Source organism: Symphodus melops, assembly GCF_947650265.1.
Source record: "Symphodus melops genome assembly, chromosome: 15".
In the NCBI taxonomy this organism is placed as follows: Eukaryota; Metazoa; Chordata; class Actinopteri; order Labriformes; family Labridae; genus Symphodus; species Symphodus melops.
Window position 1 is genome coordinate 14,684,946 of NC_136705.1, and position 72,089 is coordinate 14,757,034.

Consider the following 72,089-nt stretch of genomic DNA (forward strand, 5'->3'; position numbering starts at 1 on the left):
GGGAATAACTCAAGCGAAACACCTTAAGCCTCTTTCAAACAAATTTGCCCGAATCAAAGTGGCACTTATGAATAATTACACCGGGTGTTTATGAGTTGGAATTAGAAGGAAAACAACAATTAACAGTGAGAGTTTCTGTTTTTTCACCCCTCCACCTCTTCCTTGCGGGTAGTTTTGTCGGTGTGTGTGCCCCGATAGCTTGGGGAAGTATCTATTTACTTAGTGATTAGGACAATTTGACTGTCGTGGGCTAGTAAATTCAAACCATTCACCCCGACAGATTGGCCCAGACAACGCCATCAAGCCACAATGTGAAATACACACACACACACACACACACACACACACACACACACACACACACACACACACACACACACACACACACACACACACACACACACACAAAAGCCTAACCCACCGCACTCAACACACATACAAGCCCCTCATCTGGATTTCTGCCTGTCTGTCTTTTCCTTCCCCTCGTTACCCTCAAACTTAAATAAACCTTCACGTATAATTACAGCCAATTCTGTATATTTTCACATCCATTTTTCTTAGTGTGATAGGCCTTTAAGAGGAGAGCAAGAGCATACTTCTTGATGAGCAAACAGCACCCACACACACTCCTTAAATCAGTCCGAACTGAAAGAGAGTCTTTTATTGATTCAGAGTTAAAAAGGTGAAAGTAACATTAGTCGTTCTGTCCTTCACTCCAGCAGAAGCCGCCTTGTGTTTGGTCTGTGCAGAATGCTGATCATCTGATCTGCCGCTGCCACGTAGTGATGAAAACATTATCAGAGTCAATATTATGAGTGAGGAAAAGGTCCTCTTACGCAGAATGTGGTATTGTGGTCACGACTCCATGTCTCAGTGCCAGAACTGCTAAAAAGAAGACAGCGGAAAGTCAAGTTAAACACCCAATCCGGAAACGAGTTTGGCGCCACTTGTAACCTTTTCGTCCAAAACACACGTATAGGTGCAGACATATCTGATTTTAAAGACGTTTAGAGTTCAGTTTAAAGACACTTATGTACAGTAAGTGTGTTGCCTGAGCTCGGAGGTTCCTGATTTTTGATTCCTTTTCACAAAAATTTGTCGAAAAAATGACACAAGAGACCTTATTCGTTAAGTTAAATGAAAAACATGCCCTTAAGTAAAGACTTTAGCTTCTGCACTACATAACAGGATCAGTGTAGACTTTATGGTTATTTTTTGTAAAAGTAGTATATGATTCTTTATAAAGGATTATTCAGCTGTTCTGAATAAATTATTTAAAGATTGTATGCACTTAAAAGACAGACTTCTGAATAAAGCTGATAAACGTCTAAGTGGGCTGATTACAAAACAAACAAGTCAAACTGAATAAATCACATCTGAGTTGAGCAGCAAGATGGAGCTGATGCTGCTTGCAAAGAACTTGATGAGGCACATATCTCCCCAAAAATGAAAAATTACAAAAGTTATTCCTAAAAAATAATAGTTATAATGATAATTTTCACATTTTAACATACTGGAGTTCCTGATTGTGCCTCAGCTTGATGGTCTAGCTTGCCTTGAAACCTGCTACACTGCCATGGGGCTTCTGTTGGTTGTTGTTGATTGGCAGAGTCACACATTGACTGTGTAGTTTTACTAACGCCTCATATCGTGTTATGTGTGTGTGTGTATGAGAGTTTGTGGGGGTGTGTGGTGGCGGGGTGAGATCTGGACAGTGTCCCTCTGGCCAGAGAGGGATGTGAGTAATTACCAATTCTCCAAACACTACTTTGCCCTATTTAAACATATTACATGCCTCTTACAGCCACCGCAGACCCCGTCCATTGCACTACAACCTGTGAACAACACACACACACATACACACATGCACGCACGCACGCACACACACACACACACACACACACACACACACACACACACACACACACACACACACACACACACACACTAGAATGAGATCCACATTGCACTTTCAAGCTGCCTACATTTAACCAATCATCATCACCATCATCATGGCTATCATCATCCGCATACAGGCAAGCAGACATACAGTGCATCATTGAGAGTTAATTACTCGTGTTCTTGTTTTGTTTTTGTTTGTTTTTTTCACTTCATCCGCTTTCTGTAATCTATTTTGTTAGCACTTTTTCTCTGAAACCATCATTTATTACTTATGAATATTATACATGAAAGCAGGTTTGTAACCTGTATGTTACAGTTATGGTTGACTGAACTGAGTCACAAATGAAGTCAGGTTTCTTTAGCTTTTGCAAGATAGGGATTAGAAAGGAAAGTGGCACATTGTTCTTGGTATTTAATTTGAAATGTTGATGCAAATCATGAAAATCTCCTGCAAATTTCAAACAAACTTATCATTGCGCAACACATAAAATCAAAAACTTGGCAGTTCCAAAATTGTTATTATGTGGAAAATGGAAAACATATTTATACTTGTCATGGCATTTAGATATCAAAAGTATGCATTTGATTTGAACATTTCTTTCTTTTTCTTTTTTTAGATTGTGTCCAGAACATAGGGATGAGTATTTAAATCAGTGTATCTATAATAAAAAAACAAAAAAACAGATGATCTGTTTTATTTATTCAGAGGTGCCGAGGAAGGCCATGTTTAAACTGGAGGGCAGAAACAACATTAAGTCAACTAGCTGTAGACTTGTAAAAGTGCATTTTTAGGCGACTGAAAGTGTCTCGAAGAACAAGAATAAATTGCACAGGCACACTATTTTAATTTAAAAAATACAGAGGATACATAACAAGATTTTTTTTTTCTCCTTTCGAACAGTGTTATAAAACTGTTTAGTAGTGGCAAATGTGATGTATAATTTAATAAATGATTGAAGTAACTTCTCGAAAATCACTTAGACCTGCTGAAACTTAAACCCTTCCAATATCACTGGCTTTAATAATGCAGAATTGCTAAGCGTTGAGACTTTTAAATGATTCTCATGTATCATCACCTCCACAGCCACAAGCAGCAGCAGCTGGAGCCGCACGAGTGATTGATAGGCTGGCTGCATGCTAACGTGTCAGGCAGGACAGGCAGAAAGTGTGTCACACAAGGCGAAGGCCAGAGGCAGACGCTTCAGCTTCACTGCTCCGTGCTGCCCACGGCCCAGACAAATGATCTATCTGCAAAGACAGAGAGAGCGAGAGAGACTGATTAGTTTAAGAGGGCCGCAGGGCTTTATCACGATATCACAACAAACAATTGTCCTGTCTCTGGAGGGATGGATAACACATGAGCACAGACACACAAACTGCTTCACATGCAAACATTTTACAGAAGATACTGTAACACATTGGATTACTAAAAGCAGTATATCTTTGTATTTTTCCTCTTTTACCTCGAATATGTGGTTTAGAAACTATGATAAAAAGGATTATGTGGGAATATTTAGAGTATTAAAAACAGGTGGGGGTTTTCTGCTCTTAATCTTTATATCGTGATGTTTCTTTATCTCTGGTGAGAACCAGAGAAATCTTTAGCTTATTGAAGCTGTGAATTTTATTCTTAGTACAGTTTATAATCCGAGTTCTGCTTTACATTGACATTTCTCTGGAAATTTAGATGACTGAAAATAATTTAAAAGGTAATTTATTTACATTTTATTCAAGAAAAGTGAAAGTTAAAATTGCATAATTTGACAAGAAAATGAAAGTTCTTCCCCAGTAATTTAGTTACAAATACAAATACAAAAAACGTGTTCACTATGAAATAATTGCATTCAGAAAAGACGATTCATTCTGGTTAATAGTGAGGTGAGTTGCTCCTCAGACAAAGAGCTGGTGTTGGGTTGCATTACAGTGGCCTTTGCTCAATACTCACCACACACACACATACACACACGCATGCACACACACACACACACACACACACACACACACACACACACACACACACACACACACACACACACACACACACATGCACTGCAGTAACCTTTTGCTCAATCCCCAAGCAGAGGTTATGTCCCACACACCACTTACCTGTTATTCGTGGGTGCCAGACTAAAACAGCAACTCATTCATAAATTGATTAAACCTGATAAAACCTTTATGAATAATGTGTTAACACACTTTACACACTTTATGTTGAATAAAAGAACTCATGTGAGTATTTATTTTTCAGAGACTGATGGTTTATATTTTCCAAAGTCTTTAACAGTAATTAGTCCGAACAAGAACTTTGACAAGACATCTGCTTTTTGTGGTTGTTTAAAGGAAAGAGAATGCACAGCACAAACAGAAATAGGAATAGTGATATATTTGTCTTCTTGTCTGAGCAGATAAACTGTGGAAAAAAAAAATATAATCTGCGTTTGACTTCTCCCTCACCTACAGAACATTTGTGTACCATCACCTCTGTTATAATTATCCACCTGACTTCCAGCAGCCCAAATGTATTATAGGTTAGGAACACACTCATTACTCGTCAACATTGTCCAGAGCCTTAGTCAGCCCGATGATTAATGAGCCTCTCACTTCCACAGTATTGTTTTAACACGATTTCTAATAGAGCAACTCGATCTGCCAACAACACCGAACAAACTGAGAGTAATCTGTGGATAAAACACAGAACAGTGACACTTATGCAACAGAGACCAAACTCCAGTGGACACAACACAGACACAGACAAACTATGTCAGTGTGTGTCCAATTATCGGCTAATATTTGTGGTTTAAAACACCATGTGACTCACAATTGTGGTGCTTTTTTTATTGACTTTGGCCAAGATATTAAGAACTTTCATTTCTCTGCAAGTAAATAGCTTTTCCATGTCCATTCTATATATAGTGAAAAAAATAACTTGACTCTTGTAACAATAAGAGCTTTTGGTTTCATATCCAAAAACAGGTCTGTGGGTGATACAGTAAACTTAATAAGCTCAACTAACCACATAAATATAATTGTATTAATAATTCAAAGGTCAAGGAAAGTCTTTAGTCTTGAGCAACAGTGTAAAGGTATCTTTGTCCGTGTTTCAGCTGCAGTGAATTAACAGAGACTGACACATAAGGCTGAGCTGGCCAAAATATTCCTTGTTCTTTCCTCTGCATGTGTGTTTTTGCTGCATTCCAGTGCAAAAAAAATCAAATGTTTGTGTAAATATAGAGATTTGTGCTACATAGTTGATAATTGTGCGTCTTTCATATGACGATGTATCTGAAAGATGTGGGAAAGCATTGTGTGTGTGTGTGTGTGTGTGTGTGTGTGTGTGTGTGTGTGTGTGTGTGTGTGTGTGTGTGTGTGTGCATGTGTGTGTGTGCGTGTGCGTGCGTGTGTGTGTGTGTGCGTGCGTGTGTGTGTGTGTTCCCGAGCAGTGTAGGGTGTTAAAGGCGTTGGTTGGGGGGCTCAGCAGGGACTGCAGCAAGGACTCCTAATTCAATTTAAAGCTCCATGTTTTGACAGGAGTTAAGAGTTAGCCCGGGTGGCAAGAGCTCAGAAGTCTGCACCGTATAGATCAGAAACACACATACACACACACACACACACACACACACACACACACACACACACACACACACACACACACACACACACACACGTATAAGCATCCTCTAACCCTGAACACATACAGGGACACAATATATGCATCACTTTCAAAATGGCAAATTCTACTTTTCAAATCATATTTGCTTAAATCTTTAAAACACAAGTCTGGAGATCATTTTAGCACTGTGTTGGAACATAAGGAAAGCCTTATAGTCTCCATTATATTTCCAACAATGTTAAGTTGGTTAGCGCGAGTTTCATACCCCTGCCATGATCTAATTCTGCATAATTTGCTCTCGAGGAATAAAGCTAAATAACTGGCAAGCTCTCATTCTGCTAATAAGCACCTTGAGGAATAAGCATTGCTGTTGTCCACCATAAAATGCTGACGATAAACGGTAATAAAAGTATCCAAAAATTAATAAACTCAAACGAGACAGCTATTGTCTCAGTCTGCCTTAATTACACATATCTTGGACGTCGTGTGTGTATGTATTCACATGCAGCAGTGTATTCATGTGTGGTACTGTGTGTCCCCCCCCCCTCCCTGGAGACAGAAAGCAATATGTTTGTGATTTGCATAGAGCTGGTAGAAGAATATATTCTAATTTTGTATATTATTAATCAGTCTCCCATAAGGAGCTGATAAATAGATATGCATACAGCCTAAAGGGAGAGCTATATGCTTTGTGAAAGATGCAGTGTGTAAATCTGTGTGTGTGTGTGTGTTTTGTCATATAAGCTCGGGCCTTCTGTGTTTTTTCTGCCAGCATGTTTGCGGTCAAATACGTGTTTGTATGTGTGGTGTCTGGTCTGTGTTTCAACAGAGGTGACTGTGTGTTAGTCACCGATCGGAAGACAGAAGTGGGCAAGGAAGAGATGGAGAGAATAAGAGAGAGAGAGAGAGAAATGATTGCGGTATCCTGGTAGGCAGGCAGGCAGGTTATGGGGCCTATCTGTTTCACGTCTTCTTTTCCCATCGTCTGGTTTCCTGCCATTGATCAGAACAAACCTCCCCCACCTCCTCTCTTTCTTCTACTCCTCATCCTCCTCTCCACTGATGGACGGAGAGAAACCTGATCAGAGGTGGAGGCGCAGGGAAGTGGAGGGAGGAAGGAGAAGAGAAGGGTAAAGGCATCAGTGCAGCCTCCTCTGTCAACCAAGCAGAGAAGCCCGCAAAGAGCCACATCATAAATAGAGTATCTTATTCTGCCCTAATGTAATTTCACCATTCCTCTTGGCTTTACTGTAAAATGAAAAGATCATCTGACTCTTCTGTGTGTGCTTGTGGGTTCCAGGGAGATTGTTGGTGAGGAAGTTAGAGTGACTTATTCCATAGAACAGATGTTGCAGGAGTGTCAGTCACTCGTATCATGGGACCCTGTTTGCCGTGGCACCCTCACAGCCATAACACAACCCCCCTCCATCCTCCGACACACATATCCACAGTCACACACATCCACACGCTGGGATTTTGAGTGGCAGTTAAGCCGCTGCTCTCGCCTGCCGGGGAGGTTCATCACCTCGTCCATCTGTTCCTAATCGCCCCCCCGACGTGAAAGGCAGTCGCCCCACAAAGTCCAGTCCCTTTAATAGAAAAAAAAGAGAGAAAGAAATAAAGTAGGAATCAATGTTGGCATTTTCTTAGACTTTAAAGTAAATGTTAAACATGAGAAAAGGGAAATTCAGCTATGCATTTAAGTCACACGGCAACACAATAGGGAAGAGCTGTACAAATCAGCTGCTTTAAAATCTGGTTTAAAAGATCCCACCAGACCCACAAGACATATTTTTCTGCCTATCGCATCTGAGTTGAAATCCCCCAAATGGTGGTTAGGTAAAAATTGACAGTCAGGTGTGGCCTGCTTCTCTCTAATGTTGAAGGCACAGTTTTCATCAAAAATTATAGGAGGGTTTCTATGAGACAGAATCGACTCTTTTTACAGCCAAAACCAATAATTTCACATCATCATAACACAGGTGTTCAAGTGTTTCAGAGTTTATCATAATCTCTGATTTTTTCTGAAGAACAAGATTTTAAGGAGGAAATCACTCAAGCGACAACTTTTAATATAGCCTTATTACGATGTTGAAAGAATTAATGCAAAAATAAATAAGTGCATCAGGTCACACATAGATATTTATTGAACAACTTTATTGACATGAAAGTTGTGAGCTGTTTATGCCGAATCAGAAAGATGTCTAGCCTCACCTTGCACTGAGAAGACTTTAAAAACAAATGTAAATAAAATGAATATTATGTAGTTGATATAGTTCAGGTCCACCTACACTCTTTAGCATAAATATAACTTTTTATGTAATCCAGACATAATGTGATTCAGACAGTTCTATAAGCATACCTAGAAAATATAATTTGCTACACAATATTTATAGTACAGTATAAAGGGCAGTGACTTTTGACACCAAACAATGACTTTCTGTTCACTTGATGAATTTATATATTCAACTGTCTCATTCATGGGCAGCTTCCCTTTATGAGATCGCAGTTTAAACTGTCAAAGAAAAAACAAATGTGCTTTGTTAGATTTTGCAGAAGTCTGGTTTTATTCCTGCTTTAGCCATTAAGACTAACCTCTACAGCATAAAGAGCTACAGAGATTTCATGGATATATTACATGATAAATAAGTTTGAAATACTTCAAATAGTTTGTTTGTACACTTAAACACTCAATTATTGGATACTTTTCCACATTTTATCTGTTCTTTTCAAACACACTGATTAATCTTCATCTTTTATTTTTTTTCCCCCTCTTATTCCAAACTCTCCATTACAGCTCGAGCCAGACCTCAGGTCAATATTGCAATCTGATAGGCCCACACAGTCTGCTCCTCAAACCCCTGTGGACTCCCACCTCCACTGTCACTGCTGCACAACAAGTTATTCACCTCCAGCAGCATCATGAGCTCAGCATGTAGGGACTTGGGCTGGGAACAGGAGGGTCACCAAGTGCCAGTACACACTTAAGTATGGAAATTACTAATGAGGTTCCCTTGAGCAAGGCACCAAACGCGAGTTTAAACTTGAATTTCCCCTCCTGAAATAAAAAAAAGTATAAAAAAATCTAACTATAAATGTGGAAGATGAATTGAACTATTATGTGTTTAATTAAGCAGGCTAATGTCTAATTCACGACTCTTGTATAGGTTTTAGAGATAGGGATTGCATTGTGTTCATCTGCTTAATAAATGAACAACCAGATCAAACCAGAGGCACAATCATGGTTTTATTTTTTGCAACAAGTTGCTATGGCAAAACAAACTGAACCTGACATAATTTTGGAACGTGTATCACCTTTTGGTTTACTTCTCACTCTTAAATCAGTGTTATTATAAGCCACATCAACAAGTCTATCCTGTGATTTAGACCTCCGCACTGAGTTAATTTCTTTGCTGATATTAATGAATTTTACCATCATTTAATCCTCAAACAATACAGTCAGTGTACAGTCAGTGACAGTGTAAAAGCAGCCTATATCAGAGACATATGTAAGTTGCATCAGCAGATATATCAGGGAAAGATAACTCTTAAAAATCAGAAAGTGTTTGCTTTATCTACCGACGAAATCTGTCTGCATACGTCAAACTGACTGTGTCCCTCTGCCTGTGTGTACGTCTGAGCTGCCATTGCGTTTCTGCTCTAAGAGAGTTTAGAAATAGAGACCCGGAGAGGCTTTTTGGGGGGGATTATTCTATTCCATTTGTTGAAACATGAAGGTGAAGACAGGACAGTGAGGTAAAGTGGTGGGAGATAAATGGATGTATACGAGCTGTAATGTACTCTGTGCTGTATTTCCAAGTAGGACAGAGAGGACAGATGAGTGGCGACTGCCGGTTTCCCCTGATATAACTTACTGTATGCATTCATGATAAATGATGACTATAGGGACCTCGACGTATCACAAAACACAGGATTCACCTCAACCTACAAAGAGGCAATTTTTTATTATTAATAATTGCTAAAAATTATAAAGAAGATAAAATGCATTAATTTTATTTCAAAGTTCCCTTCAAAGAAAACTATGCATACGATTCTCTGTTTTTAAAAGGAATTCAAATCTCATTTCACATTTCCACTGTTGAGTTACTGATGGAAGACAATCCTAAGAGACTCTAATGAGCTGAGATAAAAAACAAAACAACACACGCAGTTTACATTTGCCTGAGGTGTTTTGCGGTACCTCGTCACTACTTCATTCCCGCTCTGCTGAAGCTAATAGAGTCAGATAATGAATTTACTCCCAGTCACCAGAGCAGTTTTTAATAAAAGGCAGATTCCCTCTCCCTGACTGTTATTACCAGCAGTGGCCTGACTACCTCAGAGACCTACAATTACACCCTAATGGCATTACGCTGTCTCGCTTTATTCACATTAAAACTGCTCACACAACACATGCAAAGTTATTGTTTGCAAATGTTTAAATAAACACATGAAATCATTAATGCAATGCATTTATTTCTTGAATATCTTTAGATGAAGCACAAGCTTTCATAATGCATACAAGTTAAACAGTCAGAGCATTGCACACATAGAAGAAAGATGAAGCAGATTTATTCTAACCAATCTAATTTGCTTTATATTAAACCCTTAACCCCTCACTCATATTAACTGACTGTATAAATGGATTACAGTGTGTTAAGGCACCTACGCCATGCTGGTCGCTGGTGGAAAAGGAGACATTTTGCTGTGTAAATAAATGATTTAATGCATTGAAACCTTTCCCTTAATTCACCCTGAGAAGCTTCACAAAAAATACCCAAGGTTATGTGAAGGAAATTAGATGATTTCATTCTCCGTGCCTTGAGAAAAAAAACAGCAGCTGTCATATTTGTAGGAGTTAATAAATGTCATGGACAGAAATGGAAGTTTATGTCTATGACCGGCGTACACACCCAGAGTGTGGCTGCTGTACAGCAGCGCAGAGAATACTGTGCTCACTGTGTTCTCAGGCCCAGCACACACACACACACACACACACACACACACACACACACACACATGCACACACAGGACACACACGAACACACACTCAGACTGTAAAACAGGCAGCGTCCTAATTATGACTTTGTCACCTGACGTAATTGATTTTATTCAGAATTTGTAGTAGAATAAATTGAGATGGATAAGGGTTATTCTAAATACCTTATGCATATGTCTGATGTGGAAATAGATCTTTTTAATACAACAATCTTCAATAGATTCTGCTTCATTGAAAATGTAAAGCAATAAAGGAAAAATAGGTTTGTTAGTTTAGAATTAGAATATATGAATTTGTCATGACATCCACACTATATTTATCTGTTTGCTCATTGATTAGTTAATTACAACTCAATTACCGTCTCAATGTTCAATTTTTATGTATATTTATGAAATCATTTGTCATATTTTACAGATAATATATTAACATGTCTTTACCTGCCTGTCCTGTAACTGTGCGTCTTTTCACACCTCACCTTTAAATAACTCATCTCACAAATAGAAGCAGCAATAAATCATTAATAATTTACAGAAGGTCCCTCTAATAGCTTTGGATCGTACATCACTTAGACCCCCGTGTCCCCACTTTCCGTACCCTCTGTGCTAATGCAGCACTAATGCAATGAAGGGGGGGGCATGTTTTTATTAGCTGGTGTCCCACTGTTTAGATAATCTCTAGATTTACCAAAGCCCCTCGATGACAGCCTTCCTCGCCGAGTCCGGAGCCCCTACAGGTGTCCAAACATCAGCTAATGGAGGCAGCACCATCATAAGACGAGAACACGGAGAGAAAGACACATACAGAGATTTATGGACTCTTTTTTGACAAGGAAAATGTGAACTAAACCTACGTTTTTCCAAGATTCATTATTAAGATAGTCTTGGTTACCCTCCCTCTAGACTTTGTTGCGCAAGCTGAGACAGACATTATATTAAGGTTTACATAGAAACCCAAATAATGTACTAAAAAGACCACTCAGATGCTCAGGGGCAAGTTCCAATTCAACACCAGCCATCTAGCAATCAACGCACGTCAAACATAATAGACATCAAATACAGTCTGTGGATGAGTAACATAGAGCTAGACATCCAGGCTGGGCTATCAGGAAGAGCTTCACTGCTGCATCTACTTAGATAATAACACAATGAAGCACGAAGCACTGATGACAATAAGTGGGATCTGCACATTTGTGTTTGTCTCCATCAAGCAACCACATTGATTCATTTAAAATTGTACAGTACAACTTTACTTCTTGCTGTTCTCTGTTCAGACATGTGAGGGGAAGTTTAAATCTTATTCAAGATGACTGAAAAGCTATTCAAAAGTTTAAGAGTCTGGGATCTTAGTGAAAGTTTTACAGTGGCTGAAATGAATTGTTGCAGATCAATTCAAGGTTTTTCAATGTCCAAAAAGTGATCCCATGAAGTTGATGATTGATTCAGTGATCCCCTTGACACTGAAACAGATATTGCTGTTCATAAAGAGCCTGTTGAGGTTTTAACTTAAAAAGGAAAAAAAATACAAGGGGAAGGACAAGTTCTCACAAAAGATCACAAACATTGATACTTCAGTACATTTATCAGTGTTTTAAAACCCTATGATCTCTACTATTTTTTACAATTGGTAGCATAAGCTACATAAGCCTTATAAAAACAATTGCAGTCATATTATGAATCAAAAGTCGCTGCAAGCAAAATAGAGAGAACACTGTCTAAATTGCACAACGACATTTGTATCTAATTTGTGCAATTTATACAGTGTACAGGAGTGTGCATGGAATCTTTTGTGGTTAAAAACAAAAAAATCACCCAATGTTTGCTAACAAGGTCAAAAAGGTATTTAAACTGGTATCAATATTGTTCCATTTTTACTAATATTGAATCAAAGTTTTAAAAAACTTGTCGTTGTGACAAGCCTATTAGCAGTGCTCCATGTACTACGGTTACATGTTGATTCTTCTTCATCTTTGTGGAGCTGGAAAAAAAATCAAATTCAGTGAGAATGTACTGTAGTGTTTGTGTTTGTGATGGCTGACGCTTTAGTCCGGTTGCTGGGTTCACACTGAGCAGGCCTGGGTGATGATAGTAGAAGTCTTAATGCAGATGGCCGTAAACACAGCGGGGCCATCTCTAATCCTGAGAGGCTGCTCTGTGTACCTCTTGCTGCACAAACTGTTTTGATGAATCTCCTGATCTTTGACCCGTCGATGACGGATGGCGCTCTGAGGGGAAATGTAACCAGGAGGCAGCGTATCACCTGGCCATCCTGTTTGGGTGATGAAACGGATGCTTGCTTCATCATACAACTTTTTTTTTTTCCTGCTCTGACATATGTAGTTTCAGTTTAGTGAGGCATTTGACTTTTAAAGAAACACATACACACACACGCACCAGAATTGTATAGTGTGTTTCAATTTCATTTAGGTTTAAACTTACTCAAATATCAGTGAATGGAATCGTCCCCTCTACATTAACAGAGCAGATTAAGAAAGAAAGCAAATTCAACAGCGAAGTGGTTCAACATCTGCAGACCAGATACAATCACTTATCATGAATCTAAACTAGATATCTAACACAATAGACAAGCACTCACACAGCATTACATTTAACATCATCTGGTTATCTGATAGTAATTATCAGTGTTGTCAATCTATAAAATATGATTTTTCAAGTAAATTGAGCTTTAATTCTGTAACACATTTCATTTATAAATAAAAAGAAAAACATGTGTGCATTGTTATGAAAACCATTTTATTTAATTTAAAAATGTATAAGAAAATGTAAAGTTAGTTTTACTAACCGAGTGTTAAAGAGATGTTTGCATAGACATGCATAAGAGGATAGTACAGTTCCATTAGAGTGAGCTGTACCAACTGACCTGAACATGAGCCAAGTGCCATCTTACACCCACACCTCGCACACACACGTATACACACAGGTCATGTCTCCCTGCACAGAGCCTGTTTGTAAGAGCAGCGTTTGTGAACCTGACAGTGGAAAATGTGAGCCACTCCCTCGGCCTCAGTTTGGTCTTGGCGTTTTGATTTGTTTGACAGGGGAGAGAATTATAACAGCAGGGAAAAGAAATGTGAAAATATGGCTGGTAATACTTTGAAAACACATATATTTTTTATTGCTGTATTTGGAGAATCCGTAATGCGAGTGTGTGTGTGGGTGTGTGCATGTGCATGCATCAAAATGAGACGCTACAACAGTGAATCATCTTCACTGATGACATGCTACGCTAATCGTTTGTCTATATTGCAGGTTTGTTTCCATAACTGGAGGCTTTTCTTGCGGTCTCGTCACTGTTTCTCAGACTCTCCTTCATGATCTTCATTTCATTCATTTATTTATTTACTCAGTCTGCGTTATTGCTTTGATTCTCTGAGCCGCGGGTTATTTTGTTTTAATGAACGCCTCATACTTCTCCTTTGTGTGTGAGTCGGTAACTGAACTTTTCAGAGTAAACTATCTCATTGGAGATGATGGTTGAGTTGAGGAGAGCAAACACAGACTGCGCTCTGATTATTCATAAATCTGACATATTGACTTGAGCCAGGGAGTAAACGACACCACAAGGAGGAAAACTTCATCTTTGTCCGCGTCACAACCTCTTCATATCCTGATTTCAATCCATATTCTTTCTGTTTTCTTTGCTAAACACCATTAACTCTCATACTGAGGAAACACACCTGATGCTGTCAAAAGGACACTTCTTGCACCCTATGACTCTTTGGTCTTGTGTTTGCAACAGCTTCAATCCCTCACTGTACATAACCCTCCACCATACTTTGTATTGTTACTGCAGTTCACGAGATCAACACCTTTTTTTTTTTTAACAGCTTTTAAATGTTAATCCAAACAAAAAACTTGTCTCCACAGAAAGAAGTGTATCAACTGTATTCATTTTTTAACCCACAAATTCATGTTGAACTTTATTCTTAATAAGACTTTGAATCGAAACATTTGAAGAAAAAAAAAGCAGACAAAACAACAAATACCATAATAAGCCTCTTAAACCATCATAAGTTACTTTTTAGAAACAAATAAAGATTTCAATAAATAACTTAAATGCCACACTATTAAAGTTTGTTCAAATTTGATCACCAATATTTTATCCAAAACATGTTTCAGTTTTCTTACTTAGTCAACAATCAGCATTTTAGAGTAAAACAGATGCTTCAGGCTTTAAAAGGCTTTTTTAGTAGTAGGTTGTGTCCTTGGTGACCTACACGAGAAAAAGAAAAGCAAAAAAGTTGTGTTACCCGATCAGTCATACTGACTCCTCGTCACAGCTCTACCTGGAAAACAGCATCCATCGGTTGCTGTAACAGACAGGTTGCTCGTGCTATTTACCAACTGTTATGATGGGTAGTGAATTTCCACAAAAAATCTGCTTTGTTGAATTTCAACGTTTCTAATCTGCAAGGATCTCTCTCTAAAGCACCACCACAGGATTTGTGAAAACTGGTGAAAAAAAACACACACACAAATCTCTTATATTTACATATACTGTATATATGTTTATATTCATTTACAGTTATTGACAATAGCTTGAAGTTTCATAGTATGCAGGATATACTTAATTTTCCATTATTTAAGACTTTAATAAGGAATTCAAAATGACTGCGCGAGCACTGGCTTACTTACAACATAGAGTTAACTCGGCTGCAAAGCCAAGAATCAATCCAAACATATTAATATAACTTCCCAATTAATTTCACTGCGATTGGTAAGATAGAAAACTGAATTATATATATATATGTGTGTGTGTGTGTGTGTTTGTGTTCCAGGGGAAAATAAGCAAGTATTGGGTTTGTTTGTGTTTGAACACAGACTAATCACTCCTCAGCTCCTGTGTGTGTGTGTGTGTGTGTGTGTGTGTGTGTGTGTGTGTGTGTGTGTGTGTGTGTGTGTGTGTGTGTGTGTGTGTGTGTGTGTGTGTGTGTGTGTGTGTGTGTGTGTGTGTGTGTGTGTGTGTGTGTGTGTGTGTGTGTGTGTGTGTGTGTGTGTGTGTTTGTGTTCCAGGGGAAAATAAGCAAGTATTGGGTTTGTTTGTGTTTGAACACAGACTAATCACTCCTCAGCTCCTGTGTGTGTGTGTGTGTGTGTGTGTGTGTGTGTGTGTGTGTGTGTGTGTGTGTGTGTGTGTGTGTGTGTGTGTGTGTGTGTGTGTGTGTGTGTGTGTGTGTGTGTGTGTGTGTGTGTGTGTGTGTGTGTGTGTGTGTGTGTGTGTGTGTGTGTGTGTGTGTGTGTGTGTGTGCGCTGCAGCTACTGTGTGTAAAACAACTCACCCTCCCCAGAGAATGTCCAGATACAGACAGCTTCAAGACACATAGAAAACGTCTAGTTTACAAAGTAAATCTTGTTTTAACGTGAAGCCCCTCAAATGATTTTTTTTTCTTTTTTGTGGAAACTTGAGGACCTCAATATTGAATAAACCTTTGTCCAGTCATGGAAATCTGGCCAGAAAGTACTCTGCCTGTATCTACACACTTTCTTAATGGATATAGCCTTTATTGGACAGGGCAGCTCCAGCTAATATATCAGACAAACCTGTGGTGCCACGAGTCCCATAGATTAAATGACAGTCCAATGTTTGTGTTGTGAGGGTTGAGTGTTGGCCATCACTCAGGAGCCAGTATTGAACTTAAATCTCGCAGAGGCAAAAAAAAAAATTACAGACACAGAAAACACTGATGCTATTGTGGGATTTGTGCTTTCCCACCAAGACTTTTGGGTAGCGGAGAGAAAAGAGGTAAGGAAAGAAGAGGAAGACAGATTAAGAAGCAGAAAAGAGAAGCAGGAAAGGGGTAATTAAATGAAACACAGAAGGAGTGAAAGAAATGCATGGAAGGACATAAAATGAGAAAAAGAAAATGAGGGGGGAAAAAAGAGACACAGGAAAGAGTAAGTGAATAAGAGGGAGTTTGAGGGGAATCGATGCAGCGTCTCCCCGCTGGGAGTGAGCTAACAGCGCCTGCAGCAGAGCGTGAATCTCAGGTGTCCAGTCGATGGCTGATGCATTAGGCTGCTGATACCCGCCGCTTTGGGTTCAAACACACATTTTCTTAATACAACATGAGCCCATTTCCCCCCCTCATTAATCATGTAACCAGATTAGGGCTGGAGGTCTGGCCCGTGCTGAACCCTGCTCCACTCGCCGCCTTTCATTTTGTCAGGCTTCTCATTGCACACACATGCGAGGATACACATGTGCATGCCAACATATTAACCCATGCTTTTCCTTATGTTTTAAGGAAGATGTATAAACACAAATTAATTAAGACTTGTAAATAATGCATGCAATAACAGTGATTTCACCTTTTTCTTGTAATTGCAAAGTTACAATTTCAGAAAACCTTTAATTAACTAGGTCCCATTTAAATAAAAATCTACATGTATATTTTCCTGCAATCATACTTAATGGGACCTAAAATGATGAGAATGTCTCCCTCATTGTGATTGGCCCAAAATGTTTCTCAGTTAGCTCTTGTGATTCTTTGCATAGTAGTGTCATTTTTCAACAATATTTGTGAATTATACCATTACCATTAGCCTACTTTTCATTAAAACCCTTCATTACATTTTTAACATTTGAGACCATGAAAATTAGGAAACAACATGCCTACATTTGTTTTTTGTTTTTTTCAAAGCAATTTACTGTAGGTAAATATTTGCAGTTCTCTGGTAAAGGTAGTTCTTCAACAGCATGTACATTCAAGTCAGGCTGACCGATGTCGGGAGAGAGCTCTGGTGTAAGCAGGGATCAAGCAGCAAGATAACCGGAAAGCACATGTGCTGCATTTCTGACCTGACAGACCGGTACACATTTAATTTAGCCAGCAAGATCACAGCTGACCCTCTGCACCCTCTTTGGTCAGAGTATGAACACTTGACTTTAGGGCGCAGCTATAGAAGGCCCAGGATGAGGACTAAAAGAGGCATTACATCGTTTGTACCCTGCAGCATTCAGCACCTTAACAAGCTCTGATTATACACATTATACAGAATGTACTTGGCATTCTGTACTTTATTTAACTTGCTACTGAAATCCCTCTTTTTGTCATGTAATGCTCTAGTGTGTTTTATGTTTTTTTCATTATTTTGTGCTGTCTTGTAAATGTTTGTTTGTATCGTGTTTTTTGCTCTCGGTGCAAGACAAATTCCCCTCGGGTGAATTTGGGGGAAGATGTGGCTTGTCTTCTTTTTCAGCTTGTGATTTCTTTTTGAATAATATTTTTAAGAAGAGGTCCCAGTCAAACAAAAGTACTATATTATATTTTCTGTCTTATTGTCTTATTTTCCACCAGGAAAAAAATGGTGTCTTGTTTACACTCTGGCCATTAGGCTGCAATGAAGTCCTATGTAATTTTTTTATATTTTTTTGGCCAACAATTTCATTATGTAAGGGAAAATAACAGGGGTTTTCTTTCACTCTCTGTTGTTTTCCCTTATTTATTTTTTTCTAACACGAGACATCTACTTTCTTCCTGGTTGCTTTGCAGTGGGAGGTTGGTGTGTAATTCCGGGTGTACTCCATGTGCAAGCAATAAATCTGACATGATCAACTGTTTGATAAAAGAGAAAATTGTCCAAAGTGAAAATAAATTTACTGTCATATATTCTTGCAATCCCCTTTTAAAAATGGCTTAATTCCAAGCCTTAATAGGCCCTATATCAATTTAAACAAGTAATACTGTAAGCAGTGCTTAATATTTTTGTCACTGCCTCTTTAAGAATCGGTGCACATTGATATACTTGAACTGGATGCCACCACAGAACTGATGTATACCATACCATACCATACCACATTTATTTATATAGCACTTTAAATACAACCAACATTGTGCCAAAGTGCTTTAGAATATACAAATACAACAATCGTCCAAGATCAATCATACAAGATATAAAGCCACAAAAATATCAAATACTCATCATGAACACCTCTTCCCATTTTCCCTCATCACTATGGCACCTTGCCCCCTGATGGGGAGAAACTCTGCAGGAGGTACAGAGCGTCCCAGGCGGTGTGAGGAACATGATGTCCATTGTTGTGTTTGTGTAGGTCATTCCAGATGTGTTTGTTCACCACCTTATTTGCCTATGAAGGTTTATTCTCTGATGGGCCCACTGCCTAACAGAAATGTAGTATTGCTTAATATGTAAATTATATAATCTGAAACTTGTTGATGTATGATGTATACATGATGTATGTATGGACAGTCATTTGACTAAAGTACCCACTGACATACAGTAAACACACCTTGCACTGAACTAGAGGACACAGCAGTGTGCTGTCATGTCTGCAGGAGACAGAGACGTCAGTGTTGTGATTATGACTAATTTCAGCCGCTCATCAGGGTTAGGGTGTGAAAGACAGGCTGACAGAGCGACTTCAACATAATACCACTGAACTTTATAACATTCTGCTATTCATCTGCAAATGACAGGTCCAATCATTGACACGCTCCGGTTCATTGTAACACAGTCTGTGTGTTGAGACACTTCGACCTGAGAAACATAGTTTCTCTTTTTCCTTTTTCATCACGCACACATTTTCCAAACACACCTTTCCTGTTCCTCTCTGTACTCATACGCATTATTAAATTACACTAAGATGGTCTGAGACCTCGCTTCCATGTCACAAACAATTATAGTGTCATTTGCAAACACGTACACACCCATAAACAAACACTTTACTGGACTTTCTGGACTGGACTCATTCCTGGGCAGAGACACAGTGAAGTCTTTATTTCAGATGTTCCACTATGATTAAACATTTCTGCTGCTTTGGCCTCAGTGGTTGGAAATACTGGACTGTACGTCCACTTGAACTTTGTATGACTCTAGCTTGTTTAAAGTAGAATAATTATGTTATTTACATTTATGTTTGCATGCAAACACGCATATACTGTCAACTCCGACTTACATGTATGATACAGATTTTATTTTGCTTTTTCTACCCTCTGGGGCTGGAAGCATCTACCTGAAGTGTCACAATATTCCTGTCCTAAAATTTGACAACTAAACTTTAGACATTAAAGGCAACTCTTTTGTTTACATGGTTCAACCCCATTCATTCACATCCATTCAAAAGCTCAATCAATCAATCAATCAATAGCATTTCTTAATTTGTGCCGCACTGTTAGTTTTTACATATGGGGAATTTCACCCAGGTAACCATTCAAAAAATATCCAATGCATTAGCAAATATGGTGAACTATATAAAAATGCTGTTCACTAAATAAAAGGCATTTTACAAAATTGGCACAGTTATTGCTATGCCATTGTACATTATAGGTTTGCAAAACATCCAACCCTTCATTCAGGGTAGGTCATATGGTGTATGTTTTCTATAAACATTACTCTCCATGCTGACAGGGTGAGGGAAATTTCAAATTCATCAATTATAAAATTGTCTTTTTATTTCTTTTCAACTTGACTATCAAATGTTGGCTCTGCAACACTGAAGCACAACACCTAGTTTTCATACATTTTATTGTTTATTGTTTTGAAGTAAGAGAAGAAACATATCTATAGTCATTTAAAAAGTTAATTAGCAAATCTGTGCCCGAAATTGTTAAATTTGGAATTCTGAATAGTAACTTTACATCATTATATATATTTTTTCCTTTGTGTAAATGTGTGTTTACCTCATGGGGAATGTATAGTTTATTTTAAATAAGTAATTCTAATTTTTGACATTATGTTTTGCCCTAATCAAACCTTAAAACCTCAAGGTTTTTTGCTCTTCCGCATTGGCTTCATTTTTCAACAGCAGAGATTGCAGCTTGCCTAGATAACATGACCACAAGTAACTCTAAAAGCTGCATCCTCTTGACAACACGATATTAATCAGTAATAGTAACAGTACAAGAGAAACAAGAACATAGTATTTGTGTGTGCTTGTGTGTGTTGAGAGATCTGCAGGACCAAAGTGACCCCAGGTCAGGCTGAGTTTACACGCCTGACACACTGTCACTGATACCCCCACTGCGTCCGTCACTCAGCACATACACGCATAGATCAGACAGTAACATACAAACACACTCTCACATGTGCACTGTACTGTACCAGCACTGTCTAATCAGTATCTGACAGATAAGACACAAAAACTTTAATCAGAGACAAGCGGCGGCGTATGTCTTTATGCAAACATGTGCTGGTGTTCTACGATCGTCGTGATCGCTCTTTTAATCTCCCCCAACACCACTCAGCTCTTTCTTATCCTGGTTTACATCCACCCAGAACTAAGGCAGCCGTAGCCACTGAACACATCACAAACTCATGAAATAAATTGGATCACATATCAGCGGACTCTCCCAAATTCATCTTGGGCGATTTCCACCACGTCCGTCCACTCAGGATAAGTCATTATAAAGTTATCATCAGTACATCACATGCAGCGCACACCTGGAGAAGACACTGGATAAATGCTATGGTTCAGTTCCCAAGGCATACAAATCTGTGGCCCTCCCCCATTCTGCTGATCACCATGCCATCCTGCTTGCTCCAGCGTATACCCCTGTTACAAGGACGGCAAAGAAAGTCAAGAACCTCAAGCAGTGGACCAACGAAAACATCCTTACACTCCGAGGATGCTTTGAATCCACCGAATGGGATAACCTCCTCGACCCCTCGGATCACATTAATGAACACAAGGACACTGGGCCGAACAGCTAAGGGGCATTTTTCAGAGATCTATGGACAGCAGTACAGTCCCCCCCTAACTCTACAGTTATCCCTATCCCCAAGAAAAACCCTGTCAAATCTCTGAATGACCTCAGGTCTGTGTCTCTCGCCTCTCTTGTGATGAAGGCCATGCAGAGGATCATAAAAAAATACATCATCTGAGAAACCCACTTCCAGGTGGACCCGCTCCAATTTGCTTATCTCGCAGGCAGAGGCGTCGATGATGCAAAAACATTCATAATTGTCGACAAACACCAGGAGCACCCCAACACCTCAGCCAATTCATCCTGCATTCAACACCCTGCAACCACACGTCCTGGCTGACTCAGCCCTCTTTCATCTGGATGACCAGCTAATCCTGCGGATATTGAACTTTCTGACCAACAGATCACAGAGAGTTCTGGTCAACAACACCTTCCCCGACCTCCAACACACCTCAACCATGCTTCCCTCAGGGCTGTGTGCTCTCACCTCTGCTCTTCATCCTCTACAACAATGGCTGCAGAAGCACGCAGCATAACTTTCATCTGGTAAGGTCCACTGACGACACAGTTCTCCTGTCTCTGCTGTCAGGCCGCTCTCATCACCGAGCACCAGCTCTTCAGGAGTTTGTGGAGTGTTGTTGACATTCAGCTAAAGACAGCTCTTGCCTTGAGCTGAATGTCAACAACACCAAAGACATGGTGGTGACCTTCTCCAACAAGCAGAGGGAACTGGCTGCAGCAGCAAACACCTTAATCCACAGGAAGCCTGTTGAAGTAGTCGAGGAGTACAAATACCTGGGTACCATCTTTGACAGCATGCTGAAATTCTAATCCAACACAGAGGAGATTCTCAGGAAATGTCAGCAATGAAAATACCTCCTTAGGAAGCTCAGTTCCTTTGGATACAGCAAGAACATCCTCCTAACTTTCTACTACACCTTAATCGAGAGTACCATTACATTCTCCATAACCTGCTACAGTAGTCCCACTACACCAGTCTCAAGAACAGAAACCGTCTGCAGAGCAGTCGTCTGCTCTAAGATCTTCCTGTAAGGACTCTGTCTACCATCTATGAGCAGCAGACACTCAGGTTAGCAGGTCGGATCATGCAGGACCCCTCACACGCTCTCTTTTGAGTGGCTGCCCTTAGGACGCCAACTTCGCAGTCCCTGCAGCAGGACACAGAGGAGAAGAGCAGCCTTTGTCCCCAGGTCTGTCCAGCACCTCAACTCCTGAACCTATCCATCGACTACGGTCTTCAGTATTCGTCATTTTAAATACCTCAAGTATATATTTAGTCTGTTCTTCTGTTGTCTTCTGTGCCATGCACCACTATCACTTTATTATTTAGTATCTGTCTACTTGCACATTCGCTCTATCTATATTTATTCCCTATTTACTACATTATAGCTGTTTACATGTTTAGTCCAATAGCTGTCCACGTAAACCTTCTTTTGTATCTAACTTTGTAATTTTGTATTTTAACTTTGTACCTGCATCTTGACACATGCACATATAGTATAGTATAGTATAGCTACACTTTCATGTTCAAATGAGTTACACTTGGCCACTTTGCTTAAGATTACCTTCCTAGAAAACCCTTATTCACTGAAAAGTTCAAAAATTAGATGAGTAAGAACAAACTCGCCAAAACCACAACTGAGTAACGAGTCAGCTACAGGGAATAAAATAGTTCTTTATTAGAATTTGTCCTGTGCATGGATTCTTCAGACTGTGCTTCATGTACACCACACTAACCCTGAGCCTTCGTCTAATGAGCCCCAATGGTCTGCAGATCAATAAGGTGTTAAGTGGCCCCTTTAAAAATAACATGGTAGTGTTAAGTTGGTCTGTCAGGTGTACAGTCCAAAAGCTGCCCCGCAGCACTTCAACTTAAGAGCTGCCATCTTGTTAACATGGATTTACTCATCAGCAGGTTCAGATTGATGAAGGGCCTCTCACAAGCTTACAAACAAGACACCAAGTAGACAAAATACACTTTGGCTTGTATTTGACTTTTTGATACAACAAAGCTGAACCCTGATCTGTGAATACTTATTAAACCACAAATCACTTATTAAATTGGTTTTGATGAAGTAATCATTTTGCATGCTCCGTAAAAAAGAAGTGATAATTGTAAAAACATTTTTAAGACCTTAATCTTTAACCAAAGCTAAAAATACACATTTTAAAACATCTCAAGGAAACAAAAAGATTTAAGATACAGAAATGCCTTTGCTGCCTTTACCACAGGCAACTCCATCTTTTCAAAGCATTGCATACAGCCTCAGTCTGCCTCCCACCCACAGCCTAGCAACATACACATACACACACAACCTAACTTTGAGGGCGAGCTAGTGAATTCCTGAGGGCGATCGGGTTTCGGGTTGCCTTGGCGACTGAGCACGGAGGCAGATCCATTAATCATTGAGCGCATTTCACTCCAGAGTGGAGGTCAGACTGATTGCCATGGATAAGGTATCATCCCAAAACACAGTCACACACACACACACACACACACACATTCAAATCAAGGGCTAAAGGCCTTGATTTGAATAAAAAGAGATCATTCCAGTCCTCTTTCCCAACTTTAGTTTCTCTTTTCAAATACGAATAGCATCCACACATCTAAACAGACCCTCAATATTTTCAAGTGATTTCCTCTTGCTTTCCCTTTCTTGGGCTCTTTCTTCCACAGACACACACACCTTCAGACAAAACAATCTCTCCCTACACTGTTGTCTGGGCATCAGGACGGCCGTGGTGGTGTCATGTGACGTGACTGCGTGGAGCCGAGTGGATTAAGAGATTGGAGCTCCACATTTATTTTTCAGGGACTCGACTGAAACACTAGACCTGCACAGGTGTTGAGGAAAACTGAGAGAGGAAGGGAGAAAGACAGAGAGAGAGATGAAGGGGGTAGGGAGGGTGAATGGGAGAAAAAAAGACAGAGGGAGAGGTTTCATTCAAAATTGACATATTCATTTTTCATATCTTCCAATCCATGCCCTGTTTTAGAACACATTTTCAATGCTGCATTTACTACTGAGTGAATATATAAACAGTATTCTGCATATAAGTGGAGGGATTAAAGAAACATGGATTCAGTATAAAATATGCTGGTAAAATTACTCAAGTGAAGCATTGGTTTTCTTGAGGCTAACAGATGTTTTATACTTTTTTGTAAACCAGTGATGCAGCCAATCTTGTGTATCCAAAGTAGATGTGATGAAAACCAAATATTTTAAAACATGAAGTAGAAGAGGACTTAGGCGGCTTGAATGGTTGAAACTATGAAGATATTTAGATTCTTGATTTGAAAATGGGAATTTGCTCAATCCAGATGACGTACTTTTACCCCGCTGTAGTACTGTTGAGCAAGACAGTAGGCTCAATAAAGTTTACTTAATGTAGGGAAAGCTACTCTCAGTCATTGTAGCTTACATAATACATTAAAAAAGCTCACTGGGTGACTGAATACACTAATGCCTTCCCATACCATCATTTGAAACAACTCAACTGTGTTGATAAAACTTTCACATGGTTTAAAAGTTTAGCAATCCCTTTCATCATTTTTATGAGGATGAAGTTCAAAGCCAATTCAAAGTTGTTGATCATTATTCAAGTTCTTTAGCAATATTTGTAGAATGCACAAACATGAACATTTTAAATATCATGAAGCAATTGTGTTCACATTTATTATGAAATATACACAGGATAGGTCATGAAAGACAACATGCATATTTCTCATGAATCTCCAGTAAATGCATAGTTGCAAGCACACCAATACTTAAATGTGTAATAGTATAAATATAGTTCATACATATGTTACCATAGCCAAGCTGATGATAAGCTGAAAGCTGATGTAAACAGACACGTTTTAAGTTTAATTATCTATGATGCAGGTGAGCTTATATTCTGATTTTACAACAATTCCAAAGAAGAGGAGCTTCTCTAGCAGCATTAACATAGAGGATGTCTTAAAACTGGTACAGTGCAGTGAGCTGAAGTATTCAAAGCTATAAGGAGCTACAGTAAGATAGCCTACAAAGTCAGTCAGAAGTTTTAAGTCGACCTACGTATTACTCCCATGTGACTTTGCAATGTTGGGCAATTAAGAGGAATTTGAAGAAAGGATAAAGTCAATGATATTTTATATCCGTCATTTCTTTCCTTTGACACAACACAGATACTACTGATCACCACTTTCTCTTTGACATGTTCGTTCTCATTATAGGCTTGTAATCCAAATAAAATTGATGTGGTTGAATTAGATATTTTGCAGTGTTATGTAATTCTTTGAAAACTATAAAGAAAGAGGTAGAAAGGAAAGAAAGAAATACATCAAAAAAATATTTGCTAAACTTAACAGTCAGAAAACATTAACTTTCTATGCAACATATATGTGCTCACACATATATTGTGCACAAGCACGTGTGCATCTAGCTCCAATTCAGTTTGTCCAACAAGATTTACAGCATCCTGGGAAACCCGATGTAGAGAGCCACAAATCGGCACGACTATGAAATAGAAAGAAACACACAGAAATGTGCACAAAAACACAATACAAGTGCACACACCAAATCTGAGCACATTTGTATCACACACAGGAACACAGCCTGGACTCATGTGAGCACACGCACACATGCAAACTCAGGCACGTGCGCATGCACACATGAAATATAGGTACAGCCACTGCACCGCTGAACAGGCTCCCAAAGGTGCCCACTAAATTTACTGGCTCCTCCAGCCACTTCAAACGCTCTCCATAACTTAGGGCCAGACAATTTTATTGTTTCATGGAAGAAAGGACGGCCAAAAAAAAAGTAGCAAAGAGAGTGAAGGAGTGAAAGATAGATGTACAGGGCAAACATTTAATCCTCCTTTGTCTCGGACAATGTAAATTCCTCAAGTTGTGACGCATGTGTACACTTCAAGTGTAAGCAAAGAGCAAACACAATAATATGTTCAGGTAGTTTGTTTGCTTAAGACAATTCCAGTAGTAACAACAAATAAATGAATTGTGCATTTTTATTCTTTTCACCATGCAATTACTTAATTGTGATAAGGATTTTAACTTTTTTAACGAAGAGTGCTTCGTTTTTAGTGTCTGGTTTAATGTATTTTCATGTCTATGCCAAGATGTGGACACAGTTTCTCTCTCTCACACACACACACACATGCACACACATGCACACACACACGCACAGGGGCGCGTTAGTTGAGACTTTGTATTGTGCAAACTAAGCTTCCTGGCAGGTGGTCCTCCAAATGTTATCTTATTGACCTCTGTCCTCGCTTGCACACAAACACAAAACGCACACACTCACACAGCAGCCAATTGAGAAATTGAGCAGAGGGGATCAGGATTTGCTGAGGAGCCCTCGAACAGTCAGACAAGGATTGACTTGACTAAATCAACATGAAAGTGAACAAACAAACACTCACTCATTCACTCACTCACTCACTCACAAGCTCACTCACACACACAAGCTCAATTTTACAACAGAACCTATCTAGGTCAACTCCAATACGTTGCTGCCTTTTTTAAGAAGAGTTAAAAGATAGACATTTTTTTATTTGTGCGCGTGGGTGTGTGTGTGTGTGTGTGTGTCAGAGTGGCTGCTACAATGCCAACTGATACAAGAGTTGGACCATCTATTTTTTAAGCCAAGGTAAAGCATACAGTTGGTTGATTCAACCATCAGTAACCCACAAAATGTCTGGCCATCCTTGCATTTGTCTGCATTTTTATCTGTGCCTGCGTTTTGTAGGATGTGTTGTTGTGTGCACATTACAGCCCACCTAGTCAGACAACCCAGATGGGATAAGGGATCATATTCTTCATTACAAATGACAGAGAGAGAGCTGAATTCTTCTATGTGTGTGTGTGTGTGTGTGTGTGTGTGTGTGTGTGTGTGTGTGTGTGTGTGTGTGTGTGTGTGTGTGTGTTATGTTCGAATAAGCGCTACCCAAGCTCCCATATGTTGATTTTGTACCTGCTCACACACTTCAAGAGTTAGGTGGGGCTTGGCTCTCATTTCCTGAACAAGTTGATAAATTCCAGATATCCGACCCACCCTGCACACATGTTCTGCTCTGCGTGGATGGAAAGAGAAAACGACGTGCATTCTTATTCCACGTAATTAACCTTTAATTAAGCAGGCAGAGGCAGAGGTGAGGCGGCAAAGAGCCACAAAGGAACAATATGCTGTCTGTTCATTTAGTGGAGTGTCTGAGTCTCTGCCTGGTGCCTGATAGATACATCTGGCTTGGACTGCTTCATAACATTTAAGAATTAAAGAACAAATCCCTCGGGGCTGTAAAGAGACATATTTCACCGGACAGCCATGAGAGTCATGAGTATCAGAAGTCAGAACACTTTGCTACAGCACATATCATGTCCAAGAAATTACCCAATCATCCGTTTTTCTCATGAGGAAAATAAAATTGATTTTGCTTAGCAACCGACACATGGAGGCTGACCGAGACTTTTTTCGTTGTTCTGATGAACAGTGTTTGTTAGATTTGTTTGGTTTATTTACGGTAGTTGTTGAAACAAAGCTTTTCATTGGAAAAGATTAAAACAGTAAGTCATTAATCGATCAAGAAAATAAACTATTAAATACTTATAATTGGTGACCCAAGGCAGGCTATTTTCATGTGATCAGGATATAGATATCAATAAGAAGGACTGACTATTGATATAAGAAGAATAATTAATTGTATCAATAATATCTGAGAATAATGTGACTCTGCTTCTTTTCACCTCAAGAGTCCCGAGTGCACGACTAACCACCTTCATACTTTCAAATTCTTACACAATCTGGTCTGGTTGAATCCATACATTTACAGGCCCTAACCCTAACCCAGTTGGCCTCAAAATGGAAAAAGGAAAAAGTTGGGTAAAATCAAATTATTTGGCTTCATGTATCACAACATTTTTTTTTCATGTGCTTTCACTATAAACTGACTTTATTTATGTCTTGCTGTAAAGACTCTGTCTATGTGCACGGCAGACACCTCACAGACTTTCTTTGTATTTGTTTCTTCAGTCTTTAAGAAATCACCTCGTCTCTGATCTGAAAGCACTGAGCGCTGAAACGTGACTTTTAGCGCAGGTATCATGGAGCAGAGATTTGCGTCTTTCCTGTCAGATATATCTTTGCCCTGGGCTGCCCTGCAGGCTGCTGCGCACACTCCTCTGACTATTTATGGCAGCCGTTAACTCCCAGCGCTCTGGTAAAGAGCTTCAGCAGCAGGTGAAGCCAGAGATGTAGCGGAGAACCAGAATCCCAGACCTGATCCAACATTACAACACATAAACTAACAGGGAAGAAAAATAGCACGGCACAGTGTCACCAGGGTTAAAGATTAAAAAGTGTGTGTTTGTGTGAGTCTTGTATGATAGCAGATTGATTCCAGACTCGTCGTTCTTGTAGATTTTGGAAAGGGAATATGCCCTGCCCTGCTTTCACAGTAAGGCTGCCTTTGCAGAGTCTCCATCCATTCAAGTGATGGATGTCACCCATGAGACTCACAAACACACAGCAAACTACAATGTTAGAAGAAAAGAAGAGAGTACAAAAGAAAACCAGACAAAGGAAGAATAGAAAAGAGATCTCAACGCTTCACAACACATTATTATTAATATTGCTCAATCTGCCACTTCTCAGCTGCTCTGTTCTACTTCTTTCTTTTCTTTGTGTTTGTTTTCTCTTCCTCATTCCAACACAGGGATCCATCCTTCAGGCCACATACCATTTCAAAACAGCCTTTATTGTAAAGTACAGTTTCCTTTGATTACGGGAAGGTCTCACTTTACCCCACCACTCTACAGCTGAGGATATCCCATTACCCTCTATTCTGTGCATGTGTGTGTGAATATTCATGTGCATTCCAATATTTAAACTTTGGTTCTACATGCAATTTGTTTGTGTTTCTGATTGGGACAGATTTTCTTGCCTCAGCCGAGTTGAATTCGTAGAAAATATTTCACTGAGAAACCTTAAAGCGGTATTTACGTTGCACTTTAAGAGAATTTATGCTATTTGTTTGTATTTCTTTGAGACAAACAATGAAAATTGCTTTCCAAAGAATCTCTACATACTGTATGAGGAATCATCCTCAAGTCATGTTGTCTCTCATGGGACATGTTGGTTTCATTCTAAGCTGAAAATAATAACAGCTGGAACATGGATCTTAAAATGCTGAAGGAGCATTGTTTTATAAGTGTGCATTTTTTCATGTAAGCATCTGTTTTATAGGTTAGCATGCAAGCTAGTTTAGCTGTGACACTGTAGGAAACACAGCATATCTATCAGAAAAGTCTGACATGCCTTTTATATGCATGTCCAAAAACATATCACAACCACATTTGGAAAGCCTAATTCAAGCATTGAGAATAGAGTTGCGTAGTGTTTAATAAATTGAATCTGACTGGCCAATAAAATCCTGCCGTCTGCTTCAGAGGGGGCATCCAGGGGTCAAGGGCGCAGCCGCCTGATCCAGACAGACAGCCTCGATTCCGTGTTTTCCGCAAAACACAAACGGGTGAAATTCATACTTCAGCAATGTCAACTTCCCTCTGCAGTGCTGTCACTTACAGCATGGGCCGAGAGAGAGAACGAGAGGATATATCCTGTATCATTTCCTGTTCTTCCTAGCTGTGTCTTTCTGACCTTGTTCATGATACACCTCTGCGCTTCTCAGTATCCTCCTCCCTGGCGCTCTTATACATGATTCTGTCTCCCTATCTGCCTGTCTTACTCACTGATGCTCCTTTTTTGTTATCTGTCTGCCTGTCTTCTTCTCTCAGCTCTACTTGTAGCCCTCCATCATCTCCTATATTCCTATAACTCGTCCTGCAGCTGGCAGCAGAGAGGGGCACATCGCAAGTTTGCCGAGGAGGGTACACACGCTCCCCTTTCTCTCTCTGGGCGAGCAGCCAGATGCCGCCGCTCCCTCTACACCCATTTTTGACCACATGGTCAAGAGGGAGTGTTTTCTGTTGCTCTTGGCCTGTGCTTTCAAAAAGTCTTTCCTTCACCATGTCTGCCTGTGCTGCACGTCTGACGAAAAACTCAAAGCCCTTTTTCCAACCAGAAGTGCAAGTTCTGGCATCGTGCACAGCCCACGTCCCCTCCACACACACACACAGAACTCCTTCTCTGCAACACCAAATACTTCATGTTCAAGGCAGGCCAGAGATGAGAAAAAAAAAGTGATAGAGTATATTTATGAAAACAAACTGGACGAGAGCAGTTAAGATTGCAGATATACACCAACAGGGAAGGTGAGTGGCAGGTAAATGTAAACGTTCATTACATTAGCATTGACTGCCGGCTCTCTGATGTGTGTTCCCGGGTTTCTTAAAAGCTCTCTTCTGACCAAAGTCTCCCTCCTTCTAATTCCACACAGAGCTCGAGGAATTTATTCAATTACCTAAAATGATCACATAAGAAAAGGGGCTTTAGATTCTGCTGAGTTGCAAAGGATAAGCTTTCACAGCTATCTACAGAATCACTTTAATTCACCCAGTGTGAATAAAAGTGTGAATTACGTGTGTGTTTTCAAACGTCAGAGTGCCTTTGAGCAGTTTTTTTTGCTGAGTCCATGAAAATCATCCCTCATTTTGTACACAGTGATCCAGTGTGCATATAGGTAGGAATGATTAATCTATCGTTGATGTGTTTGGTATTTTCTCTCTTTCATGCTATATCAGCTTAAGTATTTTGTAGTTTCACTGTAAAAGTATCAATTATAAAGATTAGAGAATAACACAACACATTTAGGTAAACATAATTTGATTGAACAATATGTATTATTCATCATGTTCTTGTCATTTTGGAAATAATTGCTTATTGAACAAATACATGAAAGCTGCTTGTTTGTGTTCTGGGCAGTAAATAATAATTTGAAGCCATTTTGCAATGAGTTCATTTGCAAAAAAACAAACCCAAAAAACAGATAAGTAACAGTTTTAATAAGCACTTCAAATAAAAAATAAATATATCAAAATCTATTCTGGTATGATTACACAATACAGCCTATTGGGAACTGGGACAAAGCCACACAACTTCAGTCTGAGTTTTATAAACAATAAATAAAGAAAAGTTTTATGATTTGCTTCAAAACTGAGTTATCATTAGTTTTAGTTTTATTAGTATTATTCAATTACATGGTAATTTCTGTTCAAGTTGAAAAAAGTAGAACAATCCCAAATAATATTTCTCCAAATCAGTGTTTAACCACTTCATAATTTGACTCTGCTTCTGTTTGTGTCAGAATGAGATTAAGCTTCTCTGCTTCCTTTTCATCTTATTATCGACAAAGAAAATTGCTTTATATTAAAAATCCTGTAATTCTTCATTTACTGGCGCACGAATAAGTTAAACTATTCTTTAAAAACCAACAAAACTTAAGAAAAAGAAAGTGTGAGGCAACAAAAAGTGCCTAACACGTCGCCCCTCTTCTTCTGACAAATACAGTTGTAAGCAGTAAGGCTCCATGTAAGCTGACGTTAAAGAGTATCCTTTCACCTTTACAAGACTCTGCCTGGCCATGGAAACACCACCCAAACAGCTACACACACATTTTAAACTCAAGGCACACACACACACACACACACACACACACACACACAGGCAGTGTGTTAATGAGAGTGTACTCTCCTTCTGTATCGCCCTCTTTTCCGCCCCATCAGGGAATATAAAGTTTAACAGCTATCTGTGACCCTGTGTAGGAAACAGGCTCACCAGCTAGAAAGAACACTAATTACCCCAAACTATGTTGATGTCTGCACCTCTGTGTGTTAGCGCGCAAAGTGTGCATGGATGCACAAGTGTGTATGTTAAAGAAAAGCTTGAAGTTGTGAATTGGCAGGTGGGTTGGGTTTGCAGGCTAATTTATGTCAGCAGTATAGCGAGCTCCGAGATTTATTGATGGTAAGGCGATATGAGGGATCTGCTTCTTCAAAAACACTGCAGCTCCACACACACACACACACACACACACACGCACACACAACTTGATGCACTCCACCTTCTATTATACAACACTTCTTTTTCATACCAAGCCTGACTGTGACTATAGAGGCTGTTCTGCTGCTGTAGTGATGCAAAGGACGTGTGGTCCCCAAAGTAGTAACCATTAGAAGAATTGAGGGAATGGATGCTTCACACACACATGAACGCACGCACACACACACTTGCACTGTGCATGGCCCATTTCCCTCCCTAATCCATCCCAATAAAATGACAGAATTCTTTAAATTTGTAGAGGGATTAGAGGAAAAATTGTCCTTTGGAGGGAAAGTAAATTCCCCATGTAAGACGGGACAATAATTTGCAAATGGGACAAATGGGAGTTTCAAGACAAGGAAGGAAATGTACTGTACATTTATGGAAGAAGTTCATTAACCCCTTGAAGCCTGAATTTGTTTTCAAGTATTGAAACATATTTTTTTTACATGTGTTACTGCTTTCAAGTAGATGCTAAATTAAGTTGAGAATGTTTATTTTAAAAATAGCACATAAATAGATACTACATAAAAATAGCACATCAAACGGATGTTTTTCTGTCCTATGGCAAACTAATGCTTGCAAAAAGGTTCCTAGGTATGTATTGAAAGTGCATCACTCGGCAGTGGAGGAATACGGACACTTTTTTGGCTGCATTTGGAGCGGAAGCTGTTTGATGCAAATTCGCGACAATAGGCGTCAAGGTTAAACCCCCCAAGACTATAGGACTATAGGTCTCTTTTTAAAAAACATACCTTTATTCATGTGCTGAGAACAGTATGTTAGAGTTTGGGAAGACTAAAGCTCCTTTGACACAGATACTCAAAAATTATAGTTTTCATATTTTATAAAGACTATAAGGGGTTTCAATCGACGAGGGACTATTTATATTAGACATTTAAAATAGGGCTTGTCTGCAAGTATCTGAACTGTACATGTTTGACCTTTTGTGTAAAATCATAAAAATACTCTTTTCTGCCCATGGTTCTGTCCTGTGTGTATGGACGTGTGTATTTCTAGGGTCTCTAAAGTTGAGCAAAAGGCGAAGAAAACTTCAAAGTCTGCACTATACGTTCAGTATTTTTATACGCCGGCCTGCATTCTCTCGCAGCCGGTGATGTTTCAAAGGAGCCGAAAACTAATAAAAGCCATGTCAGGGTTATTACGTACATCCTATCTGCTATCTTCACTGACCCCCCCAACCATATGTGTATAATTGTGTGTGTGTGTGTGTGTGTGTGGTCATTAAGACAGAGCTGCAGTGGAAGCGGTTTTCTCTCAATAATTTTGCCGTTCAGTTTTTGTGAGCCTGAGAGGAGGAATGAACATCCTGACTTTATTGGCTATTAGAGTGCTCTAGACGTGTGTGTATGTCTGTGTGTGAGTGGGTGAGTGTGTATGTCCGGAGAGCCAGTTTGTTTGGCTAAGTGAGGCAATTTTGGTCTTTAAGTATCTCATGTCACTTCCCCTCAAAAAGGGGCAAGGAATACAAGCGCTCCCTTCTCAGTAACACATATACGCATACATACGTATGGACACATACGCACCATCCACAAACACAACTGAGGCCCCAGTTTGACTGGGAGATTTGTTTTTGAATAACAAATCCAAACACTGGATTTATTTTTGAATACTTGGTCAAAACTAAACAACAAGGACAATATATGAAGTTTCATCGTAAGACTTGAGTGCTCGAGAGTTAAATTCTTTATGATTGAAGCATAATTGTTTCCTTCCCTACAGTTGACTCGTGCACTATTGTTTTGCACACACACCCATATCCCTCAAAGCCCAAATTAAACAAATGACTAATAACTGATGTAATGAAATCAAAGAATGAAATCCCCTCTGGACTGACTCACTGCTTAGAGAAAGTCAAATAACCTAAATCATACATAGTTTCTGGTCAAAAGCAGCCTAATTCGTTTAAATCCAGTAAGACGTTACCTGATTGGCTCTTCGGGGTGGTCCTCTGATTAACCCGAGCAGCCAGGAACCTGATGACTTTGATCTGTGATTGTCAGGGTCACTCGATGAGGTCAACCAGAGTCTGCTGTGAAATCGAGCGGGCCAGTGATGAAGTATTTGATGAGCATGGTTCCAAAATGAGACGTGACACCTAATTCAATCAAAGAAGAAAAAACATGATGACCAAAGTAGAACTCCTATTGATTCAGATTGAACTCATCAAACAAAAATCATCCGTGACTCCCAAAATCATTGGGTTATACACTCAAAGGTAGGTTTAAATGGTTTTAAATGACATTTTAAGGTTGGGAAGTTTGGCTGAAGTCAGTATTGTGAAACAGATCAGTTTTTCAAAAGTAGACATTTTGTCGGTTATGATATGGAAAATGAGTGCTTATTCACAATTGAAGGCACACATTTTGTCAAGCTGTTTGGTACAACAGCACAACAACTCCTCAGTATGTCTTTTGTTTTTACTTCAAAAGAATTAAGTTGAAATTAACATAGTTTTACATGATAAAAATGATCTTATTATTTAGAAAAGATACAAAAAATCATTAATGACATTAAGACCTTAATCTAAACTGTATCATAGTATACTGAATAGATCTGCAAGTGTTTTTTTTTTTTTATGATTACTTAATCATAAACACCCCCCCCCCCCCCCCCCCCCCCATTAGGATTTTCAACTTTTCTGTTTTATGTGATTTAAGTGGACGTTGCAATGAGGGCTTTTCACTTGTTCTTAAAATTGTGTAGTATTTTCTAAGTTAACTGTTAATTGACCATGATCAATTCAAGTTGAATTATCAATGGTAAAAACAATGCCTTTCCTAAAGAAACAACACACACACACACACACCTCTTTCTTTTTATGTCCGTATCGCCCTCTGTCCTTTCTTCTTTCGTTTCCCCCCTCACTGCTGTCTCTCTTTCTTGTCCCGCTCTAACATCTTTCTTTGTCTCCCCCGTGGCTTCAGAGGAAGATGAACTCTGAACAGCTGTGGCGCTCGCTGCCAGTCGTGAGTTATGGCGAGCTGCTGTCCTCTTGGCTTTTATTGATAATATTACACTACCTGATGTAAATATGACTCTGCAGCATCTATCCTGTCTGCCACTGTGTGTGTGTTTGCATGTGTGTGTGTGTTTGTGATATTTACTTCCTGAACTCCATCCCATGACAGAAGCACAACGAAGGCTACATGCAGTTTGCAGGAAACAGTGAGCAGAAATCCAACATGATAAACAGCTCCGAGCTTTGAGTTGGCTAAAAGAAGAGCTTGCACGTCCTGCATCTATATATTTTTTGTCTGTCTGTCCCGGGTTGTGACTTCCTGTAGTGCTGTAAAAAACATGTCTCTTCACGAGTTGGTGTGTCCATGTGGTGAACACACTAAAACATGGCTGGATTTTACTGCCACATCTGATTGTATAAAGATAAATGATTTTGTATTATGTCATTTCTACTCAAAATGTTTCTGGATTTTCTTGAAACATTTGACTCTTTAACTGTCCCAAATAAAAGACAAACATTAAAAAATAAAAAAGAAGGAAACAAAGACAACACACACACTTTATTAAGCAGCTGCATTGTTAGAGTATTTCCCTTTTTGGGGTGCCCTGACCTGAAGGTGTTTACATGAATGACTTGTCTATGAGCTTGACTGAAGTCCAATATGCACAAGCGAACATACATATTCAGAAAAGCAAATGCAAAACTCTGCAGCTGCTGTCCACCCACACATTACAACGCACAAACACACTCACACACACACTGTACCACATTCACTGCATTCTGCCATTCCACTGTTAGAGACAGGCAGGAAGCAAATGTGTCATTTATTAGGCTCTGTCTCCAGTCTCTGCCGATGATGAATATCTGCGATCTCCCCCATGCTGCTCCTAAATATTCACAGACAAAAGGCCTCTTACTCTATGAAATTATCCCGTCATTAGAAGACGGCTCTGATTAGATACTGAGACTGGATTAGCCATCTGCTCGGCTTTTGAGCAGAGGAATGATACGATCAGGACTAATTGCCATGGATCCCAAATATGACATATTGTATTTATTTTGAGTGGCTTGAATTTTTTCCTGCATAGTCAAATGATTTCATATACGTGCTTACTATTCACTCTACAAAAGGGCACTGTGATGTGTTCTACATAGTTTGTAGTGATCTTGTTAAACTTCTCTGAACAATTTTGGAACGATACCTTTCTGATCAAGACAGTACCAACAGGTATTTAGAAGTGACAAGGCATTAAGTTAAGGAACTGAACTGCTGCTCCAATGATTGCTCCAGTTTTGCTTTAAATGTCTTTGAGTTCATTTAACTGTAACAGGTTTCCAGTTAGAAATGCAAACTACCAATAACCATAGCAACAAAAACGTAGTGTTAATAAATATTAGCCCCTTAAAGGTGTATTAAGCTTTTTAAAGCCTTCTATAAAATATTGATCTTTTGAAACAGCTGTGATCTCACAAGATAAACGTGAGATAACGTTAAATTTGCCAAAGATACACTTTCAACATTTATATTTAAAAACGTAAAAGCTACAGCAGCTGCTAACTGCAGACATTTGTTTCCTTTCCTTCCAAAGACAATACTACAGTACGCATGGGTTACATTAACCATCTACATAATTGTTTTTAGCCCCTTTAAATCTTCTGATTAAGAGAAAGATAAACAATGTAAATAAAAACATTTAGCCTTATAACAAAAGCTAACAAATCAGCTCGTTATCTTGAACCTATTTATCCAACTTAACAATTTAGTGGTGGAGTGATAGCCCTGCACTTGTTTCCATATGTCAAACAGTGGAGATGGTTATGGACAGTGTGCTGGAGTCATGAGTTGCCACTGTGGAATGGACACATGCAGCAATTTATCACTTGTCTCTCAGCACATGTGTGGGTGGCCCGGCAGCGGGTATTATTGCAATTTGGGAGCAATTGACAGTAATCCTCTCTTTCTGCTTGTGTGAAGCTCATCATCCGCCTGCACGCTGAGAGTCATGTCTTCATAAGAGACGACCCCGAAAGCTTGAACAAAAAGCTCTATTGGTTGTAGATCAGACTGTATATCATTATCAGCTTGACGCCAACTTTTTGTTGGTGGTCCGGAGAGGGCTTTTAGAGTGAACTCGAACACATGCTCTCAAGGAAACTGAGCACAAATAGACACAGGGATAGCAGTTCCACAAAGGAATTATTTAATTTTATAGCCAAAATAGTCATCTGTATGCTTTTATAGACCAAAAGGCTGAAACATAACAGTTAGCAGCAATGGAACTGCCATTGCTTGCAACTCACAGGCCATTTAGAAAAAAAAACTCGTGCAAGAATCTACTGACCATCTCTTTGATTCAGCAGACTATAAATGAGACATGCTTTCCGTGTCTTCCCATAAATGTTGTATATCTGAGTACTTTTCTATCTGATTTGTAAAAACAAACAAGGAATATATTAAGTCACTGGCATAAACAGCAACACATCTAATGAAACTAAGCCTTTGTAGCAATGCATGTGTCTGTTCCTCAGCCTTACCCCCATCCATTCTCTTACAGAGCTGTGGTTGCCATATGCTCAGATTGACTATAATTGTTAGCTTCCTGGATCAAGTGTTCAGAGGTTTGCAGGTATTTAATATACCCTGCAGGCAGAGTTAAAAAGCAATCATGAAATCCAATTCTTCCATATAAAAACAAACGAGTGATACTCCGGGACACACTTCTATTTATAAAGCAAACACTTGCCTTCATCTTCACAATATGTCATTTAACGCCAAATACTGTGCCGAGAACAGCAAAACGTTTGATGGATGGGTTGGTTTAATGAGTGAGAAATCATTTTGATGATGAAAGGAGACACAATGTTAATGGGATTTCTTGGAGACCTCAGATTTGAAGTGGGGTTTGCAGAGCTGGAATAACTATTACATTTAGTACAGTAAAAAGCTGTGAAAAAGATAAAAGTAAACACTCTGATGTACAGAAAAGGGCAGTTTGCTATTTGTGCTCTTGCTGCATAACTTTCCCTTGGGGACAATAAAGATCTCATTTAATGACTGATCAGATGATTTTTCGCCGATATTTTCTGTGATGACAGCATGTATCATTCCTCATTTAACTGCCCTTGTGTTGGTTAGAATCCATGATGAGCTGATGAGAATGTCTTTTTGTGGTCACATTTTATCCTTTGGTTTTGTTATTATCCATGCTAGTGGCTTGGATAATAAGTTGGTATATTTGTCAGTCCGCCTCTTATTTCCAGACTGAAACATTTCAATAACTTAGGGATGTATTTTACATGACATTTTGTTGACTCTCATATTCCCCCTCAGAAAAATTAAAATAATCAACTAGCGCATTTTACGATTCTTAATCTGGCTCCATAATCAGAAAAGATTTTGTTCTTGAATATTCAGGTTTATTATCAGATACCTAGAGAACTTATTCCCATGTTATTTTAAAACATGTTAGCATACTAGCCTGCTACACTTAACTATTTTAAAAACAATCCATCACAAACAATATCATTGGGAGAGAGTTTCAATGCTAGCATTCAATAATAGGTTTATGCATATGCATAAGGTTGCAAAAATATATAGCTGTCGGAAATTGTATTTCTTTATGAATTAGTTATAATAAAGGCATGATTGAAAAGCGCTGATATATATGATTTCAATCTGATAACACATTGATGTCAATGCCAAAAAGTATAACCGGACACAATAAAACAAACCATCAATCACATATTTAAACCTTCATGTCAATCGTATTCATGCCATAAAAAACACCATAGAGCTCACATATAATAAGACGTTACGCTCTGATACAGTATCACTACAGCCACTGACTCTATCATGGAACTATTTACTGCCCATATGGCCACTGACACAGGGTCACGTCTGTGTTTCAAGTGAAACCACCAAGAGTTGTAAAAGGCCTGCATACAGGACTGGGTACAAATTCAAGCATTAGCACATTACTAATTACTGCCGGTCACTTTTAATAAATTCTTTCCTGACATATGAGTTCCAGCTCTGTAAAAAGTAAGAATGATGCATAAGGGACACATTTTAAGCGATGCTGCAGACTTTTGCTTTAAGTAGAAATCCTGAATGTATGTAATGGAATACTCTACTTTAAGATCTATATGGTTCACACCGAATACTTGGGCTTTAAGAGAATACTAAGATAAGGAACTCACACATTCACTCGGATTAAAATCAAAACCTGTCTGTATTAGCCACATTTTCTCAGAGTTATTAATTAACAAGCCGAACAGTGTAAAACTGCAGGGAGCGCTCCGTGGGTATTTTGAAAGGCTGTTTTATGTTTTATTTGTTTCCCTCACTGTTTCACTTTCCAAAACAAGTTCTGATCGGCTTTAAGTAGCCTTACAGTCACACTAAAATAACTTTGTGGAGTCCTCTTTTTATTTGTTTTAGAGGTGTACAAAACTTGTCCCCTGTGTTTATGGCCAAAACAGGCATTTATTTGCCATCACAAATGTTACAAGACCAGATGTATCTGCTTATTGTGATCCTATTAAATGTCCCAGTCTTGTTTCTGCTTTAATGCCAAGTCGGCTGAAGTTGATCTGATCCTATATGGGTCTCAGGGAGGTTTCCTAGTTACTTGTCGTATTAAAATTCTGGCGAAGAAGGAGCAGGTTAATCGCTAGCAGGGTTTGCAATAAATTGGCAGCATGCAGCTCTACAAACTACATCAACTGCACAAATTCTATTAGCTTAAAGCTAGAACACTTCTCGAAAAAAGTGCACGCATGGTGAGTCTGTACACCTTTCCCCTGTGCAGCATTTGCAAAATTGTAGATGATAAGACATAATTGCACATAAGTGTGTTTGCGGACATTTAAACAAGTCCAGAGCATTGGCATAAATCAGGATTTGTGTGAAGCTCATATACCTGCACGCTCTCACACTACAGCTTTGACGAGATACAGGTCTGAGGGAATTTAATGATGAAGGTTAGCAACCGTGAAATATCTGAGGGTGCTGGAACCCTTCTCCTCTCCAAATTGTAGACGCATACCATGCTATAAGCTCTTAGCGAGAAACGCCTTGGCAGAGCATAAAGGACTCAGTGTGCGGCTGAAATGACCATATGACTCCTGAAAATAAACAGGAATCAAATGAGGTGATTGATCGAATAAATTAACATCAGCAGCAGACAGCACACACACACACACACACACACACACACACACACACCTACACACACACACACACCTACACACACACACCTACACACACACACACACACACACACACACACTATCTCTCTCTCTCTGTTTCTCTCTGTCTTTAACACGAACACACTCGAGCTCATCAGCTCCAATGACCTGCCTTGTAGAAAAGCACACTTGTTGCTTTTTGCTCCTGTTCTAAGTCTGTGGAGCAATTAAGGCATAAAATTGCTCCACAGCAGTCTGGTTTGTTGAAGCTTTTGCCTGCCTGCTTGTGATAGACATAACTGCACAATTGAACATGCTGTGCTTGATTGCAGGACTGTTGATTCATAATCCTCGCTCCATGTAAATTCATCTGAGCTGATTTCTGCACACTTGTCATTTGCTTAAGACATCATACCTGCTACTTGCAGATTGAAAACCGTTTATATTTCCATCCAGGACATAATGTTACCTTATCAGATAGTGTTGAAGGCTTTTATAGTCATTTTAGAAAAATGTGTATAGTACTTAATAAACACTTTCCTGTATCACAGGATTTGTACTTGCTTTGTTAAAATGTTGTCTCATGTTTTTTTTTTTAACAACATAAAAGTAGTTTTACACTGTAGGCTGTTTTGATATTAATTAAAGTGATAACTAATAGATAAAGGAAACATCTGATATTGAGTCTTTATGTGACAAATCAGCAGGTTTTTTTTTTATTTTTTTCGAAAACTAAGAGGCTCATTTGAAAAGACAGCAGCATGTTGCAAAACTGATTCGTCTTTTCTGACTGATTTAGTTATTCTTGCATGATCTTCATAAAAAAGTCTGTCTCATTATTTCAGCTACTTGTGGCAATGTTGTTTTTCTTCCTTTAGTTTTTGCCTGAAATACAAAACTTCCAATCTGATGAACCTGCTGCTGGTCGGAGCCTTCTGAAAATTAAGACAAGACCTTAACACATGCATACACGCCCCTCATTCCCGCCCCTCACTGCTGCTCGCCTGTGTGGTTTATTGAAATCTCTTCCTTGCTCTGTCGGATAGCCCCGGCCTCTGGGGTAACAAGATAGATGTAAACAACCAATTATTGGATAGGCCCTCATTCACATCCCTCTAACTAGTATAGACACACCGGTTCTGGCTTTAATAATTCCTTTGCATGTCTGTCTAAAAGAATGTTACTCATCAACCCCTTGTTGTGCCTGTCTCAAGTCACTGTGCGTAGAAAATAAAAGCCATATCCCTTCAGTCCCAACATATATGCATTGCAACACACACCAAAATACACATCTTGCAGTAATCAGCTCAATTAGTGCAGGTCCTGGTGTAGAGCAGAGGGAGGTTGTGAAAATAAAGGGGTTGGCTATTAGGAGAAATGTGATCTTCATTCATCAGCGGCTGTAATAATGACTGTTTCCCTCTGATCAAACTGATGCATGGAAACAAGGAGTTTACAAACTCTGTCAAGGGCCAGATCTGCCCAGTGCTCGTACACACACACAAGCACTGGGCAGATTCTTTTATTTTTTTTGTACAATTTAACTTACAATTCTTGAAATTCTCTTGAATTTGTTCTGATTTGCCTTCACTTTAAAAAAACGTCTTTCCTCATCATACAACTTGATGCATTCTATAGTACAAAAATAACAGGACGTGATTGAGAGAACAGGATGAGGATGATGGGAAGCTTTTTCTTAGGGATGGAATATTTTGAGTGTTTTTTTTAACCAAGGATGCCAAAGATTCCTATATAACACTTTTTTTTGTTTAATAGTTTTACTAGTTTAATCTGAGCTGGATTTTAGTTTTGAAGTGATTACAACTAAAACTAAAAACCATTTAGAAACCAATGTGAGACGCTCATTGCATGGGCATAAAGAGACCCCTTATGGCCCCCATGTAGAGCTCTGAACCCTGTTTTGCTGCATCTGCCCCCATCATCCCCTAAATCTATCCCAAAGTCAGTTCTTCAACCAATAGGGCTATACTGCAACTTTGCACACAAAAACATTATACCTATAGATCTAACACTGCTTCCAATTACTTTTAAAGAACAAGTTCAAAAATATGTTTGTCAGTAAAATGTATGGACACGTTAGGTTATTTGGCACACACCAGAAGAATCTATATTAAGAGTCAAAACGGGACGCTACAACCGCAGAGTGAAACAGTGAGTGCATTGTGAGAGTTGTGTGTCTGTGTGTTAGATGGTGGGAGCTGATAAGTTTTTTTATCTAACATCAGTTTTAAATGACTCGTCTGTCAAACTGTGCAGCTAAGAGGCGCTCTTACGTTCAGTCATCGGCCTCGCGCCTCTGCGCACGAGCTTTCTTTGAAGCTGTCTGAATCAATTATTTCATAGCTTATTTGCAGCACTATATTATCATTATTTATGACATCGCAATTATTTTTTAACAGATCGGATTATTATATTTATTCAGTTTTTTTTCTTTTTTTTTTCTTTTACATTTTCTGTGTGATCAAATGTTTTCCTGTGAGAAGTAGCCCAACGCTTAATTTTGCTCGCTATCAATTTCAGGCGGGCCTCGTTCCCCTGACGATCAGCAGTCAGCCTAATGCCTTAATACTGTGTGAACTGCGCTTCAGGCCAAACCCAAGACAATTTATTAAACACAGGGAGAACACAACGCGGAAACAGGGATCAGGCTCATCTTACAGGACTCCACATCTCTACTGATAAACTCACTTCATAATTGCAGGAAATGGTTCCTTTCAAAAAGCTACACTTATAAGAATAGACTTATAGGCCTCACGACGGGAAATGATTGATTCATTGATCAGTCGATTTCTAAGCCCCTGATATTTTGCAGCTCATGACTCAGATGTGTTGCTGCTGAAACAACATTTAAAAAAAAATGTGATGATGATAGTGTAAAACGCTTGTCATTAGATGAAAGGAATAACATTAAGAGGAAAGCGAATTACCACAAACATTACACTTTTTAATTCAGACATTTTTTTGCTGCCTGCCTTTTTATTAGACAAGCGTCAGAAGTTCAATTTGGCTTTAAAGTTTAGTCTGTGCTTTTCATGGTGCACGGGTAATATGATGTTAGGAGATGAAAGCTGTTGAAAGTTCTGTGTGTGTGTGTGTGTGTGTGTGTGTGGGGGGGGGGGGGGGGGGGGGTGTACATGTGTGTCTTTGGAGGCAGCAGTGTGCAGTGATGTGATCCTTAGTGTCTGTAATGAAGAGGTCCCATGGTGAGGCGATAGAAATCTAACAACAACACGACAACACACGGCTGTATATGCTCAACATCTTGCCATTTTTCACTAAGTTTGAGGCAGTAGTCCAAAAAAAATTATAGATTTTATAACTGGTAGTTCATTTCCAAAGTTGTTCACCTTTGATTTTTCCTAATAATTACATTTCAAAATGTACTTTTCTATAGAACTCTTCTTCTAACCTGATTGGGATTTTAATCATCCATCAAGCTAAACACAAAGAGAGAGTTTAGTCTCACCGGTGCGCTGCAGGTTTTGATTCCGCTTTTTCTTCTCCTCTGCACGGCAGTCTCTCCTCTTCCTCCTCCTCCTCCTACTCCTCCTCCTCATCATCTGCTCTCCGTCCAACAAACTCCTCAATTCTCACGAGCGCTTTAGACCCTGCACACTTGTCATTCTGTGCGCTCCTGCCGTCATCGCCTCACACTTAAAGTCTAAGTTCCATCTTTTTCTATCACACATTCAACAAATAAGAAAACCTTATCATACAGTCATATCAGCTTAAAAAAGTGATAATGAACAATATACCACATAAATAATTAATTAAATGTTTCATTTGAATTCGAACAAAACCAGCATTTGCGAACTTTATGCGCAATCTTGAGCACAGATTTCATAGATGCATTTTTTTTAAATTATTATTTTATAACTACTTTCCGTAACGCCACCGCCCCTCGTTGCGTTTTAGGTCTTACGGTGTTTTTTGTTTCTTATTTTTTGTAATAATATGTATTTGTTCTAAATGTTAGGGATTTTTACGCGTACATTAATAGTCAGTTATTTTGCCTTTTTCATTCACTTGTAAACCTACATTAAAGTTATTCAGGTAAAGTTGGTTCTCATAGTTTCGTTTGAAAGGAAACTAGAGGTAATCTGAAATCCAATGTCTCCTTATTAATTTGAGATGAGACGATATATATTTTCCTCCCGGTCTAGAAAATTAGATTTAAATTACTTGTTTGTATTTGTTTGTTTCACTTAATATCAGCTTCAATTAGCAGGTCACTTACTTTTCACAAACTTTTCATCAAACTCTACCCTATACTTGTCGTTCTCTTGATTAAAAAGGTGAAGTTGAACTTTAAAGCTCCTGCAAATCTTGATTGATTAGTATAACCGCTCGAGGCTTGAAGACAAACTTGAACAGACTCTGTGCACTCTGGCGCCATCCTTCCCCCAGCTGCGGGACCTGTGCGCCTCTCCTCCTGCTCGCACTCCCAAAGCCCCGCGCTCTTTGGCTGCCCGGGGTGTCCGTCAAAGTGAGGGGGAGAAAGAAAAAAACTGTTTTAGAAGAAAAATCTGAGCAATATTTCTGTTGGGAGGCGGGCTGCTGGTGAATGGAACAATCGAGTTGACTTCGCCAGGGAGCCACCTCAAAGCGTCTCAGGTTGCTTTGAGTGACAGCGTAACCATGGAGAATAATTTGACTAAGGCTATTGTCTTATCCTCACCATCCCCGGGTCAGATAACCGACCAATCAGAGTTCATATGATCGCTTGTCTTGCCAGCTTAGAATAATATTATTAAAACGAGCTAGCGAGCACGGTCTCTGGGAGAAGGTTATGTTGAAACGCCAAGGAAAAGGTGGAGGAGGACGGTGTAGGAGCGGCGTCGTTCTCTCTTTCTCAACAACTTTAAGAGGATTTGTCGCCTGGGGTTCCGTATGGCTGAGTAGACTTCAGTTTACTCCACAACACGCTGTTGGATTTTACATTTAACCTGAAGCTGTCTGAAGTTTAAGTCTATTTTGGGACCTTTTGTCACTCGTGGACTTAATGCGTTTTGATTTAATGTAAGACTGGGGCTGAGCAACGTGGAAGTAAGGCACAATATAATCTGTATTGATTTACATTGTCGCCATGTCCATGCTTCCGACGTTTGGTTTTACGCAGGAACAAGTGGCGTGTGTTTGCGAAGTCCTCCAACAAGGAGGGAACATCGAGCGGCTGGGGCGCTTCCTCTGGTCGCTGCCGGCCTGCGAACACCTCCACAAAAATGAAAGCGTCCTTAAAGCAAAAGCCGTCGTTGCCTTTCATCGGGGGAACTTCAGAGAGCTCTACAAGATCCTGGAGAGCCACCAGTTCTCTCCGCACAACCATCCGAAGCTGCAGCAGCTGTGGCTCAAAGCGCATTACATCGAGGCGGAGAAGCTGAGAGGCCGCCCGCTCGGCGCCGTGGGGAAGTACCGTGTCCGCAGAAAGTTCCCCCTGCCCCGCTCCATCTGGGACGGAGAGGAGACGAGCTACTGCTTCAAAGAGAAGAGCAGGAGCGTCCTTCGGGAGTGGTACACCCACAATCCTTACCCTTCCCCTCGAGAAAAACGAGAGCTGGCCGAGGCCACGGGACTTACCACCACCCAGGTCAGCAACTGGTTCAAAAATCGACGGCAACGAGACAGAGCAGCGGAGGCGAAGGAAAGGTAAGAGGAAATATACAGATACAATTGAATATATCTTAAATATATGGTTGATACTTAGTATTTATGTCAATAGCTTCAACCTAAAATGGAAAACAATAACTCCAGAAGACACCATCCGTATTAGACTACTTCTGTGTGTTCACCCACATCTGGCAATTTATAGGAATGATTAAATATTTATAGATTTGTAGTTCTTCAGAAAAAATGTCCCAGCTCACTCCACACAACTGTGTTTGTTCAATGCTAATTATGCGAGATGCAGGAGCTTTTCAAACGATTACGTTAAGTTTGCACTCACTTCCATCACTGTTCTGATGTTTGAGATTTAGGCCGTGCTTAAAAGTTGAAAGGTTTATTAAAGGGTTGTTGTCAGATAAAATGCAAGGATAAACGTTGTGTTTATCCCACTTATACATTTAGAAAAGACATCACAGGATCAGAGTATTTCTCCCTCCAGATATTTGGAAGAACAGATGAAAAAAATCTGAGAACACGTTAAAACGACGTTTTGTGGTGTAATTGATGTGGCAGTCCTTGTAGCCTCCATATCAGCCTGGCTGACGTTTCATTAGTAGTAGTTTGTACATTTCAAAGTTTGGAATTGACACAGACAGGCGAGCAGAGAGGTTTCTGGAGACGTGTTTCAGTCAGGTGTTCTCTGGTTTGGTGTCTTCTTTCAGCCTCTGGCCACTAATTCGGGCTGAAAGCTACACGTAAATCATGTCTTCCCACTGAGAGGACCTTACTCATCACTGCACACATAAACTACGCTGAACGTAACAAATACACGTTCAGCAATAATTAGGCCTGTCAACCCAGGCTGAGAGTTAGCTTTCTTTGATAAACGTCTTTCCTTACAGGTCACCATGCTTAGTTACAGCCATTCACCATTAGCACATAGTCAGTAGTCAAATAGATTTATTGTCTTCAGTAACTGTGCACAACGGCAGTCATTTAACCCTGCACTGCTGGTAAATGACTGATAGCAGTAATTATTTCCAATAGTCCACTTACTGATTGTTTTATCCTTGTGCACGTGCGCATGATTGATGCGTAAATAAATAATCAGACTGAATATTTAATGGTTTGTATTGGAGATGCTTATTGCTACTGTAAACATGACGCAGCTTAATTAATATCCCAGGCTTAACAGTAGCGCGTGTGCGCGCGTGACAATGAAAGAGACAGTGTGTGTTTAATGTTTCTTCCAAACAAAATTGTGTTGTTGTTGTTTTTTTCCACAGCGTTTCTTCTTCTTTTAAACATTTACTATCAGGCTGTTTTTTTTCCTTTTTCTTTTTTTCTTTTTAGAAGTAGTAGTAGTATAGCAGCAACACGTATTGTTATATTATTTTAATCATTATAGTGTTGGTTCATTGTTTCTGACGTGCACTCACCTGTATCATTTTTCTTCCTTTTTACAGAGAAAACAACGAGAACTCCAACACTAATAGTCATAACCCATTGACCTCGTCCATGAATGGAAATAAATCTCTTTTAGGGAGTTCTGACGACGACAAAACTCCTTCAGGGACACCGGATCACACGTCCCAGAGCCCGGCCCTGCTCCTCGGCCCCAACAGCGGTTTATCCTCCCTGCACGGCCTCGCGCCCCCGCCGGGACCCAGTGCCATCCCGGTACCGGGCGGTGCAGACTCGATGCACCATCACCACTCTTTGCACCATGACACCATACTGAACCCTATGTCTTCGAATCTAGTGGACCTTGGCTCTTAAAAGAGCCGGCACAGAAGGGAGACAGACAGTAACATTTTGGATAATACATTTAAGAGGTCGTGTGAGATAAGCTACAAGCAATTACGGTAAAAAAGGGCAACGCAGACGGACTTGAACACTGCGAAAAAAGCCACCTCAACAACACTTTTAGTCTCACATTCAGCCTTTTAAAGTCTGTTTGAACAAGTAGGGAGATCTGCTGGTGTGCAAAAACCCCTTCTTTACAACCAAATTGAACATGTTTCTGGAATTTTCTGGCAACAAATCTCAAGGAAGAGCACTTCAGACATTTTTTCAAAAATATGCCTATTTATAACAGGAAACGTTTTGGCATGGGGGGACAAGACAGATTTGTAACGACAGAACATTTTTTCAGTGGTTGTGCAGACACAATGTGAGGAGGATTTAGGTCGTTTAAAATAAAAAATAAATAAAGGGGAAAAAAACGTATTTTACCGGACTGTAAAAACGTGACTTGTTATATTGTTGAACAATTAAAATAAAATGTCTTAATTCTTTTTACTATCACCATTGTAATTTTAGTTGTTTAGATTTTGTCAACAGACTCTAAAGGCACCGAGTTTAAAGCACCACATCACCTGTTTGTTTACAAAGGGGTTTTAAAAGAGAGCCATAAGATTTTTATTTTTTTTTTAAAGAATGTCATTTCATGAGGGGTGGGGAGGGGGGGGGTGTTATGATATGCTCAAGTGTTTTATAAGATCCGCGAGAGGAGAAATATCTTAGTCTCTTGATATTATTTGCATTGTCGTTGGAAAGAGACTGCATGTAAACGTTGCGAGAAATGATGAAACATAAAACATTCAACTATAGTTTCATATATCCTTTATAATAAAAAGACAAAAAGAAATACGTGGATTAAAATCGAGAATTTCTTTGAAAATGAATCCTTCTTGGCTGTTCCTCTCTGTCTCTGTATGAAGCAACAGTTTGTTTCGATATTTGTCTGTTTCGTCGCTCTATCTTTACACCATTCATCTATATGACATTTGAAAAGTATGATAGTAAAACAAACGTCCCCTCACTTGTTACTCGCAGAAACATGTTTATTTTTTATTTGACGTTATTTTACATGCACCAGAGTATTATAACCTATAGGCTATAAAATTGCAGCCAACGTGAAATAACGTCCATGTTGTATATTTCTAGTGGCCTTCCATACTCTGAGCCAGATTGACCGTCATCACGTTGTGGCACTGTTTAAACAGAAAGCATTACTGTAGAGCTCTTACTGTAGCTTTTGACATATGCGCCTGCTCTAAGAATGGGGACATTGTCCTTTATGTGTGGACCAATCTGCCCGCGGGTATAGGTGTCGATATTATCAGACAGAAATGGGGCCAAGGAAGTCAAGAAGGGGAGGGGAGGATGTTCTAACTATTGCAGGTCAAATGAAATTTCTAAAACTGCGTCAAAAAGTAATAGTAGCCAGTGTAAAGTGTACAGTTGCGTATCATTTTGGTGGATTAAGGACACATTTTAAATGCTGATGTTTTTCTTTTTTTTTGTATCACGTGTAGGACTACAGAAATTATAATGTTATTGAATAATTAAAAAAAACCTTGCAACTTAACATCAAATTTCACCGAGGGAATCTAAACCCTATTTTAAAAAGGACGAAAAAACAACACTCTAATAGACTTAATTATGTGGCACGTGCCATTAGCCTGTACAGGCGAAGCTGGGCGAAATGTGCACGAGCTTCTCCAAGCCGGGAAACCTTGATTTCTTAGTGATGACACCTTATCTGTCCGCGCGCGGCTCAGGAGAACAGAATTACCGTATGTTTGACGGAGGAGGGGAAAAAACACGACACAGAAGTGGAAACGAGCGTTGAAAGAAGACACTTTGTTAGAACAGCCTCTGCTACACCTCCATCCATCCATCCAGCCAGCCACCACCACAGCAAGTCTGCTGAGTTCGCGCCTTGCTGACAATGAGCCTTTATCAACAACTTTTCTACCACTCTTATTTCATTTATATGGGCTGCGGAACTTGGTGGCATTTTATTAAGATACTAATAATTATCACTGCAATTATAACATTATAGTGTTTACAACATTAAACACAGTAATAGCTATTTTCCCCATAGTTTACCTTCGTTATATAGGCCTATCCGTGTTAAGCTTTTTTGCTCTCTTTTTTTTCACAACAGTACACAATGGCCAAAAAAATCATTGAAACGGGGATAACTATTTTATTTCATAACTCAGAGGTACATTTATGAAACACCGGGGCTCATTAATAAGTTAGGCCTATCTTGTTGGGTTTTGTTTAAAAAGTGTACTTAAACAATGTGTCAACTTAGATGTCATTAGAGACAGAGGATCACTCGTACATCGTTGGGTACAACCTGTGGCGCATGAAGGTCAATTACATACAACCAAAAGCCCACACATAGCAATTAACAGGACTTCAGTGAGTGCGGCTCTACTCAAAACAAGCATGTAACAACAGCAGCTTGCGAGCAGACAAAACATGGAATAGTTGGTCTCCCACCAAACCAACTCGGTAACCCTACAAGAGCTCTGATTTTCCTCTCTCTCTCTCTCTCTCTCTCTCTCTCTCTCTCTCTCTCTCTCTCTCTCTCTCTCTCTCTCTCTCCCTTTCTCTCCCGTTTCTCATACGAAAAGAAGTAAACTAGATTTGGCATTGTGAGTGCGCCATGTGTGAGAGGAGGGGATAGAGAGAAAAGCTATTAAACGATTTTTGGGCAGAAGATGTGAGGAAAATCCGCGAGCGTTTAAGTAAAGTCCTAACAAGGCTCTTCGGTTATAAACGCCGGTTTGATTCTGCCAAGCAGGCTTATCGGAACAATGGCCTCCAGCTGAAGCAGATGAGTCAGGAGAAACAGCAGGACAGGTGTGAACTGGACTTGAGTTCTGCATGGCACTAATTCATCTGCAGGGGTTTAATCTCTTAACAATTTACAAACTGTGAGGATGTCTTAGTCGGCTAACAATTAGTCTTGTAGAGAGTTATAGAAAACACATCCTGGCCTCGTAAAGATCAAACAGCCTGCATGTATGTACAAACCATAGAATTAAGAGATCTGTTACTTTAGAACTAGAAATTAAAAACCCAAATCAGCGTTAAAGTTTCACCTCCAAAGTTGATGTAAAACGCATATGAGCTCTTTAGTAAACGAACCCGCTTTCTGATTGTGAGACTATTCATTAAATCCACCGTATCGATTAACTGCCATAAATAGCGCAGTGCTCTTTTTATAATCTACTACACAGAAGCGATATCGTGGGTTTCAGCTGAAAAATATATTTCTAGACCTATAGGCCTATTCCCTGAGCAATGTTATCCAAACTTTATTATTAAAAAATAACCTATAGGTGTAAAAGGCTCTTATATTAGGCTATTTGCATCGCTTTAAATAGGCTATAGATATTCCACTAATTTCTTTTAACCCTTTAATGTTGTTTGGATTCATTATGGAAACTGCTTTTTTTGTCTTTTTTATTTTTTCTCTGCCGCTATTATTTAGAATAAAAGAACGCAAACAGATATAAACTACAAATGTGCATTTGTTGTTTAGTTTATTTACGTAAGCATTTCATAGCTTACGTAAATGTAGTATATTACTGTTTGTTGTTGACATCGCCATATTATTATTAAAATCATTAAGATATTAGGATATGTAATTAATTAGAGATTCAAGATTTTATACAAGAGGTCCTTCAAAGTAAAAAATATCCAGCTGTTTGATATAGTGACTGTAGTAGAGTTGATTGACAAAGCAATCATTATATAAAGTTTTAAAAAAAAACTTTCTCTAACTGGTAAACTCTAAACAAATGAGTATTGTTGGCCAAAAAAAAGCTGCATATTTTTATGTACAGTGTGTGTGTATATATATATATTAGAGGTTGTTAGCACACTCTATAGGTACAGTGATGGCTTTTATAATGTGACACATTATTGGTCCCAGTGGGGTAATTCACTTTTCACTTAGGCCCCCTTAAGGGAGGTCAGGGGTCAAATGTCTAAAGCAGCTGCCCCTGAAACTGGAAGTTACTTGCTGTATTGCTTAAAGAAACTTTGGCAGAGCAGGAACAAAGATCGAGTTTTTTCAAAACCCAGAGGCAGTTCAAAGACGGAATGTACTCTTCTTAAAACAAATTATTTTACTGTCCAAATGTGCAGCAAGTGTCAGAGCTTACACTGTCCACATAAATTGTCACACATCTTAAACTAAATATGTGTAAAGATGGCAATATTTAACACAACAACTATTTCTGAAACTAAGGAAGGCATTAGGTGTGAACAATTCACTGTTAATACCACTTGTTACCTACAAAGGGTGCTGGTTGTACTAACAAGGAAGTGAGACAGCTGGGATTTACATTACTGATATAGTGTGACTGCAGAGTGAAGTGTTAGAGGACCGAGAGGAGAGTCAGCTGCTGGCACCGTCATTACAGCTCTGCTCATACATATACTGCATGCCTATTCTTTTTCACTCAAACTTGCCAGCATTCTAAAAGAAATGTACCGCTTTATTCAACCCCCATATATTTTCATTATCAAGATATATGGAAAAAATTCAATACATATCAGCCTGGATTAACTTGTCTCTGCGTATAGCAGACATAACTCGTTTTGATCCATTCCTTTTTTTTTCATTAAAAAATCAGATTCAAACACCAAACTTTGCAAACATTACAGTAGACTAACTCGTCTTTCCTGGGTGCCAGAACATCTAAACCACCCAGGAATAACATGTTTAAAGTGAAAAACATCTTTCATGGTCTAAAAGCTGCAATGTCATTTTCGAGGGAAGAAGCAATGCAGAAAACATCTTTCTGCAATATGGGTTGATGCGAAAATACCAAATTGACCTGCTCCTGACATCATTTTGAAAATGAAGTTGGTATCAAACATACAATTAATAAAAACAAATGTTAATAAGATTAATATTCACTTGTGTATTCATGTCACACTCTTTACATTTGCAGATTAATTTTTAAAAGCAGCTTTGAGTTTAATATAAAAAATTATTTCACAGCATCTATTTGTAAATGCCTGCTGAGCTGAGGGACATTGTGGCTTACTAATAAGTATAACAGGGATTTGTACGGTTCACAGACAGACAGCAATATACTGATGCAGTAATGCAGACAGACAGGGTTTTTGTTCTCAGGCAGAGATTGATGAAGTCATGCATATTTTCAGGCCAAGAACACCCAAACAAACAGCCGAATAATGTTAGAGAGCATTAGTAGTATGATAGCTGTTTGCATCCCAAATGCATGTTTTTTATGCCACACTGTAAGTAAAATACTGATTTGGGGTAAGCTTCAGCCTTTAGTCATTAAGGGAATTCAACATACACTCAGGCAATCTGAATGCCGTCAAGATAAGCTCTATTTTTAAAACTGCACAAGTATCAACATAATCAATGATGTGATTTATTATTTCTACCTTCTTATCAGCAGAAACAGCTGCTGCTTACATCAAATACAAAACCTCTTTAGCAAACTTGCAAACAAATATATTTTCAATTACGATCAGCTTACGCAAACAGTCGAGAAGTGGCATTAAAATGAATTTCAACAAATAATAACAACAATAACAGACTTTACCGTGAAACAACAATATCATAAATATAACACAATTACTGACAACATATACTTACCTACATTTTCTAACTTAAAAGTATCTTTATTCATTTTTGCTTTTCGTGTTGTGATTATTGATGGCCACATTGATTTCAGCCTTCCCTCGGCCATTAACATTTTTGGTGGATCAGGTGTGTCCCATAAAACAGGATAAAACGGCAGGGGGTTTGGAGAGAGAGGAGGAGGACGGGGGCACGGTGTAGAGTTACGGTCAAAAAAGAGAGAGAGAGGGACGGCCAGGGGAGTACGAGCATTAATGCACTCCCTGTGTGCTGGACGCATACAGTTACAAAACACACACACACTCTTACAAACACATATGCACACAGTGGGTGACCTTTGCTCGAGTGAAAGGTCAGCTGACTGACCGAGGCCTGACTTCCACCACTGTAACCGACTCCAGAAACCTGTCACAGATCCAAAACTAAGAGTTCAGGTGAAGACTTGGTAACTTAGATTTAGTAACACATTTCATTCTCAAAAGTCTAACACTGAAAAAGAAGAGTTACATTTCAGTGCCCCTTGGTACTAGTATATTCAAGTAGAGCAGAATAAACTATTATCACAGAAACAAATAAAAAAACATATAACATTTAGAAGATAAGATTTCTTACTTTTACAGCGTTAAATGCATGTATACATTGTATAAAAACTGAGCCCTCATAATTGAGTTTAATGTAAATGGGGAAAACATGAACAGGATAAATGAACCCTTGAAGTCTAATCATGAATATAAATAAAGTTTTCATGTTAATCAATGGATAATAATTCATTATGGTGAGCAGTATTTGTGAATATTTTCTATGTCTCTTAGGCATTTTCTTTCGTCATCATTTTTTATATTAAATATTTTATGTAACATTGATTGTTCAAGTGTACTTTAAAGTGTGGAAGCAGTTTATTACTCTATTTATACAGCTTTGTAACTCTAAATATGTGGACTTAAGGCCTTTCCAAAAGAAATGTTAACAAGTTTTTCTTAAAGCATGTGTTGGTGTAAAGTTTAAAGAACTAAGTGGTACATTTTTGAATCAGTATTGCTTCACTCGGTTGTATGTACTGCGTCCTTGTATGTGTGGGTCCGTGTGTGTGTGCATGTGTGGGTCCTGCATCCATGTGTCTTTGTGTGCACTAGGGGTTAAGAAAGGCTCACCTGGGCTTTTCCCTCTACTGTAAATTGCTGGATGGGAGACAGACACAGGCTGTTCTGATCGCATTAGGTTCACTCGGATGGTTTTTCCAGCTATTGTCACCTGACACCGCTCCATTAAATCTGTCCAGCCTAAAGATTAACTACACTATTCTTTATGCTTTCACTGGGTGTTCACACTGAACTCAAAGGGCAGGTTAAATCATGCACAAGATTTTCATCGTGAGCTGTATTTTATGTTCGGCCTATCCAGCTCTTTACTTGATGTTAGATCAGCTAGCAGCGCAGAGTGTCACGAAGATAAATCGTTTTAAAGTCTATCCATTCATTATGTGTGTGTGTGTATATGTGTGTGTGTGTGTTTGGGGGGGGGGGCATATATCATATTAGTAAAGTGTGGAGAAATTAAGAAGTAAAGCTTTAACTGTATAAACAACTTTTTGTCACTCTATCTCATCTTCAGTTGTTTCCCAGCGGTCCTCCATGACATGCATGACAACATTGATCATGCATTTAATACTGTTATCATGACGCGTTTCAGATAGTTCACGAAAAAATATGTTTATACTCAGTAGGCCTATACATGTATGTACACACAAACATACTGCTGTATAACATACTTCCTTGAAAATACATCTTTGTTTCCAACCTTGGGAAATGATACAGCAGAGAAAAGTCAGCAAACACACATCTATTCTTCACAGCTGAGTGGTAAAAAAAAAACCTCTGGATGTAAGTAGCACCTAATGAAGAACTGGGTCAGGCTTGAAATGTTGTGTTTTTAAACGCATTAAGTAGATAAAAATAGGTTCAGTTTTTTGGAGCTACACTGTTCGTTCTACTAACCCACTGTTATTAATGTTGGGTCTCTGGAAATGTTAGAACAAAGAGTATGGTCTTTACAGTTCATTTGTTTAGAATAGAAATAGAGATCTGACAGATTTAAAAATAGCCTTTTTTACCAGAATGCATGTGAACACTTTAACTTCCTGTTAATATTAAAGTAACATTGTCTTTGTTACTCTGTTATGCGACAGTATTGAACAGTTACAAGGTTTCCTCTCAGTAGTGATTTAAATAGGGTCGATATTACACGCCTGAGCTCCAGACTTTTAAAAATATGTTATACAATTTTTTGAAGGAGGTTCAGTGTTAATGCAGACTGACATTAACTACTCCTACTAGCATTTGCATGAACTTATCTCTTTAGTAAATCTCAATTTTATGAAAGGCTCTGCCACTCATCAAATGCTAATGTTAGTTTTGTTTAGCAACATGAGACTTAATACAGAGGTGTAACACCAGTAAGAAGGCTCAGTTCTAAAAGACAGAGATAGTGTATGCTTAAGACAGTTAGTTATTCATTGTTTTTCATGCTATTCCAGGGGAAACAAGTCAGTGCTTTTGAATTCTACTTGACAGTTACATGATGCTATTCCAACTAAAGTAATCTGTCTTTTTCTTACTTTATACACCAGTGCCAACAATTATATTGCATGTACCTTTAGAGTGTTTTTATTTAGCCCATGTTAAGTTGATGTATTGTCTTCTTTTTTGGAAACATTTTACCTAATAAAAGAATTGGAAAAAGGTGATAACACTTAAACAATAACTCGAGAAAAAAATAGATGGGTTCTTGAACCTTCAAGCTTGTACACTAGTCAAACAACATTTTTTTTTTTCATCTCTCATTCACATCTTGCTCTGTGCTTGTCCTTCCTCGCTCAAGAGTACAGGAAGGGAGCTTCCCTCTCATTTGGATCAATCAGTATCCGTGTTGATTGTGCACACTGGGTCTGTTTCAGTGTCTAAGTGTGTACACTGCAGGTTTGTCTGTTTCCAGCTAAACACACTAACGGGTTCAACCTGCCAGACGGTTGACTCAGCACGGTGTGTGTGTGTGCATACACTTCTATGTCTGCATCAGACAGAAACATTTAATAACCTTATGTTTTGTTAAACTCCCTTGTATGCGAGGTAGGTATATGACAGAGTAAATGGTAGAGCATGTCATTTAGAGACAGAAACCTGAATACACTTTATAGTTTAATGAATAATATGAGTGTGGCAACTGCCCGTGTGCAGACTGCAGAGTGTCACACATAAATTGTTTTAGTTTGTACCACTGATCATTCTATAACATCATTCAAAGTTTGTCAGAAAATTATTAAAATAGGTCAGGTTTGTGAAATGTGTCTTTTTACATTTGAAAAATAATATGATCTTATTGCTCCTACATGCACAGTGACCTGAGTTTTAGATGCGAAGATGCCAACTAACTTCCACGCTGTACAGACACACACTGTCACACTGTGTTAACGCCACTTAGTTCTGTGTACATTTGTCTTTAGAGTAACAAAACCTCAGCACAGACATGATGAGAGGGAACTATTTGTTTTTTCTCCATTATTTAGAGGACAGCAGCAAAGTTTAAAGCAATTTTGGCAGTTTGAACCGAACACTGCTCCCACCTAGTGATCATTAAGTGTAACTGTAAGTGTTTAAAGAAGCGGGGAAAAGAACTTGTTTGTAGTGGTGAAAACAAAACAAAAAGAGTGGACCTGCTTGGTTCTGAAACTGCATCAAGTGCACTAAAGTGAAGGAAACAGAAAAAAACTCAAAAGACTTAACAGCGTTTTCACCATCTATGAAAGTACTAATGAGTGTGGTATCAAGACAGGAAAATGGCGAAGACACATTAATGACTATGTATTTTTGGAAGCAGCCGAATTTTTGGCAACAGTTCGAGTCCTAAAAAAAGTTCCCAAGGGGACAAGAAAGTGTTTCATATCAAAGAAACCTTCATCATACAGGCTTGAGAAAGACAGCATCTACACATCTTTATCAGCTCTATAAATGTTTTTTTCTTCTAGTAATACATGGTCCAATGCCTTTGTTTTGCACCAGTGTGGTACATAGGAAAATAAAAGTATTACATGTGATTCTGATAAGAGTTTCAGATTATCTGTTTTTCTTAGTAAAAACAAAAACTTCTTCATCACAAATAATCCCAAATTTCCCCATTGGGGATCAATAAAGTTATATCCTAATCTTTACCATTCACAAAAGTCCGTTTTATCCTTTCAATGTCAGTAAAGTAAAAAGTGATTCCTACAGACTGACTTTCATGCATTATGAAAAGTAAAACTCAAGCTGAATAAATCTTCCATCATCTTTCCTACTTGAAATTAGGAATGAACGTGAATCACTACACATTTTACTCTCACACTTAAGGTAGCCTTCATGTTGCTCCTCAGAGTATTCAAACTACAGTGTGTTAAAGTGAAAAGGAGAAGTTGTCAGAAAAGGATGCTGTCACATGTTGTCACTGGTGGATATTCTAAAAGTAGTAGTCCTCAATGTCTTTCAAATACCTATTTTTTCAGTTTTGTTTTCATACTTGAGGTAAATGACCATAAAAATAACAAAAACATCTCTACAGTCCTCGATCTCCTCTCCCTCCTCATGATAACTTACACTCGACTGGTTTCAAAGCTGTGGACTCCTCGTTGTGTTTTTTTTTCTCACCCTCAGAAGTGGCAGCTGCTTAAAGACATTTTTTCTCGTTGTTGCCGCTCTCTTGCTGCTTGATTAGCTCCTCTGCTGCACTCCAAATGCTGCTGGGTTTCAGCCAGAGCAATTTGAGAAAGAGAAATGCAGAAAACATGCCACGGGTGTAATTTCATGACACAATTGGGTGTGTGTGTTGGTGACCTCAAAGCTTCTGTTTACACCATTTGTGATTTATAGTACACTTGACTTGACATACACACACGTAACTACTGGAATGGATCTAGAAGCCATGAATAGCATTAGCAGCTTGTGTAGACACCAGAATAATCCACAATAGACCAAATGTCTACAATGAAGAGCTGTGTAAGGTCTTCTGAGTGAAACCATACTGTCCTTATTCATTTCCATCTTATCTGAAGTTAAATATTCAACCTTGAGTTCATGATGACCCCTGGTGGTTGAAGTTAGAATTTTAAACTATTACAGCCTTCAACATTGCCTTTAATTATGAGCAGCAAGTAATTAAGTTTCAGAATACAATATGAACCATATATTGAATGAATGAATCATATGTTCATGACATGTAAGATTTACACTTTCTGTTTTTCAATCGGACACACTTGTTAAGAGTTGTTCATCTCATTGCCTGTTTTCCTCATTTATTTTTGATGAATCTATTACTAATAACAAAGCAAATATTGACTAGGGGATGCATCAGCTATTTGTTTGTTCAGAGGGCTGTGATGATAATTATTTCAAGTTTCTTCACAGAGCAGCAAAGTGAAGCTGTCGTGCTGACCAAAAACCTAAATCATTCCACAAAACCAAAATAAACAGCTAGATGCTGCATATTTCATTCACACAGTTGTATCTAAAATCCTTCCTGAAATAATAGATGTTGTAATTCTATTCATGTTTGATAGCTGAATACCTGCTAGCAAAGTCTTAAACAGATGGGTTGAAGTATGACAAAAAACAGATTAAAGGCTGTGGCGTTGCCTTTTTCGAAATAAAACAGAAACAAAACGTCAACAAAGAATAAAGACAGATTCAAGTAACATTTTATATTTAACACTTTTTTAAAAAGTAATGTGTTCCGTTAGGCTGATAGCCGATTGCTGTTACATGCAAACTTGCTGCAGACGTGGACAGATGTTTTAGTGCTAAAAAGGATGCGTCCTAGTAAACTCGCAGCTATCCTCAGCCAATGTTGAGGACTATAAAGTTTGTTAAAAGTTGGCAGTAAAAGGTGAATAGGAGTCATTATCAATCACTAGATGGCAGTGTAACATAATGAGACAGCCGCATATCTCACATTACAGACTCTGAGCATCAATGTGAATGCAGAGCGTAAAGACACTGTGTGTGCCAGATTGATACATAACAGTGTTTTCACTCTGCATGTGACATTTGAATGAATGAAGTGGAGGAAGTGATATCTTAATCCCAGAACAAACAGCACCCTGCTCCCACTCATCTCTGCTCCCCAGGGCTTTATGGGGACCAGTGTGCTGCTGAGGATTACATCAGGGACATCAAAAGAGAACACATTTGCACATTGCCCACTGACATGGTCGCACCAAGAACAGACACCACCGAGTTAAGCCAATTGACCATTTATACAGCTCTCAACCTCTCTCTTTGCCACCACATAAGTCTCTAATATTGTGTGTGTGTGTGTGGGGGGGTGGGATGTGTGTGTGTCTACAGAAGATATAGAGATTCTCTTAAAAGCTGATGGCTTAAAGATGGCTGAAAAGTATGTCTTGTATGAAAGTACATTTTCTTTGTCAATATAGGACTTATCAGTATTGATCAGTCTAAAAAACAGAAGGATATATACTGTATCTCTCTTTAACAACTAGATATGTTATTTTATGTTGTTTCTTTAAATGGCAAAATTTCAATCATTCTTAATCATTTAAATCTTTAAAAAACACCTATGGTGTGTGACCTCTTCTTGAGTGATGTAAATATTATTTAAGATCTCTCCTTTTAGTTTCCTTTTAGTTAAATTTGCACAGCTGCAATTTCTCCCCTCAAAGATGACCTATAAAGACACGTTAACTTGAGTAACAATGAGAACTTGTGAAGGATATTTGAGTTTTTGACCCATATCTGCTTATTTGTGAAGCTTCACAGTCCTACATCAGGTCTCTGAGCTCTGAACACTCAGCCTGTATTTTCCTCCTCCTCGCCCAGCTCTTCAGGGAGCTGTGCAGCTGTTTCTGCTGCTGCTGCTGTTTGATGAACTGGACTGAGTTAAGGCAGAACGGAGGACAAGGCCGGTGCACGGTTCAATAATGCATGCGTTCTGGAGGCTACCTCGGGACAGAGGCCATTTTTAAAGATCCTCCACGAAGCGACTCATGTACGGGAACTTATTAAAAATAGAAAAAGTGGTCGGACAAAACAGCATGCTTCAGCTGAGGGCCTCCAGAGCCCAGAGCCCGGTTATTAACCAGCAAGGTACATCTTGCATGCACCTCTTAGGTAGATGCTCTCATAGACAATGAACTGTGAATTTGAAACATGAATTTCATTAAACTTTCTCCCCTTCTTTTTCCAGATGGTTAATCTCCATCCAAGAGCAGCTATGACAAGCAAAACCTTTCAGATGGATTCTGGGAAAGGAATATCTGAAGCGGGAGATGGATGATAAAAAAGCAAAGATGAGGAAACTGTAATTTGGCTTGTCATACATAATGAAGGTATGTACTTTAAATACCAGACTACAGGATGTTAACTTGCATGTTTTGCTGTGCCAACTTTTAAATGGGGGATTTAAATCCACAGACCCTATTGTTACTCCCATGATGCATTTTTTAACGACCAGGTAAAATTAACTAACCTGAGGACATTGGATATATCTCCATCCAACTGCTACATGTGTAAACTGGCCTCACTGACCCCACATAAAGGTTTCTTATTCTGTCATGTGAACCTGAAATCAGGCTGAAACCGTTTGAGACATGCGAGTGGATCCAAAGTGGGAAAATGAAAGAGTTATTGCTTATGGCGTGTAACATGTCGGCTTCTCCTTTTGCCATGATTTAATGGTGGATTGCCGTAAGCGTTTTACTGTCCATTTACAGTGAAACCTTCTCTGTTGCATTCTCTCATTCCTCTTCCTCCCCCTTGCCCTGCTCGCCATAATAGGCAAGTTAAACTCTAAAAGGCCGCGCTCCAACGGACACCATTATGCCTCCTCCCCTCCTCAGCACCATCTTGCTCTCATATACACACACACAGCAGTCAGTCACTTGTCTCCTTGGCGGCCTCGGTAAAACTCTGGGTATCAGTTTTTAAAAATTAACCAGGGATCGAGGGTTCCATTTCACTCTCTGGCGTCTGAATCCTTCATCTTGCTCTGAATGGAGAAGCAGCTTCAGTGTTCCAACATCATTTGACTTTCATGCAATGAAACTTTAATGAGTGCACCTTGTACAGTGTATGAGTATATGGTATAGGTCTGTGTGTGTGTGTGTGTGTGGGGGGGGGGGTATGAACTCACTGGCTTGCACTTGTCCCTGTTGAGTAAGCCAGTATTTATGTACACACTGCAGTACAAAAGTAAAGCAACCAAACTGGTTGCTTTACTTTTGTACTGCAGTGTGTACATACATACTGTTGTTCAAATACATTACAAAAAAATATGTGAATATGTTGAACACCTTGACATGTGTGAAACAGTTTGGAAATATTGTCTGGATTGCTATTTTCCCTAAACGTCCTCTAGATGGCAGTCAAGGCACATGCGTGGCTCTGTCCCGCTCAGCCTGCCCGTCAGCCCGCTGTCCCCTCACCATTTCCTCTGGTCGGGGCTGTTTGTGAGGCATCCCGGGCTATCCGTACCATAGCTTTTTAAATCAGGGTTAAATTGTTAAGGACACCCTGGCCACCGTCAATCTGCGACCTTTTGTTGAGTGCACTGGCACAAAAAGGAGACGTGTCACCGGGCAAGCTTAACTAAAACTGAGGCTTTTGACTGCGTGTCAGATATTTGAATATATACATTTTAGAAACAAAAAAAGAAAAAAAGAAAAGCCTTGATATCAACTGTTTTATCGTGCAATACATGTACTATAAATATGGCTCAGTACTCATTTTCCTTCATTACAAAATGTAATTATAAATATATTCTAAAACACAAAATTTCAACTCTGTGTTAATATCATCGCTATAGGGTACTACAATTGAGTTGCTGTTTTTTTCTTACATTTTCTCTAAAATGCTTACTCGTTTTCATATACTAAATAGTTTGAGGTGATGGAGTGGAAGCAAATCCTATAACATACAATTAAAATTACAGGTTTCATTTCAAATGTGCCTTTTAGGTCCTGCATGATTGAAGGGCAAAAAAATTATCCCAGATTCTATAGCCTATTTGTTTTTAAAAGCCCTTTAGTCCAACTTCTGTCACGATGAATATGTTGACCTGCAACCCGCACAACATTAAAATAAGTTATCTATTGTTTCCAAAATCGGAAGAGTTAAGAAAAACAAATGGACTGGTGTGGGTTTTGTGTCTAATCACAGCAGGACCGGGTGTCTATGTCCAGGTCCATCCGGTGCTTTCAGAACCAGAGCAGGCTGGAGCTCCAGCTGACGGACAAAAGCCTTCAGCATCAGACCAGGGAACAAACAATCACCAATTCATGGAAGGAAAAGAGGGGAGCAGAGGGGGCTAGTCACCAAAAGCACCAAGTCCGAGAGAAGTTTCCTTTTATTTTCAGGGGGATTCATGTTTTAGATGAACATGAAGACAAGTTTTATAAAATTAAATTAGATTACATTTTCTGTTTTAATCTAAATGATCTATCAATATACAATTATTTTACAGTAATTGTTGCCACGTATTTACACTTTTATTTGGTACAAATGGTTTCACTAAAGTCAAGTTATTAATAATAATTCGTCCCTTTATGTTTGTCACGTGTTATGGAGACGCTGCATTTTCATTGCAGACATCAGTGCTGTTCCGTGCCGTGCAATGCTAAGAAGAAGGCCTGAGAACGTCGGTAGAAAACACAGGTGCTGGGGCTCTATTTAAGCTGCTCAGCCCTCTGTCCACTCAGTGTGCACAAGGCGAGAGATCACAGCCTGCACCCAGCCAGAGCTCCCACCCCAACACACACACACACATACACACACACACACACACACACACACACACGCACACATAACCTCCATTTGTGCAACGCTATACGCGTGCATGTGTGCGCTAGAGAGTTGTGTGTTAGTGCGCGCGTGTGTACAGGAGGGTTATGTTCGCTTGAGTAAGCTAGAGTTGGGTTGCTTTCAAGTTATGCTTGTTTTAAAAAGATGAGGCTTGTGCAATGGCAGTCCACACTAATCAGCATTATACTGAAGTATTTCTCCAAGCCCCCCACCACTATACAGACACACACAAACCCACACACCTCCCATCCAACCTGCCTATGAAATAGAAAGAGCCCATCTGTGTACACGGTAGCCTATAAAGAAAGCTCTCTGATCCTGTATCACTGCCTTGTGCCTTATGTGACCTCCAAATTACTTTTTAATAGATGGACACTTTCAGGGATTGAGTGTGTCATGCGCGGTTAGTGTTGGAGAAATTGTGTGAATGTTTGGTAAGGTCGGATAAAGTGTGGGGGGGTGGACAACAAGTAGCAGGTGAATGGCAACTGGCATTGGGGGGAAACGCACACATTTTACGAACAATGGCCACATAATTGAAATTACACAAAAACGCCCAAGTGTTGCACATTTTATGACGTTGGCGTGTAACCCTGCTAAAAATTTCCATATTAAATTAGTAAAACATATTCGTTTACTTTAATGGATAATGTTTGTTTAGCTTTACAGTACATTTTCCTCTCCCGTAATGCCTTTGATGTAACATTTGCGATGAAATACAGTATGTAACGGCAACGTGCTGCAGTTACGGTTTAAGAGTGATGCTTCTTTAAAAAACTAGATTTTTTAGGAATATATACTCGACTTTTTGGGGCCTCTACAAATTTCTGCTTATATCTCATAACAACCATAAAAAAAACTATCCGTCCAAGATGCAGAGAGAAAAGTCATAACTCAATATAAGCCTAATAAAATCCTGCAGCGCTGCGTCTTACCTATTGCAGACAGGAGAGCAGAAAGTGCAGTCCACAGGACCCCGCTCATTCCTGCACTGACAGCCGCGCTGCAGAGGCTATAGGGAAACTGGTGCTCTTTGGCTGCTGCATGAATACACAACAATAGAAAAGTTGTGCTCAGTTAACCGGTGAAATCCGAGAAAAAACAGGGCAGGGCCAGTATTTCTCACCGCCAGACTTGGCTTAATTGCCCCCCTCCCCCCCTCCTTCCTCTTGTTCCCTATAGTTTGACTGACAGTGTCTGCTTTAACGTAGGTGCAGAAGAAGTTGTATTGGGAAAGTAAACTATGGCCTCTAAGCGGATGTTAACACTTAAAAAAAAAACACGAATCCACACAAACAACTGTTCATATGTTCAGGAGAGAATTAGTTTGTGCTTTTCTCCACTTTCAAACCACTCTGACTTCAAATCTGAAAGCTATGAAAAGCTAATCGTCTTTATGTTGTTGACGTTCAGCTTGATGTTCATGCAAATCTCGTTTGACAGATGCACCGGCTCAGAACAACGCAAAACAACTTAAAGGGAGTGGAAAGAGAGAAAAACATGCTGGTCTCCAATTGTTGCCGCACTTGTCTCACATTCTCGTTCAGTCTCATGAAAGTATCACACACAGAGATTACTCCTCGCTAAGTTCCTTTGTCTGGTGATCCATATTTGAGTTGACAGATCACGAACAAGAGCTCCCCCACTGTTAATGACCCCAGCCAGCAACAGATAGACTCACACTTGCAGCACTTTTTTTGTACAACTGCTGCTGCTCTGGCCCACGTGTTTACAACGTTGACAGTAAAGTACTTTTTTACATGCGGGTTGTTTACATGTCTAAAATACTAATGGATAATCACTGGTGTATTTAATCAATATTGACTTTGGGATGTATCATATCCAAACCTAGAATATACCAACAATATTTCACAACACATAATTGGCAGGAGCATATGGCAGAATCTATTAAAACAATTGTATTTGTGTTCATGGAGTGCACGCAGGACTTGCTCTTGAAGAGGTGTAAAAGGCAACTGCATTTTTTGAACACAGCATTTCAAAGAAACACGTTTATTTCTTTATTTTTTCCTGAATAAGTTAAGTTTATATCAGCATATTACCGCTACACAGTGTTTAAAGCCTTGGCATAATGAACGTAACGTAGCGCAAATGAAGTCTATTCATTCACCGCTTGTTTGGTATTCATGAGTCTCTATCTGTGGCTCCATCTCTCAGATATACAGCCTTAATCCTCGTGTCCTCCTTTGCCGATAAAAAAAATGCTCTTCAGTTTACGATTAATTTAATCTCAATCATAGCCGAGACTTGTCGCAGCCAATAAAACTTGTGGAGTGCGTAAATGGAGAGGTGGGGGTGTGTGTGATAAGGGTCTGCTGGTGCGGCGGTGCCATGGCCCCTCGGTGCTCTTGATAGGGCATATCTGTCTCTGGCAGGCCGGTTTAAGACCCGGAAAGGGTTTAAAAATATGATACAGATTTACTTCATCTGCCATTGACAGCCAATGGGCGCGGGGAGGGATGGTTTGTTTCAGGCAGACAGGCAGCTGATCTCTACGTTTGTATGCATTCTCTTCTCGGTTATTTCAGGATCACAAGCCCTTTGAGTCGACTGGCTGACGCGTTTGACACACTTGTTATTGTGTTTTGATTGGTATCTGTCTGAGGGAGATTTATAACTAATACGCACATTTGTTCTAGTGGACGCTGATAAATTCTATGGAAAAAACAAACAACACAATCTGTTGTCAGATGTGACGAATCTACAGCTAAGTTTGCTTTAAAAGACATCTCGGCAGGATCCCACTTTAAACCAAACATAGTTAAAGAACTATTTCATGAGCTATGATTGGTTTGTTTTATGTTGTTCTTCTACGCATCCTTGTCCACAGACACAGAAGTTAATAACTTCGATCAGTCATATAAAAGGAAACTAGTGTAATTAGGCATGTTTGTATGGGAATTGGTTTCCTGCTCTGTCTTCTAGCAGTTAAACACCTCCTTTCAGTCTCTGTTCCGTGCGCATTTAAGCACAGACAAACAAAACGCCCATAGAATTTCTGATATAAGCTTTTAGACTTTTCACAAAATTACCAAACATCCTGAAGAATTATCTAAACGTCCTGTTTTTGCTGGCACCGCAGTAGGCCTGAAGGTCCCGCGCTGCCTTGTTTCAGACTGAACGGTTCCAGTCGCCTTGTATTTATAAAAACCTATAGAGAAAACGTATCTTTTTTAAAGCAAGGCTCGACTTTTTAAGAATCTCCTGCGCTCTCCCTGCACCAAACATGGCTTCTGTCCCGTCCTACTTTCTGTTACTAAACTTGGCACTAACAGCGATTCTACGTTTTCTAGTTATTAAAACAACGTATTTACAAAGGGAAATCCTTCATGCAGCTTCTAGGTGGCAAAATGTTTTGCCAAAAGGTTTTACACCATAAACTATACCTCCTGCAACAGTGTCCTATAGCGAAATTTGCCCCAGTCTGCAGCATAATTGGTTGGGGATTTAGATGGAAAAGGACTGCAGGAGAGAAAGCCTTTTTTGGAGGGGGGAAATGGTTCTCGTCCGAGGAAGAAAAGCCCTTTTCAGCGGGCCACAATGGGAGATTGGGACAGGGGAGGAGTCCCATCGTGATTAGCCCATTTAATGGCGCGTTTACTTAATTTCTGTATTCACTGGCAACGGTAAACAAAAGGGGAAATAGCACTCACATTTTTAAGTGCTGTATGACGTTGACGTTTGCCAGAATTTATGGAGCACACAGAAGCACTCGTATAGGAGATTGTTTCCCTCTGGAAATGGAGTAAAACACAACTTCTTCGGGAATATAAAAGCTACAACATTTTTTTGACAATTCTCTGCCGGATGTAAAACCTCAAACTGTACGTTGACTTCATTCCGCTGACTTTGTATCCCAGCTTGACAAACGCATAAGCCCTGATGAGCATTAACGCTTCCACAATCCAATAATGAGCCAATATGAACATGTGTTTAGCTACTTATTAATGTCCTTATCCGTAATCGGATGGAGAGACACACATCACGGGGACGAGGTATAACAAATTGAATACTGTATTTGATTTAGAAATGTATGGTACATTAACATAATAACCACGCAAGAAAAGAAACACTGAATAATGTAAATAAGCGCTTTGGGCGACCCTTGGGCGGCAAAGAGGAGAAGAAGAGGGGGCAGCCTGCACTTGAGTAAATGTAGTAATAACAAGCTCTTCCACTTTTCATATTTTACTTCTGAATGGCAACATGTGTCAATTGAACGACCCCCCAAAAACAACAAAAACGCCTAGAGCACTTGAGTTGTAAGTTTTGACAAATATTTTATGTAGGAACACCAAGTCAAGAAAAGTGAAGGAGGGATAGAAAAGAGGATGAGACGAGAGGGGAGAGAGCAATAATTATGTACAAGCAATATTTCTACACGTATATTACAGACTGGGAGAATGATCGCATTATTTGAGATATACATAATTCAATATAAAATTTTGAAAATAAAAATCTGATACAGTCATAAACGACATTTTTTTGACCATGAACCCCACACAGGCAGTGACAGAAGTGTATTTAAAAAGGTGCTTACGACTTAAAATGATTGTCTGATGAACACAAAGTAAAAAAAAAAAAAAAAAAAAAAAAAAAAAGGATTGCATCTTGTCTGCGTGGCATCATCATCACTTGGACTTAAAACGGAGATGGGTGGAGGAAAAAAGCGACGACACCAAGGCGATCTGTTTTATTCCCTCTGATCGATGTTCTTGATGGAAAATCTTGCATTCAGGTTATTTCCCTGATTACAAATCAAAAATAAAAAAAAAAGACATCATGCAAGTAGTCTAGTAGTAGAGGTGGTGTTGGTGGTGTGGGGATATGAAGAGGAGGGGGAGGCGTGGGTCCTTTGAAAGCGCTTTTAATAAAAAAAAAAAAAGACGTGCTTTTATCTCTTTTATTTTAATATTTATATCAATCGGTCCTTTTTTTCATCCGCGATATTTCATAAGTCTTTTTTTCTTCCTCTCAGGTCCATTTTCCCTGTAAATATTTCTCTTTTTGTGTTTGTTTTTGTGTTATTTTCTCCTTTCCTCCGTATCATACATCGCACTCCGAGTCACTTGATGTGACCGACAGGATGGACGTCCCAGTATCGACTCGCTCTGTCATACTGGAAACGCTGGTGGTGGGACTGGCTGCAGTCGAAGGCGACTCCGCCGAGCTGTGAGGGGTGAGACCGGCCTCTGAGAGCGACCTCATACCGCTCGGTCCTATTGCTTGGTGCTGGAGCCTGGGAGAAAGAAAAGAAGCGAGAAGTAGGAGGAGGGAATGAGGGGGAAAAGAAGAAGAAGAAAAAAAGAGAGAAATGGCAATTAGACCTGAGAATGTCCCCCCTCACCCTCCTCCTCCTCGTGCAAAATAGGGGTTCAAACTCGCCTTTTCTTTCCCCCTGCCGGCCCCAGCCATGCATGCATGCTTTTATCAAATAGCCAGCTTTCAGGGGGACAAAACACAGCACTATTTAGACGGCTAAATGTTGGAAGAAATGTAATGGAGTTTTGTTTTGTTTTTCCTGCAAAAGTACGCACAATGAACGCACAAGTCAGCAACCTGGAATCTAAATTACAAGTCACATCAATACGAGAACAATAAGCTTTAACCCAACTTGATTTTTTTTTCTTATAAGAGCAGTTACATGACCTTTTTAGAAGAAGACTTTAGCTGTTTATTTCTGGACTGTTTTGAGCTGCATTTGCTCTACTTTTATCATTGTTTTCCTCACTGAACGATTTCATTTCTGTCAAAAATCCCCGTGACCCTGCAGATTCGGAAAACAAATTATTATCGTTTATTCAAAAATAATATCGGCCTTTGTCCATGTGCAGAATGTCACTATGATTCAACTCACATATTTTTAGTCTGATTGAAGTGGAAGTGTGTGAATGAGTGACGTGGAGCTCCAGGTTTACTTCAATCATCCTAAATGATTATCTCCAATCCACTCACGGTAATAACTCGATCACGACGGGATAATGTCAGGCTGGAAATATATCTCTTCATTTAGTAAAAAGATTAGAATAGTATTCATATGGCTAAGTCCTCTCCGTTTTATTTTCTAATCAATTATAGCATTTCAATGGAATGATACCACTCTCAATGCAGCCTATGTGGTGCAAATGCTATTTTTACGCATGCTCATTTTAGTCAAGCAATATCAGATATATCTGTATTATCCTTGAAGATAATCTTCATCAAACATTCTAGGTAACATGTGATTTTGAAATTATAAAAGCCTTGTACGGCATGATACATGATGAGTCTATGCGTTGTGTAGCTGAAATAAAACATAGCATTGCTTAAATATTTTAAATATTTCTTTATGAAAAATAATATTTGCAGTGTATTACAATTTCAAGATATTCAAACGAGCAGAGACATTTTAGTTTTGTCCAAATACAAGTAGTAAATAAAATCCACTCCAGTTTAAGCCATGCTTTAAACTGTGGAAAAAATATAAAGAAAGTGTATCTTTAATAATGATTTATGTTGATTTTTACATCGTATTCATTTGTATGCACGTCTTTCTATGAATGTGTTACAATGATGTTAAAAAATATATCTGAAACTCTCTTTATCTTTTATTTCTACACTTTCACTCCTAAGAGACAAAACAAGCTGTGCATACTCTGCAACTCCTATGCTGTGCTGTTTTGTTTGTGATTGTGTTACATTTTTATTATTTAAATCGGAGTTATTTAAGCATCAAAGCATGTGAGTTTCAACATAACATGAGTTTGTTATTTTCTTATAATTCGAAATACAAATGGACAGACCCGCAAAGTCACATTTCCTGTCAAGCGAAACGTTTAACAAGCTTTTATATAAAAATAATAAAACATTATATTTTTTGAAGACAGCTGTGGAGGTTTAGTACAGCGTCAACAGTCTTGTCTATGTTCGTCTTATTTTCACATCATAACAAAAATGTCGGCGCAGTTTGCTCCCTCCCCCTGCAGACCGACTCGTCTTTTCCCTAGACAGTCTCTGTCTGTAAACACAACTATATGTTTTGTTTTTAAAACTCAACTTCTAATCTTTCTTTAAGGGAACTTTCCAACATTATTGCGTATCGGCTGTATGGATTAAAACAAAAAAAAAAGCACCAACCTGTTTTTGGCCGCCGCAGCTCTGTCTCGTTGCCTCCGGTTTTTAAACCAGTTTCCGACCTGTGTAGGAGTGAGTCCAGTGGCTTGAGCCAGTTCCCTTTTCTTGCTTGGGTTTGGATATGGGTCCTGAAGGTACCACTCCCTCAGCAGACTTCGTGTCCGCTCTTTGAAACAGTGCGTCTTCTGCTCACCGTCCCAGATGGTCCTAGGCAGCGGAAACTTCTTCCGCACCCGGTACTTATCGACCGGTCCGAGGGGACGTCCTCGGAGCTTCTCGGCCTCCTGGTAGTGCGCTTCTAACCACATGGCCTGTAGTTTGCCGTGTGAGTCCTTGGTGAACTTGTGGTTCTCCAGGATATGGTACAGGTCTCTAAAATTTCCCGTGTGGAACGCCACCACGGCCCGGGCGCGCAGGATGGACTCGTGTTTGTTGATCGCTTCACACGCTCCCGGAGCCACTGGCAGGGACCAGAGGAAGCGGCCCAGCCGTTCGATGTCCCCGGTCTCCTCCAGCGTCTCGCAGACGCTCGCCACCTGCTCCGGGGAGAAGTTGAGAGTCGGTAGCTGAAACATGGACAAGTCTTCTGGAGACCTGGTGGTGGGAGCGCTGTTCGCCAGGAGCAGAGGGCGATCAGCGAAGTTTGGCAGGAAGAAATGGGAGGGATAAAGCTCTAAAGGCGATCTGAAAACCATGGAAATGACCTGAGAGAAAAGAAAATTAACGAGAAAAGGGAAAAACCGAAAAAACACGGCCAGTAAAAAAGATTGAATGATTCAATGGCTATCGCCTAATGACACCAGCCTCATAATATCTCCCCCCTAAATCCGCCGTTGAGTGTAGCATTGAAACATTTTGTTTCCCTTTTCTATTGGTCTTCTTGGTGTCGTTGTAGCGTTGTCATGGCAGCCCTGCCAATCACTGTCAAGCGTGCCAATCATTAGCCAGTACGTAGCGCGAGGCTTTCACCACTTGTGAAGCACGCACGGGGGGTTATCAGAGTCTCCGATCTCCACAGCAACCCTCCCACCGCACCGCGCGCATCAGGCACAAGCCAATGCTCGCCTATCTGCTGAATGGAATGAGCAATTAGAGGGTGGAATATTATTGCGATCTTAACGAGGCTCGTTAAAGCTAAAGAAGATATGTAGACTGGAGATGCTTAGCAAAGCCGGGGTGGGAGGGAGGGAAGCAGAGGGAGCTTTAAAGGGGTGACAAATGGACAACCAATGACTGCAACTCCGGAATACACGTTCGAATCAAAGCGAGTCAATTTGCACATTGTTTTCGTTTTCCTTAGTCCGCTTTTTCTGATCGTATTTATCAGTTTATTCATTTTTGTCTGAGAAAAGGGGAGGCGTTATGGGTTTTTCCTTCTCATGTATCTTATCACTTTCTATTTTCTTATTTCCAAAATTTCAATTAATGAATTTTTTCATAGAATCTGTTGGCTTTGACCGGATCCGTCAATGTTTTTTTTAACTGCAAGTTCGCATCTTTATAATTTGGTCGGAGCATGATTTGCTTGTGTGATGGGTGCAGGTCCGGTTGCGGGCTGCCGTGTGATGCCGCTCCCCCTCCTGCTGTCCCCGGCCTCGCCTCTGGGACGCTGGGTGCAGCCCTGGCCCCCTGCCCGCTGCCTCCTCTTCTACCAACACAATGTATTGTTC

The 72,089-nt window shown here is 39.5% G+C and overlaps 2 protein-coding genes and 1 long non-coding RNA gene across 3 annotated transcripts; 1 reads left to right on the plus strand and 2 right to left on the minus strand.

The window, feature by feature from the left end:
• Positions 1-34,179: 34,179 nt before the first annotated feature.
• On the minus strand, positions 34,180-44,708 carry LOC306836272. Its single transcript, XR_013780753.1, has 3 exons — positions 44,645-44,708; positions 43,874-44,085; positions 34,180-34,332 (listed from the first exon to the last, which is right to left on the minus strand). It is a non-coding gene; the product is annotated as an uncharacterized lncRNA (long non-coding RNA).
• Positions 44,709-44,844: 136 nt separating this feature from the next.
• six2a (SIX homeobox 2a) lies at positions 44,845-48,061 on the plus strand. The gene is made up of 2 exons (XM_079362489.1): positions 44,845-46,053; positions 47,478-48,061. The coding sequence occupies exons 1-2, from the start codon at positions 45,494-45,496 to the stop codon at positions 47,788-47,790; spliced, it is 873 nt and encodes a 290-aa protein (XP_079218615.1). The 5' UTR covers positions 44,845-45,493; the 3' UTR covers positions 47,791-48,061.
• A 19,923-nt stretch (positions 48,062-67,984) lies between these two features.
• Positions 67,985-71,416, minus strand: six3a (SIX homeobox 3a). Its single transcript, XM_079363407.1, has 2 exons — positions 70,423-71,416; positions 67,985-68,545 (listed from the first exon to the last, which is right to left on the minus strand). Exons 1-2 carry the CDS (start codon positions 71,112-71,114, stop codon positions 68,353-68,355), a joined length of 885 nt encoding a protein of 294 aa, XP_079219533.1. The 5' UTR covers positions 71,115-71,416; the 3' UTR covers positions 67,985-68,352.
• Positions 71,417-72,089: the final 673 nt, after the last annotated feature.

Coding starts and splice junctions, on each gene's coding strand:
- six2a (XM_079362489.1), top strand. CDS start 45,494: ATGTCCATGCTTCCGACGTTTGGTTTTACGCAGGAACAAGTGGCGTGT. Junction 46,054..47,477: donor GCAGCGGAGGCGAAGGAAAG/GTAAGAGGAAAT, acceptor TCCTTTTTACAG/AGAAAACAACGAGAACTCCA.
- six3a (XM_079363407.1), bottom strand. CDS start 71,114: ATGGTTTTCAGATCGCCTTTAGAGCTTTATCCCTCCCATTTCTTCCTG. Junction 68,546..70,422: donor GCTGCGGCGGCCAAAAACAG/GTTGGTGCTTTT, acceptor TCTTTCTCCCAG/GCTCCAGCACCAAGCAATAG.